At 34.5% G+C, this 72,089-nt stretch overlaps 2 protein-coding genes across 3 annotated transcripts in view; one reads left to right on the top strand and one right to left on the bottom strand.

Moving 5' to 3' along the window:
• LOC144436427 (sterol carrier protein 2-like) overlaps positions 1-5,293 on the bottom strand; it is a 12,099-nt gene extending 6,806 nt beyond the window's left edge. Inside the window, exons 1-8 of the mRNA XM_078125226.1 lie at positions 5,155-5,293; positions 3,877-4,071; positions 3,343-3,471; positions 3,002-3,128; positions 2,179-2,242; positions 1,764-1,850; positions 1,275-1,425; positions 490-637 (exon numbers count right to left, since the gene is read on the bottom strand). Of these exons, the coding sequence (XP_077981352.1) occupies positions 490-637; positions 1,275-1,425; positions 1,764-1,850; positions 2,179-2,242; positions 3,002-3,128; positions 3,343-3,471; positions 3,877-4,071; positions 5,155-5,199 (946 nt within the window). The 5' untranslated portion in view covers positions 5,200-5,293. The remainder of the gene's footprint in view (positions 1-489; positions 638-1,274; positions 1,426-1,763; positions 1,851-2,178; positions 2,243-3,001; positions 3,129-3,342; positions 3,472-3,876; positions 4,072-5,154) is intronic.
• Positions 5,294-28,482: 23,189 nt separating this feature from the next.
• Positions 28,483-70,867, top strand: LOC144436426 (nipped-B-like protein). Of its 2 annotated transcripts, XM_078125224.1 has the most exons (47): positions 28,483-28,679; positions 35,187-35,298; positions 39,018-39,186; positions 40,537-40,658; positions 43,013-43,282; positions 43,645-43,806; positions 44,173-44,651; positions 45,068-45,323; positions 45,804-45,974; positions 46,488-46,532; positions 46,799-46,891; positions 47,607-47,710; positions 48,281-48,367; positions 48,722-48,956; positions 49,415-49,569; positions 49,942-50,022; positions 50,532-50,632; positions 51,002-51,146; positions 51,420-51,511; positions 51,895-52,024; positions 52,775-52,909; positions 53,134-53,286; positions 53,619-53,812; positions 54,399-54,501; positions 54,725-54,823; positions 55,240-55,386; positions 55,974-56,108; positions 56,869-57,024; positions 57,688-57,753; positions 59,923-60,031; positions 60,830-60,972; positions 61,384-61,524; positions 62,115-62,208; positions 62,572-62,723; positions 63,147-63,344; positions 63,572-63,638; positions 63,805-63,859; positions 64,156-64,291; positions 64,676-64,786; positions 65,426-65,632; positions 66,025-66,171; positions 66,519-66,702; positions 67,254-67,368; positions 67,880-68,054; positions 68,335-68,721; positions 69,051-69,122; positions 69,660-70,867. In XM_078125224.1, the coding sequence occupies exons 2-47, from the start codon at positions 35,232-35,234 to the stop codon at positions 69,714-69,716; spliced, it is 6,702 nt and encodes a 2,233-aa protein (XP_077981350.1). In that variant the 5' UTR covers positions 28,483-28,679; positions 35,187-35,231; the 3' UTR covers positions 69,717-70,867. The 2 variants fall into 2 exon arrangements, with proteins under 2 accessions (XP_077981350.1, XP_077981351.1); XM_078125225.1 differs by lacking the exons at positions 28,483-28,679; positions 35,187-35,298; positions 39,018-39,186; positions 40,537-40,658 and having other exon boundaries at positions 43,077-43,282; positions 46,473-46,532; positions 47,601-47,710; positions 52,775-52,918.
• The last annotated feature ends 1,222 nt before the right edge of the window (positions 70,868-72,089 follow it).

Below are 72,089 nucleotides of genomic sequence, written 5' to 3'. Positions count from 1 at the left end.
CTTCAATATATTCTTATTATGTTATTTATTCTAGTTTTCTACAAATATGACATGTGCACATAATCATTTTGATATGAATCATAAATAATATATTTCAATGTCTTAATTTACAAAGAATCACAATGTACACTTTAGATGATAAATTTCAATAATTATTGCATTTTTTTTCATTTATGAATATTTTGAAGAGGTCATCATTTAATGTTGGTCAAATTACATTATGTAAATCAAGGGCTGCAGTTTGGCCCTATAGAGGTTGCAAAGTCTGGCCCTACAGGAGTTGCAAAGTCTGACTCTACAGGGGTTGCAAAGATTGGCCATACAGGAGTTGCAAAGTCTGACTCTACAGGGGTTGCAAAGATTGGCCATACAGGAGTTGCAAAGTCTGACTCTACAGGGGTTGCAAAGATTGGCCATACAGGAGTTGCAAAGTCTAGTCCTACAGGAGTTACAAAGTTTGGCCCTACAGGCTGACTTTTGGATATTCACCTTCAGCACAAAGTCCTAGGGCTTCATATGTGACCAGCTCATTGGCAGAGAAACAGTCATGTAACTCTACCACATCAATATCATCAGGTTTTATACCAGCTTTCTTGTACAGATCGGTTGCTGCTTTTTTGGTCATATCATAACCAATCTACGAAAAAGTTCACAAAAAATTAACATTTTTATGTCCTTTGTGCTGAAAGGTTCATATCATGTTGTTAGGAAGAAAAGATAACATGATTACAATATAATTATTACAAAGATTCTATAATACACAAAAATGTGAAAAGAAATGTGACAAGGCATCATTATAGGCACACATTAAAATGTTTTGTTTGATGTACTTGTACAGATTGTGCATAATGGATCTACAGCTAAAAATAACTGACACATCCTATCGTGGCCCACAGCTTTACATCTGTTTTTATCAGACATGTCACAGAATGATAAACACTAAACACTAACATAGCAGACATCCATTTGCCATTGTCACCCCCCCCCCTTAAATCAGTGTGCCCTCACAATAACTATCTCAATACAATGTAAAACTGATTAGACATTACAGCAGTTACGGTGCTCTGGTATTACTATTAGTGGTAGCTTATGGTGGATGTGACATTATGACCAGCCCATCCTTCTGAAAACTTATTTAGTACCTGGCTAACATGAAAATGGTACATTTAATAAATACCAACACTTCAATTTTCCCCTACTAAATCTTTCATAACTAACTAAATTTGATCTCATTCAGAGTTGAAAATTGTATAAACTATTTATTGTATACTAACCAGTTTCATGTCACTTTTATCTTCAAAGGTAGAAGGTAGATCAGTAGCCATTTCCATACCAACAATCTCTACAGCTTGACTTTCAAGACCGTGTTTCTTGACAAAATCTTCACTAGCAAGAACAGCTGCTGCACTGCCGTCAGATGTGGGACTGAAAATAAACACAAGCAGGCATATTTAACTTATTTCAATCCTACTTCTACTTCTATGCTGTGTAAACATGCAACAAGGATTATCATCACACAGGCATAATGCTGGCAGCATCCTTTAGACCTCATCCTTTAGATTTGAAAGACTGTCTATGGCCTTTGCTTTTTGGATGAATAATGGTAACAGATTCAACTGTAGAATCAAATTGTCTGAAAAACAAGTGCTCAGAAACGCTTGAAATGAGGGAAGAACCAGATCTCTACAAGTTAAAAAACATACAACCAACTAATTAAGACTGTCAGGGATTGGATGAGATGAATTTGTAAATATCTAACTTACCAACACTGTAACTTGGTCAGTGGTTCGTGTATCATGGGTGACTTCATAATGTCTTCAAGACTGTATTCATCTCTGAACTGAGAATATCTACATGAGGAAAAATAGTGAATGGCTCTAATACAGAACTGATCTACAGCATCATCACTATGGTTATGTTCATGCACATTGTTGTCATGGTTACCAATTGTCATCATCCTTATCATTGTCACTGATATTGCTGTTACAGCTGGCATCACTGTCATCATTATTGTTATTACTGCCATTGTTGTCATCTGCATCTGTATTATCGTCATCATCATTATCATCATCATTATCTCATCATCATTTAGCATCATTTCAAATATGAAAAGAGAGGTGAATATCATGGAAATCCAAACTCAAAGCTTTTAGAGTATTAAAGGAAGACAATACTTACGGATTGTTGACAGAATGTTTGTGGTTCTTATACGCAATCTTGGCAAAATGTTCTGGTTTAGTACCTATGGTATGCAAAACATGACATCATTACAATCTTTATAGAGTCATTGTATTTTTTTTGCATGGATAATAACTGATTGAAGACATCACAGTGTAGACACCCTCACTAAGTCTTCCCTTGAGTATGGTGTAATTTCACTAACTCACTTTTCTGTTGGTTTATTTTGCATGGTTCACCTCAAACAATTGTCTGCAATAATTTAATACTAACCAACAAGTGTTATGATTTCTGATTAATATCTTAAAACAGTTACCTATAAGTGTTAAAGGCTTCCTACAGCAAGATGACTAGCTCATAATGCTAGATGGACTTTGACCATGTATTACACACTCATACAGCTTGTATGAAACTGTCATTTTAGAGTGTACAGCTTTGTTATCTCCTAAGGTTGGACTACAGTATGAATATACAGGAAAGAAATCTGTCACTGTGTTTTTGAAAATAGTTGCATTTGGGGACTATTGTACTTGAGAAAATATTGGCTTGATACATGTTGGGAAGTGTCAAGATGCTGACCCAGGATGAGCCCTTTAAAGTTGTGATAGCTGGTGACCAGAGAAATCTTTCACACTGACAAGAGTCTCATGCTCATTAAAAACAAGTGGCCTGAGGTATAATAGATGACTCAACATTAAATTTAAATAAACAAAGTAGTTTCTGTGTATGAACCAACTCACCAGTAATCTTTGAGGTATACAGTATATCCAAACATACAACCAATCACAGTAATCACACAATTTAATCCTATACTGGTACTTACCATACTTTTCCATATGTTCTCTTCCGGCATTTCCAAACATCTGTGGTGTAAGTGGTGATTGTGTCATTCCACGTGTGTTGAACATCATTTCTACATGTTTGTCCATGGGACTAGTACGGTCAAAATTCTAGGGAAACAAAACAACAACAATAACAGTTGTTCTATCATGACCAAGGGTTCTTATTACATACTCACAACGTTTCACCTGTTCAGGTCCCCATGCTTTGTCAAACTGTCTGTTTGCTGTTCCAATACAGTGTAACTAAATTTAACACATCTAGACTTTCCTTGTGCTGATATCTGATTCCAATGTACCCCGGTATTCATTAAATGTTTCAAACCTGAGATGATAATGGTCCTCTCTTCATTTTCTCAAAACCTAATGCCATGACGCATTCTGCAAGACCACCTTCAATGAGTTGTTTACCCATAAATAAGGCAGTAGAACCAGTGGAACAAGCATTGTTTACCTGTAAACAAAAATATAAATAAATATATGCAAGGATGAAAAAATACCAAACATAATTCTAGATTTTTTTAAAAACTAGATAAGCAAAGAAAAGAGAAATATGTACTTCTAAAAATGTAACTGGATTAAAATGTTTAGAATTAATATTATTTTGACAAGATATCATTAAGTTCATTGTTACTGCATAACCAGAACTAATACACAGTAACTATGGTAACTATGGTAACTATGGTAACTATGGTTATATAGGAATCAGTCAAATCAGCAGGTAAAGACATTTTGACAAAAATACACATAATATAATTTAACAAAATTAGTATTTCAACTTTGTTTTGGTAAAGTGCATCATTTTAATTAGCATAAACTTGTAAAAATATAAAAAAATATAATAATCTAACAATCTTACATTGTAAATAGGGATTCCTGTCATGCCCAATTGATAGAGGGCTCTCTGTCCACAAGTTGTGTCACCATAGCAATAGCCAACTGATGCATGTTCTATATCTTTGAATGAAACACCAGCATCCTTCAAGGCTTTGGTACCAGCTTCTCTAGCCATGTCTGGATAATCAAAGTCATCACGACGACCAGGTTTTTCAAACTAAAGGATGACCAAAAAATGGTGCTATACAGAACATATTCTGATCTATATCTGTGTATATTTTTGTTTACACCACATCAAGTCCTCAGTTGACAATGACAGCAAAATGTTCATATTACAGTAATTGAAGGGATGAGGAATACATAAATGGAAAATGTTATCACTTTTTATGATATACAGTCTCGTTTATATGTAATAAATAACAAATAGTAATCATTCACATGTTAATTTCAAACTTGCAGGTTTATAGTAAGGGAGTCTGAATTCATTTTGGTCTTTGAATACAGTATATTACTTACACCTACTTTTTCTAACCTTTTTATATTTTAGTTTGCTATTGAACACATTCTTTTAAAGTGTAAGTATTAAAACAGTGTATATTTCTATGGTGCAGTGATCCGAATACTGAAGTATTGTTTTTTGGAGACATAGACTGATGTTTGTATGAAATCACGTGATAAACACTGATAGAAGCACTGACCTATAAACTCTGGGTCAACGAACTTTTTATGGACTTTTGTTTTGTGATATTTGAACCTTTGAGTGAACTGACCAGGGTCCAATGGTAACAAATTCTGACCGGTCCGTGAAGGGTCAGGAATTTATGTTGTTGCACAACACTGTTCCGACCTATTTATTTTCACGAATGTAAGTTAATCATATGAAGACACTGGACCTGTAGGCGGTTCCATCCATGATATTAAAGTTAGCCCTACACAACGAATTGACCAAACCACTTTTGTATAGACTTTTTGTTTATCCTGGTTATAAAATATACATGATGAGTATAAGTACGCGATTTTCCCAATGCACACTGACAGTACTGACAGTAGCATGTTTATTGTAATGTGACGCAGTCTTGTACGGCACAGGTTGTACGTTGTTTGTGAATGGATAGTTTGTCCGAGTTCAGAAGTTGAAACAATATGGGGCATGGAAATGACCGTTGTGTCACTCTGCTTATATCATACCGTCCCAAGAATATTATTATTGTTACTAATAATATTTTGCCTAAAAACTTATTCATCTGGGGCACGTACGTACACCATCACTTTTAACAGTAAACAGGAGAAAATACTCTACCTTGGTCATGCCAACTCCGATTACGAATACACGTGATTTTCCCATATTTTGATGTTGATTGCGGACTGACGGCAAAGAGGGACAAGTTCTGCGACTAGCAAGGCTAATGATCTCCCGTCCGCGACTTATATGCAATCGAAAGATAGCGAAGGCCATAAGTGACCTTTGACATTATCGTATCCTAGAGCGCCCTCTTTGGTTCTAATATTCAGTAATATTCTTGTTTGACGGCGTACTCAAAACAGTGCCGAATAATCTAAACTTAACACTTTTTCGATTTTTTTATAGCGATGTGTCCCATTTTCCAATATTTAGTACGCGGTGTACATTGTAAGTATATATAAGCATGTTTGTTAGACAGAAAGGCTATATGAAATGCTCATATCGCAGACGAATATGAAATTTTGTTGAAACTGAAACTTGAAAGATCAAGACTCGAGTCGTGCACAACTTTTCATTTCTATGTATTTAAAAAAATGTTCAACGTGTTTAACTGTTGATACTGTCTGTGAATTGTTACATTAATATACACAAGGACCTTAGATGTTAGTGACATGCATACATAGTTACCAAACTACTTTCATCGCACTGTTTATCCTACATAATTATATTGTCATATATTTAATTTATACTCTTAAAATTATCATAATACTTTTTTCTATTTTTTGTCCGTTGAACATTCTATCTAATGATATTGGAACATGATGGAGTGCTAAGGTGATGCGTTCTACAAATTAATTCGGTAGTCTTCAAGGTGAGTGAGAACAATGTCAGTGTGGACCACATCAACACAGTCTCCTGATGAGATGGAGGAATTATCACTTTCTGAGGATGGAATGAAAGTGCTTATGGCTTTGAGAGAAAAACACCAACAGAAAATGTTGATGTTTGGTAAGATGCAACCCTCACAAAGAATAGGCAAGTTATGTCCATACAGTTTATTTAATTTCGATTTAAAATAGAACTTAGAAATGTTAATATATAAATATATATAAATTACAGTCTGTAAATATATTTATACATAATAATATATAATAGGAATGCAAAGAATATGGCAGAGATTTCATTTCATTTTCACTTTTTTGACCACATTAAATTTAATTAAAAGCCTTTACTGATTCTTGTTAAATATGTTGATATTGTGTTGTTGTTTTTCTAATTTTACAACTGTTTATTTTTTCCTTTTGGTTTCAGTAGACAAGATGTGGATTATTTTGATGTACTTTTTTAGCACAACTGAACTGATAAGATTCAGTGTTAGTGTTAGGCATGGCAAAGTGTTTGTTTGTCTGTCTGTCTGTGTGTGTGTGTGTGTGTGTGTGTGGATGTGTGTAAACAACTTGAAGTCAAAAACCACTTGACCGATTGCCATATGTTTGGTGGGTATATTACCTTGGGTGTCTAGTTGGGAAATTGTTCAAATCAAAATGATTTTACAACCGGTGTTTGATTTGGGTGATAAAATGTGATTTTTGGTCAAAAAACTTAAACTCCAAAATTACTTAGCAGATCGGTCTGAAATTTGGTTTTAAAGTTCTTAGAGGGATTTGGATTAGGAATTATTCACGACATGATTATCGCATCAGTGATATGCAAATTAGGTATAAAAATATGTCTTTTTGGTCAAAAATCTTTACTTCTAAAACTACTGCGCAGATTAGGCTGAAATTTGGTTGGAATATTCTTCAGGGTGTTTTTATAAGAAATTTTCATGACATGATGATCCCATCAATGATATGCAAATTGGAGATAAAAAATGTCTTTTTGGTCAAAAATCTATAATTCCAAAATTATTGAGCAGATTGTTGAAATATGATGGGAACATTCTTAATGGAGTTTAGATTAAGAAGTGTTCATGACATGATGATCCCAAAAGTGATATGCAAATTAGAGCTAAAATGTGTCTTTTTGGTCAAAAGTCTATAATTCCAAAATTACTGAGCAGATTAGGTTGAAAGTTGGTAGGAGCATTCTTAGGCATGTTTAGATTAAGAACTGTTCATGACATGATGATTCCATCAATTATATGCAAATGAGGGCTAAAAATGTGCTTTTTTGTCAAAAATATGTAGTTCCAAAACTGAGCAGATTGGGTTGAAATTTAATGAGGATCCATCTGGGGATGTGAAGATGAAGCTGTATTCATAATGTGTTGATCCCATGAGCAATATGCAAATATCAAAATTTTTGTTAAAAGGTTTAAGTCTACATCACTGAATAGTATATATCGGTAACAACTGAAGAAGGTTGAATGGTTTGTCAAAATATCTCAATAAATTATTTGAATTAATACAAAAACATGTTCAATTATCTGACCTCTTACACTTTACTAGACAAAAATGAATATTGTACATCAAAACCAGAAAAGAGAGGATATGATTCAACTTATGCTTCTCAAAGAAATGAAGAACCTTGCATGTCTGGTATGGGAAGGTACTATGACAGCCATTCAGAACTACCAAGACAAAATGAGAGTAAAGAGAAGAAGTACCAAACAGTTGAAATTAAGATGGAAGATGTACAAGCAGCTGAATCTATTCACAATATTGAAGTGGAAGGGACTACTCCAGGTACTGAACAAGAAATTGAAGCTATTCAAAGTGCTGAAGCACCAAGGGTTATGTTAACTGAACAAGAAATTGAAGCTCCAGTTCAATATGATGAAGCAGTCAAAGTTTTTCAGAGTAACACTGAACAAGATATCAATATGAGCCAGTCTGATAAAAACTTGTTTCTAAACGTACCAAGATTTACTAGGAATGAGACTATGGAAAAAACTATCTCAACCATGAATGTAACAGAGAATGTACCAGTCACTGAAAGTTTTATTAATGTACCCAATATCTTGAACACATCAGCTTCTAAGCCACTGCAAATCTCAAAGATGAAGAGGACAGATGGAAACATGGACACTCATGACAGGGAAGCTAATGATGATGAAAGTTATACAGATTCAGTTTTTGAAATACCAAGAAGAATTGAGACAAACGTGAACAGCAATAGACTAAATGTTAGAAGTCAAATTAAACCATTGAAACAAATGACATTGGATGATTTTAGAGGTGGATATAATGTAGACAAGAAGATTCCAACAACTTGTAATCATTCAGATACAGGGATGGAGTTTAAGAAACAAAAGTAAGTACTGCTGATTGTCTTTCTACAGGAGGGGTGGGGGTGGGGTGGGGTGGGGTGGAGGTATTTGTTTGTACACAAAAAACTACAATTTTGGAAAACAGGACTAAAATTGGCATTGACTGTAGCACTTCATTAGGCCAAATAAGACAAAAAAATATTGTTTAGTTCCAATTGTCAGAACACTGGGAACTTACTTTTCTCTGGTGTCCCAAAACTTTTTGTTACAATATCTTAATAGTTTGAGAAATATATGAAAATGATGTGATTTTTTATTTTACCATATACAATACTTTGTGTTATCATAGGATATTAAATGAAAAATAAAGTGATCAGGCAAAACCAACTTTTAGATTCACCAACATTCCTTATTCCATAACAGATAATTACTACCAATACCATACAGCAGTTATAAACAATACAGTGTTGTGTAAACAATTAGTGGGAGCAACTTCCACAACAAGAATTAAACAAAACAAAACAAAACAAAACAAAACAAAACAAAACAAAACAAAACAAAACAAAACAAAACAAAACAAAACAAAACAAAACAAAACAAAACAGAAAGAAGCCCAATGCCATGAGTATCCAGGAAAAGTATTAAATGAAAGATGCCATACCCCTCGAGGCCTGTATTTGTTGATGAAGACTGTGATAAAAAATAGCCAATATCAGATTTATCTAAAATATCTTCACTGTTTAGTTTACAATGTTTCAACATCATTTTATACTTTCTCACCCACCATATCTGTTTCCTTTACAGACCCAGTAACACTGAGATATGCAACACAGTCACAGGTTAGTTTTAACACTTAGTGTTCAACAGTGTGCCCTCTAAGCAAATTTGCATGCGCCACTGACTCACACAATTTCTAGTGACGCACCAAAATTTGGTGTTCCCCCATCTCTTAGGTATGTGGTGACTCACAAGAAATCCCAGTTTTTCTCATTTTACTCACAACAACAAAATTTGGCTATTGTTAGAGGGCACATTGGTGTTCAAATCCCATTTTACTGATTAATTGTAATTTACTATTAGCTTTGTTTTCACCACTTTCTGATTACTGTAGTCTGTATGGTATGCCATGACGGGGCGCCCTCACACATCGGCCAACCCCTCATGAGAGGAGGCCATTGAGGGTGGAACGTCACAACGTATCTTACAGTCTATGATTACTGCTGGTTTCACCACTTGATAATAGTACTGGTGTTTGCTTGGGTAAGTAGGCAAACTTACTACAGTAACTGTAATACCTGTTAATAATGAGTTCCTCACACCAGTGTGCCCATTAAGCCAATTTGAAGCGCCACTGACTCACACAATTTCTAGTGATGCACCAAAATTTGGTGTTCCCCTATCTCTTACTATGTGGTGTCCTCACAAGGAATACCAGTTTTTATCATTTTGACTCACAACAACAAAATTTGGCTATGATTAGAGGGCACACTGCCCCACACAATGCACCAATACCCTTAACTGAAATTGTGAATGCATTTCAAACAATATAAATTAAAAGTAAATTAGAAGTACCGGTACTTTATTTGCCCTCTTTCTCTCTGGTATCAAGATGATAAAAGTGCAGGATAATCACTTTATATTACTAAAACTACTTTAGCTGCTGAGAGTTTTATCAATCAGAGGTAGAGAGGTCGATCATCAAATATTTTCTGTGATGAGCTAGAAAAACAATTGTTATAATGCTGGTACATGATACTACTGCAAACAATACTGTTATACAATCATTGTTACAGCAAATGACAAGCCTGTTACTGTAGAGGGGAGAACTGTACCAGAATTTTATGAAGAGAGAACTGATAGAGATCTGCAGGAAGTTGGTAAGACTTTGGACTTTGATTTTGGTAAATTCTGTAAAATTGTTAATGAAAATTTCTACTCACAGAGTCAAAGCTTGATGTGATTGTTTTAGAACAATATTGATGTCCAATTTTAAAACTACCCTGATGGGAAAATTAGATAAAAAATAAGTAGATAATATATGTACATATTTACTAGACAATCACAGAAAACATTACACATACAACCAAATCAATTGGCTAGATGGTTGCGATTGTTAAGAAAATAATTGTTGTAATTATTGTTGAATAGTACTTTAGAAGGATTTGGGTACAATACTAATACAAATAAATTACTGTAAAAATGGACACGTATCGTAATTCAAATGATTTAATTCTACTAGTTTTGTGTATCTGATGTGATGTGATGTGATGTGATGTGATGTGATGTGATGTGTGTGTGTGTGTGTGTGTGTGTGTGTGTGTGTGTGTGTGTGTATGTGTGCATAAATACATGTATATTTTTGTCCATGTTTGTATTTTGTTTCTCTGCCAGAGTCACTGAGTGTGTGCATCTGTGACTTGATATCACTAAGTATACCAGTAACATGATTTATATGCAAGAGGACTAATATAATATATATAGTCTTAACCATTAGTACAAAACAGTACCATAAATAAGTCTTCAGATACACTACCTTAAATTTTGTTTACCAGAAAATTTGGTTGAGCAAAGCATAAAACCACCTACTAAGGTAACAAACAGAAGAAGTCAGAAATCACACTTCCAGACCCCATTCAAAACAAGTACTACAGTGAAAAGAACAGAGGTAGGTATAAAGCAATAAGACATAAATTCCTCCAAACATTCCTTACAGGAAAGTGAAAAACACCTAAAAAATGTAGAAAGTGGTTAATCTTGAAGAACTTGTAGTCTCTTTTCAAAGTTTATCAATGTTAGTATTGTTACTGCTAAATTATTAATATCATAAAATATAGTACGGTATATGCATATTGATACTTCAGAACAAGGTAGATAAAAGTGAGGATTTATAGTTCAGAATACAGATGACATTGATCATTGCTTGATATTTGTGATGGTTGAAAAGGTCATTTTACGTAAAACTAGGAATTGTTTTTAGATATAGTTTATGTTAAGATGAAGACATCTATGGCTAATATTGTATCTGCATGCATCTTCAATATTTGCATTATGATTTTTTTATAACCGTTACCTCATCTCTCGTAGCTGTATATAGTGTAAAATTGTTAATATGTACATTTTGTAATTTTTTTTCTAGCATGGTACCTCATCTATCTTTCTTAAAATACTTGTTGGTGATCAGATAGATGAAAGTGTGAGGTCAAAGGTCAAAGAGTGGGTACACCAGGCAGAAGAAATTAGTGTGACTTTAGTCTATAAGAACAAATCATCACAGCTAAGAAGTATGAGGACATTTTGTGGAGTAAGTCATGTTTTACACCTCAGATCATTTTAGCCGTAAGAAAACAAAGCTAACCTTTCCTAACTCACAGAATACAAAAAAAATAGGCTGGATCCAAACTTATTGAGATATTGGAGAACAAAAAATATGTTGAATATTTTGCTGTTTTTGAAAGACATGTACAAATGGTACTGAAGTATAGATGGACCATAAAAGTTGAATGTACACACATATATGTTAGTTTTATCTTCCATCAGGGTACATTATCCTGATTAGGTATTACATGTAAAACTGTGTAGTTAACAAAGTGGTCCCAGTATGAACTAACAATTCACTTCATTTATTGGTTTTGGGTACATGAGTTTAACTTTGTAGTTTTAATGTAAGATGTTTAAAATGTAATTAAACTTGAAAAGATATTAAAACCTCTCCAATATATGACTTAATTATTCTCACAAGTTGTGTTGTAAACAGTTTTAAACACTTGTACTTTTAATTATATTTATGCAATGATTGTGTCTATTGATCTGATATAAGAAACTTTTTGCTTGTCATAAAAAAAATAAAGAAAAATAAAGTATGTGATGACAGGAATGTAGATAAGAGCCAGTAACCAACAAAAACAATCTGGTATTCTGCAATATTTTCTCTGCTACGTTTTTGTGAATTGTGTTTCAAAATTCTGTATTTCAATCAGTATATATGTCCATTGTTGGGCAGCTTCATGGGTCTCATTCATAGATATTACCACATACTTTTCACACTTTACCAACTACTTTTAAAATTAGCTATATCTCTGTAAGATTGTTTGTGTATACTTTGCCAGAAACGGAAGAGTCGAGTTGAAGAGGAGTGTTTTGGTGAAGAGATAGGTTATATTCTAGCTGTGACGCCATCAGTAGAATCTACAAAGAAGGGACAAGAAAATAAGACCATTCAGAAACAGCAGTTTGTTAAGATTCCTTTCCAATCTGAAGATGAAGAATACAGGGTCTGGGCAAAGTAGGGGAATATGTAATACTAGCATATATGTAGTAGAAGTGGCAGTGAATGATCAATTTGTTGATTGATTGATCGATTGACTAACTGACTGATTTATTTATTTGCTGATTGATTGATTGATTGACTGACTGACTGACTGACTGACTGATTGATTGATTGCTTGATTGACTGATTGATTGATTGACATGCTTTGATGGGTAGGTTGTTTGGTCACAATCAGACATACAGACAGACAGTCAATCAGACAGACAGACAGAGACAGACAGACAGACAGTCAGACAGACAGACAGACAGACAGACAGACATAGACAGACAGACAGACAGACAGACAGACAGACAGATTGATCCATTTATATTCACTATTTCAATAAGCTGTATACATATGTACATTGATAGGATTAGTAGTCATATTTTCACTCTTCAGGAAGTACATATAACCATTGGATTTTAATATAGTTAAACACTGTGTGTTCTGGCTTTATCAGTTTTTCATTTGTGACATAAGCAATGTAATCATTGTTTTATATTTTCAGAGACTTAACAAGAGAGATGATGTCAATGAATACCAGGAAGATATGTTTTGATGGACAAGAACTCATCTATGCTATTGTCAAGGCTTTCAAATTTGACTATACTCAAGGTACCATATCTTATTTTGATTAGTACTAAATGTTTAACAAAAGAATAAGCCCATGTAACCCTTACTAAGATGATGCTAATGTGATGACCTGAATTAAAACATAGCCATTTAAAAGGTAGTTCTATAGTCTTGATTTTGTTGTTGTAAACTTTTAATACTAACTGTAGTGTGCTGTGTTTGTATTTCAGTGTCCACACAATGGTATCTGTTAGATGTAAAGATAGCAGGTTGGTTGCTGAATCCAGATCATCCCCCTCAACAGTTTTATGAAGTCCTAGAATCACTAAAATTACACCAACAAATGAATGATATTAAGGTGAGTGTGAAAAAACTCAACCAACATCCAAACATCAAAGTGAACATGGCGTTTGATGTTTGGTTGTCGATATTTTATTCATTTCCATTTTTTAAAATAATGTAATTGATCAGCTTCATCATCCATGATGTGAAGACATGCATGTTAAAAATGTTGCATATAGCAAGGATAACATTATTATTACAGGATATTCATTCTATACATGTTTGTCACACAATGTATAAGTACACAGAGGTTCATAAAGATAACAAAAGAACAGCGATATTTTCACACTGGAAAAACAAAGTATAAACTTTTACATTTTCACTCTGTTCCAGTCTACCAAGAATAAATATTTTCCATACAAAAAACCTCACTAGGCATCAATATCTGAATCAAAGTTTTGATTTCAATTGTTTGTTCATTGTTCTCAACATTGATGCAGGATAAAGAGATGGTGTGTGATGATTTGTCTTTACTGAGTGTAACCATGCACAAACTGTATACCAAACTGAAAGCTGTACAGCTATGGGATCTGTACATCAATCTAGAAATGAGACTCTGTCCTATCCTTGCAGGTAAACATAACAAATACAACATACATTGTCTTTAATTTAATTATAGTAATGATTGTTTTCTGTTCCTAATCATATGCTATATAGTAAAAAACTTTCTCATGAGACCTTGTGAATTTTTGCCAAAGTGATTAATTCTGAGTTGTGTTGTCTAAAATCTTATATGTGTTGTATATTGCAGTGATGGAGTTGGAAGGAGTGAAGGTAGATATACCAAAACTAGCTGAATACACCAATATCCTAAGGGTAAGTGTCAGCATACCACCAATTTATCTGATTCCTTATGTACTTTGTAAAATTTCATTCTACGGTTTTCAGGTTTAGATTTTAGAGACCAGTGAATACTTTCATTGCCTCCCACTGAAGGTCATGGAGTAAGTGTACTCTGTGAGAAGTAGTTACATGAGTAGGTGGAGTACAACAACAACAACAACAACAACAACAACAACAACAACAACAACAACAACAAAATACTGAGCAATAAATGTATAATACAAAATTGGGGCCCAAAAAACCATAATAATTATAGTGCATTTAACACAGTCTGACCGTAAAACTGTTTTTGTTGGACACTAGCTCTTAGTTTTCTTTCACAGCTATTTTTTTTGCCCATCTATAAGTCTCAATTCTCGTTTTATGAGCTTGAATCAAATCATGCATACATGCTGTTTATTGTAATTGTTTTATGAGCTCCAATCAAGTCATGCATACATGCTGTTTACTCTCAGACCACTAATGAAGGTGTCTGAGGTTTACTGTACCAAAAACATGGGGTATGGCAACTTCAACCACAACAAAGACAAGTATTTCAAAACTTGAATTTTTTCATTAAGATCATTCAAGTTTGTCCTACACTGTGTGTACATATTTCTTTCACTTTATGCAAATAGAAAAAGTTACAGGTAGTTGAGAAGAAGGCACATGAGACAGCAGGACATCCCTTTGTAGTCAGCAGTCTGCCGCAAATCAGACAGGTAAGGCATGTCAAGTCAATGATTTTTCTATAGTAGGTAAGTCTAGAGAAATTTTACATGTAAAACAAAAGTGACAATTTTAAATGTTTAGAACTAAAGCATTATGAAGGCAGCTTTTATTTGTCGAAAATCAAATAAATCAAATAATTTTAGAATAAATAAACTTTTCACTCTGAGTGTTTGTAAAACTTTTTGATATCACTATTTGATATATTGTAGGTATTATTTGATGAGCTAAAACTTGACCAGAAGTACCAGGGGAGTAAAAAACTTGCCAGAACACAAGTCAATAACTTGAAATCTACTTCTGAATCTGTGGTAAGTTAATTTATAGTTGATATTATTTAGACATTTTTACATGTAGAACAGATTTACGTCACACTTTAATATAAAATGAAAGATTTTTTAATTTTAATTAGTACTCATGTACTGTACATAGTCAATAATTTAGTCAAAATAAATGTAAGTTATAATTAAAACCAGATTCATAGTCAGAAAGTCAATGTTTACCTCGATCATCATATCACATCTGTGTAATTATTACTTCATTGATGTAATGTATCCCTCCTCAGTTAAAATAGAAAGTATGAATGTTTAATGTAATTTATTACTCAGGCATGACCTCTTTAGTGAAGGTGCTAAACATATTAATAATTACAGAAACTTGACAGAAGAACAAAAATTTAAAGAAATAATGAGCAACAAAACTCTAATTATCGCACTTGGAAAATATATCAAACTTAGTAATATAAAAAGGGAGCACCACCTACAAAATACTTAAAATATATAATTTGAAATGTCTAATTACCCTTCATTATTATTTTTTCATTAATATTATGTCTCAACTCGTTGAATAGTTATTGTTGTTGTTTGTTTTGTTTTGTAGTCTTTATTATGATGAGTAATGTTACTTTTAAAAAGCCTATAAGTGCTATTATTATGATTTTTTTTTCCAATTTTATTTTATTTGTACCTTTAACAAATCCCCAGGGTTTTGTTACGTGTAATCAATAAATATAAATATCTATGCTGTAATATAGAACAGAATAGTATTATTGGATGTTTTGTAATTGTTTTGAATTGCAATCAATTTACAGCTACAACAGTTACAAGATCTCCATCCACTGCCAAAGATCATACTGGAATATAGACAGGTAAGTGAAAAGTCACAGTGTCTGAGGACAACAGATAGAAACATATGTGATTCTCAGTAATTATAACATTAAACTACAACCGTTAACATGGAAGTAAAGCGTTTCAGCTACTTGTCCCGTTCAATTAAAACGTTGATATCAGGTGTAAAATAACAGTGTTTGATTATCAACCCAGTACACGGTCACCTCTAAATGTAATCTATCTGTAAACAGATGTTTACTCATCATGAAGCAAATTTACCACAATTGTTTATGACATCCTCCATACCAAGTGTAAAAATATACTGTTTCAGTTGATTTCATTATCAACCCAGTATGTGGTGTATCTTAATGTAATCAGTTATAATCAATCTAATTAAACAATGTTAGCAGTGCAAAGAGATCTCTCGAAGTAAATCCGAAGGGAACTGACTGAAAAAGGGTCATTTTAAGGTGTTTGCAGACGTTTTTTTAAAGTTTTAAAAGCAGAATACATTTCACAAACATGTCGTCTAGCAAAATACCAATAGTGAATGTGAGCATTTTGAATCACCTTTAAAAGATAGGAACATTGAATTCATAATGTAAGAATATTAAGAGTTTTGTATCATATCACAGCCTGTATGCTAAAGTGTACTTATACATGTATATTAATTTAATCTGACTTATTTGACAGTTTTTGAAGCTAAAATCAACTTATGTAGATGGCATTCTTTCTTTTGTTGAAGAGGTGAGTGAAATATTACTCAAGGTCTATGTATTAAGTGTAACCATATGATCTCTGTTGGTGTTAAAGTGTTTTTGGCATGTATGATGGTAAATAATATGAGAAACTTAGCAAACAGACAATATGATATTGACAGACAGCGTTTTGCTTCAGGTTTTATGATTTTTGTTATATTATCCTTGGCTCAGATTTACAGTGACATTGACTCTTCCTCAACTCCCTTGGGAGCATACAAACCATTGCAGCCTCTATAAGCACTTAGGATTATAGCATTCACATTGTAACCTTTTTATTCTACCAATTATACAGCTGGGTTGCAGCCCTAGATAAGGTAAAGTTATTGTATGGACCCTATCACCCTCAAATTAGTTATCACTACAGTTCAACAGTTTTTTTTTACTTCTGTTAATAGTAAAAGTATCTCAATATTCTGAGTGATAGCTTCATGTTGATACTACTTAATGTGATGTTACAGTACTATCTGTAGAGATGTTTCCCAATAATTATGATGATTTAACTTTCCATGTAAGGGTCATCTGTACACCACCTGGCAGCAAACAGCAGCAGCTACAGGACGACTGACATCAGCTAATCCAGTAAGTATCTGACAATTAAATCAGTAAATTTAACAATTGTGGGTTGGGCCACATGGGTACAAGCTGTCTACAAGCTTGTCGCAAATTTGTGCATGCATGTAGCAAACTTGCGACTTTTGTACGGGGTGTTGCTCTGCTATACTGGAAAAATTGTACATTTAAAAAAGCACACATTTTCATATGCCATACTACAAGCATGTGACAAGCTTGCAGAGCTGAGAGGAATCTTATGAAATATTTCTTTGCCTCAAAGGCTTGCAAGTTTACAGGGTTTTGCAAGCTTTCAGGGTACTGCAAGTGTTAAGCATGTCACAAACTTGTAGCAAAGAGACTGGAACTTCACTACCGAGTTTGCAAGCATGCGCAAGCTTGGTGCAGTCTTCAACTAGACCCTACAAGCTGTCTACAAGCTTGTTGCAAACTTGCGCATGCATGTAGCAAACTTGTGACTTTCGTACAGGATGTTGCTCTGCTATTCTGGCAAAATTGTACATTTAAAAAAGCATGCATTATCATATACCATACTACAAGAATGTGAGAAGCTTGTATTGAAATTTTTCTTTGCCTCAAAGGCTTGCAAGTTGCAGAGGGTTTATATTTCTAAAGGCTTAGGGTGCGCATGAATGTGATAATTATGTCTGAAATGTTGTATTTGTTTGACAGAATGTACAGAATATTCCAAAGCAACCATTTATCATCACTGATATTAACAAGAATCATAGTACAGGTTGGTATGCAGTTTTAGTGATACTCAATTTATATGCTTCAATCTAGTAAGTCTGTGAAAGACCTGAAATTCAAAAACTTTACAGTCCAGAAAAATATGTCATTTTCTTTATGATAAAGATAGTATCAATGAAATAATCAATATGTATGACCAGTCATGAGATGATGAAAATCTCTGTGCTTAATGTAGAAAGCACCTCGGAAATAAACTATTTATATTTTTACTCCTACCCATTCTCAGTTAAAATCATGAAAAAAATCAGGGTAAAAAACTCTGTGTGAAACTGAAAAAATTGTCAATTTCCTTGAAAACAAGATGGTTCGTGGATCCTAAATTTCTTTTATAATTTCAAAATGACCAAAAGCAAACTTCTATATGGCTAGGTTTGGAGAAATTTTAAGAAGTTTGAAAAAAAATTCCTCTTAAGGTGCAGTGTACCTTAAAACTTAACTTTCCTTCATAACAGGTAAAATGGCAGAGATTGGTTTAATTACTACAACGTACAAGTACATGTACAAAACTTGTGAAAAAAATATGGTGTATAGCATTACATTGAAGGTTTTTTTTATATAGAATCTCATCCTCTTTCTATACCCTGCCTATTAACAAAACACAAATTAAATTCTTTGTATGGCAGGAGTGATATATAAAAACTGGTCAATTTGATAAAGTAATGTATCCATAGTACATCAATGTGTGTATATGTTGAAACATTCCTTCTCTCAAATAAAGTACTTTGTCAGTATAAGCACTCAATCCATTCATATGTAATCACCTCATTAAGATCTATCAAATGCTAAAAATGTATCTGTTGCACTACATACATATATATGGAGATTAATCCCTGACTACTACTGATTTCCACAGAAATCCCACAAGATGGTTACACTATTCTTGCAAGGGAACCGTTTATTAGTGAAGAAGGGTGGTCATTTATTGCTGCTGGTAGGTTACACTGTGTTAATTTCCCAGTTCCTTTTTGTCCTGTCTCCATTGTTTCAACTCTCAGTTCCATTTAACAAAACACTTCCTGTTAACGGGAGAGTTTTCACCCAATGAAAGTATCTGCAAACTTGTTAACCATCAAGTGATGAAACTGTCCACAAATTTGTTATTCATCACAATGAAACTCTGCAGTCAGTGGAGAGGGGTCATTTATTGCTGCTGGTAGGTGTGTTTGCTGTTAAAGTTAGATAATCTGTCAATTCGTCATAAGGATAGTATCTATGGTTGAGTATATATAAATATAAAAGATGTAAACTCTAGCATTTGGGGTTAATAAATTGAAAAATTGAACACTTTTGACATGGTTATCAGAAATTTCCTCAAAAGTCCACTATAGTTCCTATCCGGTATCATTATGATTAAAACACCTCCATTCTTGTGGCTATTAGTTAGAAGCCACGTTGGCATCCAGACTAACTCTTGTGTGATGATTCAGGCTGTTTTTTGTACTGAATAACTATTGACAATGACATTAGTATTTCCACTATGTTAAACACTAGGGAAGAGAAACATCTTTGAATTTGCTAAGACTTTTCCCTCTTTAGCGTAGATGTTTTCTTTTCATATTAGAAATTAAAAGATTCCATTATCTTCATTCAGTGACCTGTGTATTAACTGTAAATCTCTATCCGCTCACATTTTACTTATGTTATTATTCTTATCTAAATCAAGTCATATCTTTAAATGATAGCTGCATATCAGGTAATTTGTTGGTTTGATGTTGACTGAGTCTTAGCATGAATTATTTCAATCAGGATCTTTTTGAGAGTATTCCATTTTTTTACCAGATTTCCTTCTCATGACAGATTTCCGGTCCATAGAGTTACGTCTCCTGGCTCACTTGTCAGAGGATCCAGTCTTATTGGCCATATTTCAGAAGAAGAATTGTCCAGATATCTTTGCTGAACTAGCTTCCCAGTGGTGAGTATTATCAACTCAGAATATAAAACTAGATGATTTTGTGTATTAACACATGGTTAGTTACCTATAGATTGCAAACAATAAATCAACATTCAGATCTATTTGATAAAATCAAGCTATTGTATCTGTACAAATGGATGGAACCACATTCATTAGGTATATAGCTATCCAAAGAACAATCAAGAAAAGTTTACGATGAATTGCAACACTATCTTTTTCAACTTTGAATAGTGACTAACTTGAAAACCACTGAGTCTAGAAGAGGGGCTAGGTCTGGCAACAACATTACCAGATTATGAACAAGAAATGATACAACCAAAAATGCTCATCAGCTTGGTAGATCAATTGATTTACAAAGTATATAACACACAAGCAGTTAAAAGTTTGGTAGCTTTGAGCTTTCGATCTGTCTTGGGCGATGATCCTCATTAGTGGTCAGCTGTAACTATAGAATTTGTCATTCTGATGAGGATCGTTGACCAAGACAAATCAAAAGCTCAATGCTAAAAAACTTTGAACTGCTTGTGTGTTATAAACTTTGTAAATCAAGAAATGATATGCTGTAGTCAGACAGGGACTAGAAAACCAGAAGAAATAGGGTTTACCCATTATGATTTATTTACTTAAATTTAGCATTTCATTTTTAGCTGTTTACAGTTGTTTGTCTTATAACAACTACAATGTTTATACAACTGATCACCTGATAGATGCTTTTATGGAGTCAAACCCTATATCATATTTGTGCATAACATATTTATATAAAATCTAGAATACATATTTGATATTGAAGGTTGAATAAGCCAGCCAGTGAGATAGAGTTTGGTGAAAGGGAAAGAACCAAGAGAGTAGTGTATTCTGTAGTCTATGGTGTAGGTGAGTTTTAGTAATTAATGTTAGCATCACAGTTTTGATGTATAGTATATTTACTGACATAAATTATAGGGAGCTTGTGGTCAAGAGAAACAGAAACATATTTGATAAACATAGCTAAAACTTAAAGTAATTGTACTCAAAGTAACATTTTCATATCATGAAGGAATAATCTTTACAGAAATATGTATCAGTATTTCTTAACAATTGGTTGATGAGAGTATGTACATGTATGAGTTAGTATGTCCCGTTATATTAATTTTAGCAATACCAGACACAGTCGGTTTCATGTTTAGCAGTCACATGTAACAGGTTGTAGAACATTGGGAAGTGGAAGATATCTATGACTATGAACAATGTAGACTAATGATAGATAAACCTAAATTTACATCCTACTCTAGGTAATAGAGACAATTTCCTCATAACTATGGGTTCTGGAGAGTTATTTCATAATCTACATCACCTGCAATTACTTAATTGCAATTTCAGAGAAACGTCAGGTTGATCTTCTACCTTTCATATATCTTTGCTGTGGGCCATTGTATACTTGGAGTCAGCAGAAATAATATATTTATGGTTGCACAATGGATATTCATGACTCCTGAGTGCTTATTCCCTTCAGTGTAAAACATCTCATGAATATTCATGAGAGTACCTTTATTTCCTGGAGTGGCTCTCTGTAAAACAGGATTTGAAACAAATGTATGTCATCTAGAAGTACAACATAGTTCACTAAATTTATTTGTGACATGTATTTTATGGTTGATTTTAGGTCGTGAAAGGTTGGCTGATACTTTGTCAGTGACTTGTGAAGAAGCCAAACAATTCATCAGTAGTTTCCTTGGTAAGTCTTAATCTAATTTGGTATTTTGGTATGTGGTATGTACTGTCATCTTGCTGTGCATGACACTAGTTTATTCACTCCTGTCTTGTGATTCCTGTGTTATGTGCTATATTACCCAAAAGACAAATTTCCATTTACGCATAGTAATAATGGATAGAAGTAGAGTGGATCCTCACTGGTTTGTGAATGTTTTAGTCTATCAGCACAACTATGACTTATTGAGGGTTGTGACTCAGTTTGGTGCTAGTTATATATTCAGAATCACAATGAAAATGAAACAAAACCATGCACTTTTTTGAAAAAGAAGCAAAATATAGACACCTATAGCCTTTGCTCATGATTGACTCTCAAAATGAACCTTTCCAATTTGTACATGGTCTATAAATCATTATTGTCAAGTTACAAGGTGTTTTAGTCTTTTGCAATTGTCTGTTTTTGTTGTGTGAGGGCGCCATAGAGTAATCATGAAAGTGAAAGTTGGAGGAGCATGCATGCAATTAATTTAAAGCTAGGAAATATAGAAAAAAACGTTGGCTGGATTTTAGGTACATTTAGAAAGCTTCCTATTACCAGTGATTGAACTAATCTTGTCATGATTTGTTTGGTTTATATGTTTACAGGAAGATTTCCAGCTTTGCACAGCTTTACCAAGAAAACCATAGAGTTCTGTCACAAACATGGCTATGTTACAACTATGCTCAAGAGACGACGTCTGTTTCCTCATGTTCATTCCAACAATTTCCAATTCCGATCACAAGCAGAGAGACAGGCTGTTAATTTTACAGTGCAAGGTAATATTTGGTAATAAATTGGTGGTACCAGATCTGTACTACCAATCAAATCAAGCTTTTGTATTGTCTTGAAGTTTTGATGCACCACCTTGTGGGTAAACTTAACTGTTATTGCATGCCTTCATTGAGACCTGTGCCTTCAACTACAAAATGAACATATAGTTGAAATGCACAGTGGGGATGTAGAAGTAGACAAGTTACCATAGTGATTATCTGTTGGAAAGTAAACAATTGAAGCCATTAAAATCATCAAGTCCGTGTGTGATGTTTTCAGCAGAAGCCTGTTCCTACTGTACTGTAAAAGAATAGCAATGATTTTAATTATCACTTTTCAATGTGATTGGGTAAAGGATCCTGCTGTGTGTGTTGTTTCTCTGTTATTGTTAGTCTAGAGTTGAGTTGTGTCCATCTTTTGTGCAAAAAACCATCATGTGCCATGAGTGAAACACCAAGGCAACTTCATTTCTCCTGTACACACAAATGTAAACATTTCCAAACTATGGAATTGTAATAATTTTGCATGTAAATGCCCAGTGAGAGTACAGAACCTTAAAGGCAGTCAATTCATTTGTTCACACAATTTGAATTTATACTTTCAAAAGGAAAACAATATTTGTACATTAGCCCACCACATGGCAATTATGTTAAGCTTAAAAGTTGACAAATTTAATATCTACATCTTAGCCTTCAACAAACTCTTGTACTTTCATAATATTGCATATAGTTGATGTTATAATGTCCCAATCCACTACGTCATTAGTTGTTGTTCCCAACCAGCTACATTATACTCTGGACATGTTTGTATCTTGTGTCAACTACAGGATCAGCAGCAGATATCTGTAAAGCAGCAATGATTCAATTGGTACATGAATTGACCAAACATACAACATTACATGCCAGGTAGGACAACATGATATTTTACACTTCTTCAAAACCAATCTGGGAATAGACATCAGTCAGGTATGACAGAAACATCTAATGCCTTTATAAAATGAAAGAACATGTATTTATCCACAACATCTGAAAAATTACTCTTCCTTGTGAGAATGAATGCAAAAATAATAATAAAGTATTGTTTTCTTATTTACAGGTTACTTTATCAAATCCATGACGAACTCTTACTAGAGGTAGTTGACAAAGACATCAAGGCTGTACAAGGTAACTGTAAAAAACTTTAAGTCTTGCATTTGACTAACTTAGAACTATTTTTGTTCTCTTTGCATGGATTTATGTGTAGTTTATGGATATGATTTGATAGAGTTAATGTCATTGTGTATAAAGGTATATATTAGGAAGTGCAATGTCACACCAAAAACAAAAATAACCATTGTAATATAAACACAGCATTAAAAGCTTTTACAATATATGGCAATTAAGTATCAAAAAAAGTTATCAATGATAGTATTTAGCAACAAGAGTAGTATATGTTTAGTAGAATATGTTTTTAACCAAACTAATTGTGTTATTGATGGCATTTAGCCACAGACCAGGAGTATGTTTTTAACCAAACCAGAGTGTTAATGACAGCATTGAGCCACATGATGTGTTGTGTATTTACCATACTTTATATGTTACATTCACATATTTGGAACTATGTGCCATGGGTTTTTCCCTTCCTATGTTTGTTCTGTGTCATAATATAGCACGTATTTCATGTCTGATCCCTCCACCCACCACCCTTTCACTCTATTCTGTGTGTAGATATTTTGAAGTCAGTCATGGAGTGTACAGACAGACTTTGTGGTGACAGAGTTCAACTAAAGGTACAGTACTCCAAGATCCTTAGCTTGTACTTGTATGTAATCTCATGAAATTAATGCTAGATGTCATTAGTTGAGCTGAAGGTCAGTCGATATAGTGTGTATTTGTCAATGAAATTATTTGTTACAAAAATTGTGATTGCAGAATGTTAGGAAGAAGTCATTCTGGACATAGCAGTGTTGTAAAAATTAATTTGAACCATAAAAGGTGGTATGGTGTTTGATCTTTCCTGTTTGACACCACAGTACAGATGAAGATTCAAATTAATTTCTATGATATATGTTATTACATTAATGTGTAATCTCATCATGATGATCAAGTGGTTAGAGCTAATTGGCCAATGTAAAAACTACAAATTTCTAGCTTGATCCCAACACTGTCATGGTATGTCATGGGTCTTTTTAAGTCAGAGAAAACAGATAGTTGATTACAAATATTGCTGTGAAACAATAATACCAAACCAGAAAGACTGACGTTTTTGGACAAGATTTGATAACAGTTGTACCTCAAGTATGATTCAAACATGTGTTATGACATGCATGCCTTTTCTGTTATCTGCTACAGGTGCCATTGAGAGTAACACTAAGTGTTGGCAAGTCCTGGGGACATATGTCTGAAGTCTAAGCCAGAGAAAAGAGACAGTTGATTACAAATATTACTGTGAAACAATACTACCAAACCAGTAAGACTGTAGAGTTTCAGTTAGGGGACACAATGATTTTTACATCTTACACATATTTTGTTATGACTTACACAAACAAAATACAAGCACTGCTAATGCACTCACACAAATGAAATATTACATTTTATCTCACTGTAAAAACATATATGTAAACAGTTTTGTGTTTAAATCTTCCTTGCCAGTGATGTATATGTTCACAGTGAAATAACATGTATCATTTGATGTGCTTGCATGCATGCTATCAGTGTCTGTATGTTGTTTTATGGAATTTGTAACAAAAAACCTTGTATGAGATGTAAAATCCACCGTGCTGCCTAATTGAAACTCTATAGTCACTCTGGTGTGATATTAACACGATACCTTTACCTCCAAATTTCTAATAATATAGTTCTGTATTGTCAAGAGTGACATATTTCATTTGCACATTTTATGCTGCAGAATGAACCTCTTTTTGCATGGAAGGTGTGCAGTAATGAACTTCAATATAATGAACAGTTGTTATAAATTTATCCAATGTTACCAGAAATAAAAAGAAAACTGTTTTATTTACATTTTGATCTAAATTTGGCTCTGTGCCAGAGCATTACCAAAATAAATCTACTGGTGTAAGCAAACCAAAGTAATTATCTAAATTCACCACTTGAGGGCGCTCTTCTGAAAATGGCGTGACACTCGAGCGAATTTGTGTTAGTTTCATGTCTGGACTTGTGTTTTGTGGTTAGAAAATTCCCAGCAACATCTACATAAAGAATCTTTCCAATACGTTGTCAATAAAATCAGAAATGTTAGAGGACCAGCATTTTACCACTAGGAGAATTGCACATAAATCTGCTGAAATGTGAATGAACTACATTAATTTGCAAAAAATATTATCCTTTATAATAGCTTGATAAAACGTGAACAAATATTGATATTTTTCAGCTCAGATGTGCTGATTTTAGACTTACAAAATGTTCTATTTAAAGAAAATGACTTATTTTGTTAATATTTTAATATTTATTTACATCTATCTTTCCATAAATATGATGTACTTCAGATAACTGGTATTACATGTTCAATAAAATAATGATGTATGTTGAAATAAATGTGCGGTACTGCTTTTCTTTTTTTTAATCGGATTGTGGGATGTGATTATTTTGACACAATTGTTGTTAAATGAATGAAGAGTTTTGTTTTCCCTCCTTCACTCTCTTTTATGTCTAAACTATCTTCAAAGAATCTATTATTGTCTTCAATATCTGTCATGTCAAATGAAAGGTCTACATTGAAACCTTTGAACTTAGCCTCCAAGGTTCACCTCAAAGTTGAAACAAAATGCTGAAAGACTTGAAGTCAGAAAGATCTTTTTCACTCGTAGAGTCGTCAGTGCATGAAACAATTTGTAAGAGATTATTATCGATGCGACATCATTGAACAGTTTTCCGTCTTCTCAACCCATAAAATTCATTCTCAAAACTTATCTGCATGAGATCAAGATGACATAACTGCATCAATTTCCGAAAACATGACAAAACTGAACATTGAGGTCCATATGGTCCTGTGTTCAGAATCCGTGTAAGGTTAGGTAATGTTATGTTTGTCATTATGCATCAACTTTATCAGTTTTCCCATAAATTTCCACATTGATCAAGTGCACCAAAAGAGACTGTAATATCTTAGGACATTTCTTGAACAATTTACTATGGTACCAGCTTAGTATTCTATTCTTTGTCTCCAAGTTTTCTTATGGATTCAATAATAGATAACAAAACTACCTATACCAATGATAAAACCCATTGTGACATTACTCAAAGGTTGGGTGATACAAACAAAAGTTAATATCTTTGACCTAAATATTCTGAATACTTACCCATCACTTTTGCTTTTTTTTTAAACAAAAAATTCTTTAGGATGAGCTAACCAGTGTCTCTTTGGTTAGTATAAGCATTCCGTTTAGCTATTTTCTTTACAAGGTGGTTTGAATATTGCAGGAAATGTGCAAATCATCTCATGAATTTTCATATTTTCTTTTACATGTTTGAATAATACCTTAATGTACATTAAATGTTCTGTTGTATCAGACTGAATCTCACCAAACAATGACAACATGATTCTGACAGCTACAAGCTGAATTTTCAAAAATATGTACAGTCATTTGGACTACAACTTTACAATTCATATTGTGTAATGAACTTGATTCTTGTAGATCAAACAATTGTTATTTTGAAACAGAAAATCATTGACATGTTGTCTTTGAAATTAACTAGATAAAATGATATGATTTTCACCAATGTCCAAAATCTTATACTTTGTCCTTACATGAAAGGGTCAAGTTATATGTGGACTGTGAATATTTCACATCAATCAGCCAACAAATCTCAAAATATAGCCCTTAAATTGTTACTTTGAAATTTGAGACATGCAAAATTGTTCCCCTTGTCAACGTGCTCTCAGATAGAAATATGCATGTAGTGATAGTTTTGAATTCACTTCCTTTGTGAAGAGGTTCATCTAATCTCACCTCATCTAGTTTGTACTCAGAATTCAGTATATTCATTTTCAGTGTTGTTTAAGTTTTTCTGTAAAAAGTTAACATACAGTTTGGGGCTGTACTTCTTTTCTTGTTGTAGTCCTGGTGATGTAACTCAGTGTTTTGATGCCATGTTGCAAAACTTCATAACAAAGAGTGAAGTAAAAGGAATTTATGTGCAACAATCCCAGCTCCTTTCATTGGCTCGTCCTACCATTCTAGTTAGTAGTATATAAACTACCAAAAAGTATTATAAAAAGTAAGGTTTTCAAAAACCGAGTACCATTCTGAACCATATTCTAGTTTCAAATTTTTCCTTTGTTATTCTTTTCAATAACAATTATGTTTATATTTACACTAAAGAAAAACTGCAAGAGCTGCCCGCTTTCTGTGTGAGGTCAAATTTTACACAACACAGTTCAATCAAGACACAGCTTTCAAATAAACTGAGGCAAAAATGGATATTTTATTTACAGTTTGCGTCTTCAAACAATATAAAAACAAGCTTTATATTATCTCAGCCCACCAAACAAACGTCTCAGACATTATTATTAATACGAAAACAAAACGAATGTGAGGTGACGATTTAGGGCATTTGTTTGAGGGCGCGCTTCCATAAATGATGAATAAAGTTCGCTTATGATGAAAAAAATTCGGGGTTTACAGAAGGCGGCCATCTTGTATCGTTTCGCTGAAAGAAAATAAATCTAAGTGTTGTTTTTAGATTTAAACAGTGCAGTTCCGGCAACGATACGTCGATCCTATTGAACAATGCTTATCTTAGATATTTGGTCCAAAATCATCGAAAAAACTAGTGGAATAAGCAAGATTATTTGAGGCGTCTACGGCGCATTGATTTGCAATGACGGTCAGGGTCAAAAGAGTGAAATGACCTCGTAATTTTTGGCGCGGTTATTGTTGTTCCAACATGTGGGGATAAGATATTTTTGTCGGAGTTTCCTAATATTTGAGAAAAAATTACCATCTGTCGGGTTCCAGTGTGTTCGAACGTTCGTTTGGGACCGATAAAGAAGGCGCCATTTCGCTGTGATGGTCCATCTTTGGTGAAATCTGTAGTGGGTTCAGAGCTCAGCCGTAGGTAAGTGTAATGACGGAATATGAACAGAAATTACTCATTCAGTCTGGTAAGGCGCCATAATTTTACAATTGAAGGTAGAATGTTCCGCCATGTGTACCAATATATGAATAAACAACTGTCTGTATGGTGTTAAGCGTCAGATTTTCAAAAGATGGATTCACCGAAAACGACCCAGAAGGACAAGGTATTAGACTACACTATGTCAATGGAGGATATGTATTGAGCGATATTTAAACTGCGGCAGATTTCCCGCCAAATCACAACCCAAATTTCTTTTCGAAACAGGGGTAACATCATTGCAAATAACGTGTGATCACATCTGTACACCGATTGCATTTTGCTTTTGTATAGATCGCACACGAAGCCAGCTTTTCCAGTGCAAGTTTATTTGGGGTTAGCTATGGCTGGCACTGGCATACGAATGCAAGGGCGACTCGTTGTTTTGGGTAATTGTTATTGTGCATACAGCTTTTGTTTTGATTGATGTTATCCGAGTTCCGGTGAATGGTACACGTTTGAACAGGTATTATATATTCCTCAACTGGATTCTGCTTGGTTTCCTTCATTGCACATCGCCTGGAAGTGTTTTGACATGGCTGCGTCTGGATTTCCGCATCGTACATTTGTGGATTGACCTATTTTACTGTAATATGTGTACAGAGTTGTCATAAATGCACCGTGTGTGACCTTTTGTGAGGAGATAGGGTTAGGTACTTTGCAGAGGCCTGTTCCTCCGTGGTCCTGAGTTAGATGTACGTAAATTTAAAAGCCATTTAACAGATTGGTTTATTATTTAATAAATTTTATAAACAAACCCACATTTATAATATCTTCTACTATACTAATACTCTACCACAAGTTGTTTGTGAATACAAATGAATATAATTTACTCTCACATAATACTTGGAGGTTATCTGTTCTTTTAGAAGCCTTACTAAACTCTGGCATTTACTCCTGGTGTTAAAAGTCTGTTGACCACACCCCTTGGTTTTTTGTAAGCAAAGCAGTTCGAAGAAAACTACTGGAAATGTGATTCTGCACATACTGTAAAACATAAGAGGTGTACTTCCTTTTTTTGGAATTATCACATTAAGACATGCAAATCTTCACCTGTGTGATGTCAAACAGGGCAGATCAAAAACCTGAATCACCCCTGTTCTCTCAAACTGTTTTGTCTAGCTCAACTGTTAAGAATGGCTTGCTCACTGCCATATTATGCTAAGGTCACATTTTCGTATTTTAATTAAACTATGCACTTTCAAAACAGGTGACATTCATTATTACATGCTTTTAGGTGTATTTACAGGGTATTCAGGTGTAAAGTAGGTGTTAAATGTCAGTCTGGGTTTACTAGTTCATTGCCCTAGTTTGTAATAGATTGTTTACACAGTCCCATTGTCTTTCACCTTACCATGGTAAGCACTATTCAATTTTCAAGGCTCTTTTCAAGCATTTGATGAATGTGTCTAGCCAATAGACCCTTAGAATGAACTCCAGAGTCTATGGTCCAAATGCTTGTAAATCAACCAAGAGTCATTTCTTGACCAGTCCTCCTCAGTGTCTCATGAAAGTTATCCAGATACTTTCATTCAACCTTCACCTTTTCCAGTCCTTGAATCTTGAGAGTTGCATTTAAATATGTTATCTGTTGGCTTCCTAGTCTTTCCTTCACAGACTATAGGAAATGTTTATATAGAGCCTGACAGATCACACAATTTGAGATAAAACAAAATACAATGGCATCGGGCTGTTTATCAGGGATATTAATATTTCATTTAGAGTGTATCATTTTGATTTGTCAAGAGTTTGAAAGATGTATTGATTGTTGAGGTATTGTAGGTTTCTGAGAGATTGTAGTACGTAAATAGAGAGTACAATTTATTCCTCCTGCTGCCTTGTGTTTTATTCATGAAGACAAACAAAACAAAGTGTTTTCACAGATCTTGAGCAAGACATATATTGCAAGATTTAAAAACAAAAGAAATGTCTGAACTTGTTTACTAGATAACGTGTATGCTAAGATTGCATTGCACATTACAGCAGTCATGGAGAGTTGGAAGATATCGAGATTGTTCACATACTATTTACAATATTAGATTTTGTAAATAGTGTATTGTGAATTTACAAGTTCAATCCCCAATATGTAACTTAATTCAGTTGCTCACAATGACCATTCTACCTTTTCTATGTTTGGTGTACCATCATGTTATTTTGGGACATGTATTTTTCAAAAGGCTTCTATGAGAGAGATATCAGTTTAGCTCATAAGGTTTGTGATCAAAGCCAAGTGTTTGACAGTTTGCAAATTAACTGTTAGAAGCCATGCCATGGTTGCTCTGATGTAATCAAATGATACTGTAAAGCATGATGCATTGGTGGCAATCATTCATTTACAATGAGCTGAACTGCCCCCATTGAAGTAAGGATTTTACAAGTACATGTAGGCAGGTTGATGTAGTTCTAAAGTATCATGTAGTGGCTAGCTCAGGTGACCTTTCACTTCAGATTGATGTATTCAAAAAGAACAGAATACAGAATGTACGTTTTCTCTGACTATTGTCATTCAAATATTGTTCAATTATTTGCTGGAAATTGGCTGATGTACTTATAAAAAAAACTCAAAGATAGAAGTCCATGTTAGTACAGTGTTCACTGGCTCTTGTTTGATACAACCATGCAGAAACCAGTAGGAAACTGCACATTCTACACTGGAATTTAAGATAGCAGGATTGCATTTTCTTGCTACATTTTGTGTACTGCAACTAGACACAGACACCAATGTTCTGAAGTTTGGAAGGAGGTGTGTTAATTCATGTCACAAGAAACTGTATTCATACACTCTTACTGTCTTAATCCTTTATTGCCCATCGTGTAGTGTTTTGTGTACAAGTTCAATCTCCAAAACATGGAATTGGCTATATGTTACATTAATCTCCAAAAAATGAAATTATATCCCAGTGACATGTTATAGTGATGTTGGATTGTGTTGTCTCTTTTGTCATCAACACAGAAGCTGGGTAACTGACATTGGTACTCTTCACATAGGGGTAGTTAATTCTTTACAAATCGAATGACTTCATTAATGTGTGTCTTTGACAGATGTCATGAGATCGCCATGGTGATAGATAGAAGTGACACGTCATATAAATATATAATGTTGAAAAACATGGATATTGCAATGTATAGGTGCTGAACAGTGCATTATGTTTTGTCATAATGTAAAAGAGGTTAGACACATATGTGTATTTATAATCATATTAAAAATTGTCAAATATTGCAACTGCTTAGACAGCTGTAGAGATTGTAAAAGATGAAATGGTGTCGGGTACAATAATCCTGCTTTGAAGCCTTTCCAATTACCTGCGGTCTGGTGACTCTGGTCTGTTGGTCTGTTCCTCTTTTTGTCTCACTGATCGTTAATTGCAATTGAATATTTCAGAAAGGCAACCTGCAACCTTCACTATATATGACCACAAAAGCCAGTCATGTTTGAGAAGGCTATATTTAATCACCATATTGTATGATTATTGAGGAATATAAAGCTCCTGATATTTATGTGCGTATCGGTATAGAGAATTTGGTATTATATTTTATTTTTTGGAACACATGTTGTTGACCTTTAGCTCTTGTCATGTGTCACAATTCTGTATCAGATTGATTACCAATCTATGCTCAAAGTACTTTGTTCAGTGTGGCTTATTGAAATACCAAATAGAAAACCAAAGCAGTTGCAATGAGTGTAATTGAGTCTTCCTGTGCAATTTACACTGGTAAATGTAACTGGTATGGTTTTACCACCCCAATCCAGTCAGTAGGGTTTCTCTAATACATCTGTTCCTGTGATATCTGTTTACATTAGTATTTGCTTACTGACCCAACAGACTGCACCTGAATGTGTAACACATTCCTATAACTTGCTTTATGAACCAGCAAAGGTCTGACATTCTCGCAAGCCAGAGTTGTTATTTCTATTATTTTCTATTTCTATTATTTGTGGGAGGCTCATTAAGAACGTTGTCGTAAAGCAGGCTGTGGTTTGTGACGATGAGGTCTGAGTGATTGTAGGTAACTATGGACAGGCAGTTATCAGCATTATGAGGTTACTGACACCCTCTAGAGTCTAGTTGAGATCCTTGTCACATTTTGATGTTGTGAATGCAATTAAAAAAAAAATTAGAAAACATATGTCTAGGTATAAAATTGGAACATTGTAGGAGTTAAATATTTTGATTTTTACATCAATCAAGGGAGTTTCAGTTTAAAACTGTATTGCTAGGGACAGTTTCAATCTGTTAATTCCATCATTACTATTAATGGAATTTGTTGCTGAACTTCACCTTTAACCTTTCAAAGTTAAAACAATACCCTAGATCTGTCAAGATCACAGCAATACCCTAGATCTATAACAACAGTTTGCTTGATGAACACATCTAAAATTTGCCAATTGATCAATATTGGAGAAAATATAGGTGATATCCTGTTTTTTAATTTCTATGTTGCAAGAAGGTTGTCCCACAAATTTTTACTGATTAAGAAAATAGTCTCACATATGATGTAAATTTATGTCTTTGGATCCTATGGAATTCTTAACTATTCATAAAATAATTTGCTGAAAACAGTAATGGCTTTGCTCAAATTTTGATTATATTTGATTGACCGAGAACAACAATCAGCTTGCATAGATATCTGGTGGATTTCCCTCGCATATGATTGCACAATTAAATCCTTATTTTATACCTCTACTGATCTCTGAAAGTAAAACCACTTAGAATTCAGACAGTAGAGTCAATAAGTGGTGTCATATCAATGTCAAATGTATGTGGTTTTGATGTTCCATCTAACATCATGGTTTTTGTTAATCCAAGCAAATAATCTATTCAGGATTTCCAGAATGTAGAAATGATGTACAGTACTGTAATTTGGATTGTTGTATTTTGTCATGACAATGATATCAGATTATAATAATGTGCAGCTTTTCATATGGTCCCAGTGCGTATAATTTATCACCATGGGAACGACCATCTTTGAACCAGATAATTAAGAGTGTAGTTTCCTGCATGCAGTTTACTCACAATTATAAAATTGAATGCTCGTGGAATTCCAGAACCATATCAAACATGTTATTGAATCACAATATTTTATTGTGATCTCATATGACATAGTGTCTGAAGTGCTAATTAAATAAGTGTAGATAGCTTGCCAAATTTGTAAATGACTAATCTATTTTCAATAATCTTCACAATTATCGGGAAGTTGGGTGTAAAGATCATATGTATACTAAAACAGTTAAATTCATCAAAACATTAACTGTGCAATGCATGCTAGTTTACATCATATCAAAACACCATGTTTTGTTTGGGTTAGATCATTTAATTGAAAAATGCAAAGTAATAAATCACATAGTAGTGTTTGGCTCTGGGATCTGTATTTATTTTAGCTGAATACATGCAACGACTTTTTCCACAGAAATAAGTCCTGCTAGCCTAACAAAGTTTAAAAGGAGTTATATTTCTATATTTAGCTTTTGTGAACATGTCAACATTGAACAACAGTTACTCTGAAGACAACAGGCTGAACGGATAAGATATACTCAGTATCAACTTTCCCAATGCACTCTCCACCAAATTGAAGTGTGCCTCCTGATATGTTCTAAATTGCTCTTTCACCAAATTTTCATATGCCAAAATAAATTTGTTTACACTATTATTTTTTGTTAGTTTTATAATAATTTGATCAATTACCTGCCAAGTAAAATGGTGATATTGTGTCAAAATGCACAATTTTATTTTGAGTATAGAACATTTCATCCTTGAAATGTAAGATTAAAAATATTTCAGTGGTACTCATGACTAGTTTGTCACTCATTAGAAAGCAGTGTTGATATTATGGTTTGTTTATAAATTACAAAATACTGTGTAATTTATATGTAACACAATTCTCATTGAAAGAGGAATAAACACAGTCATGGTGTCACCTTTGACCTCTTTACCATTGAATGACACAAAAGGAGAATCATAAAAGGCCTGGTGACCTAGCCTTTGTGTAAAACACAAAGGCAGTTGATACATAATGAATATCCTTATGTTCAAGATTTTCCTGAAATTGTGTTATGTTCCTGTCTTCATAGAGAGAATACATACATCATATTATTTATAGAATGTGGTTATTTCCTTGTGTAACTTAAAAGGTGGTTTTGCTTGTTAGAAGTCTCATCAATTGTAATTTAATACTACTGTATTTCAAAATTTTGTAAATGATAGCACAAGTAGATATAGATACATTAAATATGCGAGAATGAATGTTAGTGGACTCTGGATCTATAGTTACTGATGAAATTTGTACTCAGTCCAAACCGAAATTTTCATCACAATCTCAACAGCACCACCAAGGGTGTACTACAGTGGGTGATTCAGTCATATTACATTGTAAATGTGTTTATAAAAACACAATCAGTATGAGTGAATGCATGTATATTAATTTTTCTTTTTTTTTTTGTTTTATCTGTAGATTTCAGGTGTTCTATGATATCTGTTATCCAGGAAAATAATCTTCATGATGAATGGTGAAATACCAAGTGTTCCAATAACAACTCTTGCTGGCCTTTCCAGTCTGACCGACTGTAAGTATAGTAGTTAATACTCATAATAAGGGGAAAGTGTGTGTTTGGGTAAATGGATGGGTGTGTGGGTGGTAGGGATGGGAATGGAGGATGCAAACTGATTGCACTTTCAGAATTGTTTCATTCTGTCAACCGTGAACTACATGTATGTAATAGTTGTTGCTTAGTCAGATCATGACAAATGTGTTTTTTTAGGTAGTATTTTGCAATAAATGCAGTCCAAAATGATTGATTCTATGTGGTATGCTTGAAAGATTTCTCTCAAATTTGCCTACTATATGGTATCCACTGTGTATGTATACCAAACAAATGAATAATTCATACACAATTGTAAATAATGTAAATAATTCATATAGGGAATAGTTTCATAAAAGAGGATAACATGTTAATAATTACATGGAGGAGTACATATGATCATAATAATATTAATGAATTGTAGAGTATATAATATTTAGATTTATAATATACCTAGTGATTCGCTAGAATCAGTCACATGATAGGAAAATAGAATGACTATTTCCCTAGGGGAATAGTTCCATCAACTATTACATGGTCACTTGACCACCGCGAGTTCACAGCAGGTCAAAATGGCAGCTTCTGATGATGTCGTCTGCCACCGCGAGTTCACAGCATGAGGTATATTACAAAACACATATTGCCTGGCCTATATTCGGGCTATAGCACCCGTTCATTACCCCCTCGTGACTTGAGTTACCAGAATCACATGCTATTTCCCTCGGCCTCAGGGCCAGGCAATATGTGTTCAATATCCTACTGTGTATTTATTGTTTTACAATTTACATTCGTAGAAGCTTGAGGTTAATAGCATTGGGGAGATGTTCACCCTGTGCTCGCGACTAGGCCATTCAGGAGAGGTATATTTATTGTTTTACAATTTGCGTAGAAGCTTGAGGTAAATAGTATTGGGGAGATATTCACCGTCCTCATGACTAGGCCATTCAGGAGAGGTATATTTAAGCAATAACCCCCGCCGAAGGCGGGTATACATGAGATTTTGGTACAATTCGCGACATATAGCACGAGCCGAATGGCGAGTGCTATATGGAGCGAATTGTACCAAATTCGAGTGTATACCCGCCTTCGGAGGGGGTTATTGCTATTATATTATATCAAAATATGTGTCTATTTCTTCTAAATGTGATTCTGTGGTTATTTATATGCCTGAAAAGGCGAATTTGCACGTACAGAAAAAGATCGTCGGTAATAGATCGTCGGGAACGAGCATATTTTGATGAGTGGATACGTTCATGTCGCCCAAACCATCTCACTAATACATCCATGCCCAAACACACACACTGCATGAACACAAACCATACACTACATTGCATTACATTGATAAATTACTTTATTTACATCATATAATGCATAACGAAAACGCGTTGAAAACTAGCAACGAAGAAAACGGGGCAAGGGGTCAAAGAAAGTAACAATTTTGTTTCGATATTTACATAAGAACAATACAATCTTGTACACTGCTAAATAGATGTCTCGGCGCGGCGTTGAATCAGTGGAATCGGAGAAAGCTCGAGACAGTAAATCAGAGACGCGACGTTACACAGTCTACTTTAATTTAATGGTTAACAAATTGAACATTGACTGAACCTGAAAATGTACAGTTTTGAAATAATCCTGACGCCCTTGACTGATGGTTAAAAGTTAAATTGGTGTTGCTTGATTCAACGAGAGCAGGACGCCGACGGCTCGTTGCATGGGAGAACTTGTACCTTATCAGCCATGGCCAGTGATGTTGAAGCCACTGATCGATCGTTACTTTCGATCGCAAGGTCATCAGTGGAATTATTTGGACTACTGTAACCCAAACTATTGTACAGGATACCTGACATACCTTTACTCTGAGCATGGATGTATTAGTAATACATCCATGCTCTGAGGAAGTGTTAACTTATTGGTATAAGAACGAACACTAGCTTCATTTTTGTGAGTACTATTCATATGCTAGTTTAGGGGCCCATTTTACCACTGCCAGCCGTGGTAAAATGGGATTTTACCACAGTTATTATCCAATCAGAATGGCGCATAGTAGCATGATATAATATAATTATTGTTTTACAATTTGCATAGAAACTTGAGGTAAATAGCATTGGGAGGATATTCACCCTGTCCTTGCGACAAGGCTATTCAGGAGAGGTATATTTATTGTTTTACAATTTGCATAGATGCTTGAGGTAAATAGCATTGGGAAGATATTCACCCTGTCCTTGTGACGAGGAGAGGTTATGAAATGGTAATGTCTATCTGTCTGTGTCATCAGTTTTTCTCAACTAGTATTTGGTTTAATCCAAATGAAATTTTTTACACTTTCTTTGGGACAATGGCTATTATTATTACGTATGTACCACTGTGCACATTGATGTACAGTTACAAATAAAACTAGTATTTCACTGCTGATTATGCAAATGAGAGAAAATAGTTCCTAATGTAAAACCAATCCTGATGAAAATAAATTCCTTTGTTTTAAGCACATATGCTTCTCTCTCTCTCTTTAGTCGTTACATTTTTTCGTTGCTTAGTTATACTTTTTAAACATTTTTTTGTTTCTTTAAAAAGTATGTTACTATTTTTCTTGACCATCAGTTTTGAAGTATACCAGCTGATTCTGGGTGACCTAAATCATTACGCAATGAGATTGTCCTTCTCTGAGTTATTGGTACATTTTGGTGTACACGTGATAATAACAGAACGCCACAATGGATGGTAGGGCATACTGACGTTATTTTCCCACGTGATATGGTGTCTTCTGCTGTGTGTTTGTTGCTGTATCAAGAGCAAAATACAGCAGAATACACCATAAATTCTGTATGCCTTACCATCCATTGTGAGGCAGTGGGGTTTGAATAATTCTTGGGCACATCCTAGTTTGCGGATTAAGCCAATTTGCATATCAATGAAATATAGCAATTAGGCAATATGTCTTTCATGGTTGATCTTATCTTATCTCAATAATATGTAATATGTTGGCCTCATTGATAACATTATAATACACTTCTAACTGACATATTTATATGAAATGAATGTTCATGGACTGTGGTTTCATACTTAGTAATGAAAATTTTAACTCCCCCAATCAAAAAAATTGGGATTCACGTGAGTCCAAAAATTGTTTTGACTGTGAGTAGAAATTTTAATATCTTTGTAGGTTGTTGCTTTTGAGTCGATTACACACACACACACACACACACACACACACACACACACACACACACATACACACACACACACACACACACACACACACATACACTCTATATATGTATATGTATTATATTGAATTAGTATAAGTAACATGGATTTATGCAGTGACTACTTACAGGATATTTCAAACCATTTCATCAGTTATAATGTGAAACCTGTCAAACTCTCTACACTTAATTGATTGAAACATTGGAAATAGCAAAGTTGATTTGTAATATTTGAAATTAATGATCAAGTTGCATAATCAGTGAAATGAATTTCTAACAAGTGTCGAAAAAAATTGAAAGGCTGCCCACAGCAGTTGTATGCTTTCATAGTGAATGAACCAATTCAGTTAAACATGATGCTTTTAGATTGTCTTCGAGCCAACTATTCATTACTTCTTTGTGAGGCATTCAGTTTATATGCGGTTCATTGTTAAATGTTATTTATTGGAATGTTGAGGCTAATTTAATCTTATGGGTGCTATCTCGTATTTTCTGCAGTACTTCCTGAGTTACCACTGCCATCACCATTGCCTGCAACACTAGGCAATAAGAGTTTACTATTTAATACACAAGCTGCTGATGAAGCAAGAAGACTTCTGTCAACTCCAGATGAGAATTTGATGCCACAACTACTTCATGCATTGAGTCAAACTTCCACTGACCATATGTAAGTGACAATACAGTTTTCAAAACCAAGGTGGATTTCAGGAAATCTCATTCTTGTGATTGTCTTTCATGTTTAGCTTCATTCAAGATGTTAAATGTTCTGCGTTAAAATATATAGGTTGCAATTGAATGTTACTCTGAATCAGCTATTTTACATAGGTCTAATAATAATTGTCAATCATTTTTACATTTCATTGACAACATATAGTACCTGATCTTATGCAACATCTCAGAATGAAATTATGGTTTTGTGTGTGTAGTTTCTTGACATGAAACATCTCAGAATGAAATTGTGGTTTTGTATGTGTGGTTTCTTGACATGAAACATCACAGATTGAAATTATGGTTTTGTATGTGTGGTTTCTTGACATGAAACATCACATCACAGATTGAAATTATGGTTTTGTGTGTGTAGTTTCTTGACATGAAACATCTCAGAATGAAATTGTGGTTTTGTATGTGTGGTTTCTTGACATGAAACATCACAGATTGAAATTATGGTTTTGTATGTGTAGTTTCTTGACATGAAACATCACATCACAGATTGAAATTATGGTTTTGTATGTGTAGTTTCTTGACATGAAACATCACAGATTGAAATTATGGTTTTGTATGTGTAGTTTCTTGACATGAAACATCTCAGAATGAAATTGTGGTTTTGTATGTGTGGTTTCTTGACATGAAACATCACAGATTGAAATTATGGTTTTGTATGTGTAGTTTCTTGACATGAAACATCACATCACAGATTGAAATTATGGTTTTGTGTGTGTAGTTTCTTGACATGAAACATCTCAGAATGAAATTATGGTTTTGTATGATTATGTGGTACCTCAACATATAAAACATCTCTGAATGCGTGTGGTTTTATGTGTGTAGCTTCTTGACATATAAAACATCTCTGAATGAGTGTGGTTTTATGTGTGTAGCTTCTTGACATATAAAACATCTCTGAATGAGTGTGGTTTTATGTATGTAGTGCCTCAACATACGAAACATCTCAGAATGAAAATATTGTTTTGTGTGTGTAGCTTCTTGACATATGAAACATCTTAGAATGAAAGTGTGGATGTGTGTGTGTGTGGTGCCTCAGTATATGAAACCTCTAATGACAGTGGTTCTCTGTGTTCTGTGTGTATGTGTATGTAGTGCCTCGATGTATGAAACATCTCCGAACAAAAGTATGGCTTTGTCTATGTTTGTTTGTTTGTTTGTCTGTTTGTGTTTGCATGCCTTTCTTTACACAAGTTTTAGAAGAGAAGAGGATTTTCATGATCCACAAATGAAATAATATTTCTGATATAGATTTTCATACATTGAGTTTAGCAAGTTCAATGTTTTGTATTTTCAGTGAATTGAAGGATAAATCAATTGGAGATGACATAGAAGGTGATGTACCTGCTTTACTGCAGGCTATACTTGCTCAAAACCCCAATGTCTTCAAACAGAAAGGTCAACTAAATAGAATGGGAGGTAAGTATTGGAAAAGCAAAAGTAGTGTTTGTATTTATTTATTTATTTATTTATTTATTTATTTATTTATTTATTTATTTTTATTTATTTATTTATCTATTTATTTATTTATTTATAATGCATTGTGTTATGGCCTACTTAATGTACATTTGCAACCACTACAACACGCATAAAACACTGCAGCAAGGATCATCATGCTGGCCAAAAAATATGATCACATAACACCAATCCTTAACCCTTTCACCACCAATGGCCTCATGGGATTGTGTGTTGTCCACCAGCCCCCTCACTAACATAATGTGAGAGTGAGTGTGGTATAATCAAACTGATATAAAAATATTTAGAGTTGCTTATTTTTTAAAAATAAGGTATCATTTGAATGGAAAATAAATTGTCTACATCATAGTAGCAAATACATAAATTCAAATATCACACACATAACCGAAATATGGATTAATGTAATAAAATATTAATAAAACAAGCATAGGTTGTTTATTTATTGACATATCACAAATAAACAAAATATTTATATTACAAACAAAATTCAAATTACCAACATTTATGTTCCTACAAAACTTCTGTATACTGGTTAAATGGTCAAAATCGGCGAAAATTTGTCAGAAAATGTTATTATTAGTCGTAATAAATTTGAACGAAAATAATTAACGGCTCACTAATCCAATTACGACGCAATAGTCAGCCCCACACCGGCAATCAAAGGGACAAAAATATCTGAAGTCGTCGCCCCAATACCTTCTGAAAAATCAGTTTGTGTAATTATATATCATTATTTGACAGAACAACAAAAAATTATCACCAAATTTATCCTCAAAATCAGTAAAAAATGCCCCCAAGTTGGTAGTTTACGAGTCCGAATCGGGACGCCATCGTGACGCTTTTCGCCGACATGTTTACCCACAAAAGCAAATCTGCAGTCGGGACTTTGAAGTTACGTTGCGATAATCTGATCCTTCCATATACTGCATCGAGTTCACGCAGCCATCTCCTTGTATAAAACATCGTATTCATAGTCAAAATTGAGTGGAAATTTCTACGAACAGCACCTTTATTTACATTGCAAACGATGTTAGGGGAGACAGATTTTGCCTCAGCGATGTTGAAATTTGAATTTTACATTGAAAAACTCGCGTAAAAAATCCGATCGGAAAATCGCCCATATCACGAGTAAGTTTCCCTCCACTGACCTCTACACACTGAGCTAATACAAATACAAGTCATTATTGAGGCGTAACAAAAAGAAATAAAACCAAAATAATCCACTATATAGCCCAAAATTACCCCCAGAACGTTAGCATGGGCGTCGGCACGGTCACAAGATTGCGTAAATTTGAACGACATTCAAAAATTCAACCGTAAACTGCCGTCGGCAGCTCACACGGCCTTAGCGGGAATTTGATGCTTACATACAAGTACAATGTGTTCCCATAGCTAAAAACTTGTATTCAACGATGTATTTCAAGTCAAATTCTGTCGAAATATCCAAAGATAGTGACATAATTTATATCGTAGGCCATGTTATGAGAGCCGTTAATTACTTCCGCCATGTTGAAATTCGATTTCGTGAGCGAAAAACGCACAAAAAATTACGATCGCTCGTCATTTGGATCGTACTCGAGATACCGTTCACTGTCATGCTTTCAAAATGGCTGTGTAGATAAACAAGGCTAATACGCATGTGTGGAACTAGTTATGGCAGCAATTTTTGCAGCAATAGCTGCCGTTAAACGGCATAACGGCGAGGTAGGTGAATGAATTTTGGCGTTCCCGCAATAGCGGGAATTGGTGGGCGCCCTAGAGCGTTCCCGCAATAGCGGGAATTGGTGGTGAAAGGGTTAAAGAGCTCCACTGGCTACCAGTGCAGGATGGAATCAAATATAATCTGTTATTGATCACCTACAAATCTCTGAATGGACTATTGCCAACCTACATATCTGACCTAATTCACTTGAAGCCAACTGCCAAATGTTTATTGCACGAACCCAAGTACAAACTGTTGTCATAGGACGGACATGCATTCTCACGTGCTGCACCCCATCTATGGAATGCACTGCCACTGGAAATATAACAAAAGCCAACGGCTAACTCCTTCAAAAAGAACCTAAAGACATATCTGTTCTCCAGCGCATTCTAACTGTACAACATTGTAGTGGAAACTGGCGCTTTATAAATTCTGTGATTGGTGATTGATGATTTAGTTGTGTTTGTAATTACAGTGACATTCATACATTGTGTACGTCTTAATATTAATTATGTGAGATAAACTAATCAGCAATGCATTCTCCCTAGGGTTGTGTCACTTGTCTAAATATAGTTTGATTGTTTTGTTGCCATAGGGATGTCACCAAGGCAACCAATGCAACCGTCGCCATACTACCAACAGTCACCTGATGCAATGGTACAACATTCTCCATATCAGAGGGGACATACTTCTATGCAAGGTAGTCCTTCAGCTGGCTTCCCTCAAGGTAGCCCATCAAGGTTTCCTCCAGGCAGTCCTGCTAGCAAGTTTCCCCAGAGCAGTCCGCAGAGGTTTCCACAAAGTCCAAATAAATTCCAACAGTACCCGTTCCAGCAACCACAACAGCAACAAAATGTTACACAAGGTAGGGAAGGATTTCATGCCCAGATATTATTCTTCAAATTATTATATTTGTGGAATATTTCTTGACTTATTTTGTTCTATGATTTATTGTTATCCACTGTTTTTAGTGTATGAAAGTGACTAAATGCCTTGAATGTGTACAGGTGTCTGGGAAATTGAGCATATTTCCTCTCCAATCTACAACAACCTCTTGAAAAATCTTTCACAGTATTTGTTTTTCATATGCATGATACTAATATTTATATAAAGTGTGAAGTACATGATAGGATATCATCTCATACCGGTAATAGTCTGGAGAGCACATGCACACTGACAAATTCATATCAAAATGAGTACTTCTACTAATGTATACTTTTTATACAGGATCACCAGCATCAGCAGCTCAAGCCTCAATAAATGGGTACCCAGGTTCACAATATTCACCAGCAACAGCTCCCAGTCCAGCAGTACCAGCTGCTTCACCTGGTGTCATGTCACCACCTCAGTCCAGAGCAAGACCATTGCCACACAGTCCAGGAGCTGCTGGTATGTAATTTCTATATCTTCTGTTCTTGTGTAAAGAGCTCATTTAATTTCTTGTCTAATTTAGCAGTAGAATTTTCATTTGTAAAAAAGAGCTGGCCTTTCTTTAATTCTATAAAGATTAGTCTGTTACTATATGTATTTAAGGTATTGACGTAACTGAAAAATCAGATTAGATGTATTTGGCACTTCAATTATAGAAAAGAAAACTGTCATCCATATGAGGTATATTCCTCTAGTGAAATTACCCAAAATGTCATCATTGTACAATTGTTTACAAAATAATCTCTTGAGATCCAAGATCTATGATTTGTGTTTAATAATGGTTATGTGATTGTCATAGTGACTGATTCCATTTCTTTCTTTCAGTGGTTCCCACAGCAACATCACCGGGTAGTAGTGGCAAGCCTTTTCCGAGACAAAAACAGCAATTTCACCAACAGTTCCAACAACCGCAGCAGCAGCAACAACAACAACTGCAGCAAAACCAGGAACAGCAGCCATTACCACCGCCACCTCCACCACCAGTACCAAAGAAAGATGACCAAATTGTACCAGTTATGGTGTCACAAGTGAAAGAAGGCGAAGCTCAGAATGAAGTGGAGAAAGTGAAACCTGAAGCTGCACATGAAAATAGTGTTGGTGAGGTAGAGGAGAACATGGAAACAGTACAACACTCTGATGACAATGATGACGTATTGATTCCTATTGATGATGATGTACAAAATAAAAGGACAGATGATACAGGAAGTAATTCCTCATTAGAACAGTCTTCAAAGAGAAGATTATCAAGTGGTGCCAGTGTCAAGAGTGGACCAGTAGTTCTGTTGAAACCATTGACTGAAGCTGTAAGTGTTGAGAGTTGACAACATGAACTAGTTTGTGTTGGGACACATGATTCATTAGTTTGCATTGTGTCAAAAGTTATTTTTTTAGAGGGAACAGTTGCCTATATCATGGCATTCCATTTTAATTTATACCTTGTGCAGTGATTTCGACAACAATAATAGCTTTCCCTCAAATATCCAGAAATTCGTCTGCATTCATTGATATATACACAGACATACAGATAAAGGGAATGATATCTCAAATGTGATTGACACAAATTCAAAGTTTCTACTTTGCTGGTCTACCAACTGCAAATAAATTACAGTGGTAACCCCATGACAAGAATTGGAAGTCTATGTATATGGAACTACCATTAATTTTGAGCCCTTTGTATTGTTTGCGCTTTGATTGATCTCACGTTTGTCTTTATTTCCAGGATAAAAAGCTTGCTCAGAAGAGTGCATCAGCCTTTCAGCTGAAAGGTCCAGTGCCAAGAGTACGATTAGAACGTCTAGATCTCAGTGTCATGGGTGATGATTCACCAGGAAGAGAAAAATTATCACTGAAATTAAAGAAGAGGAAAGCAGGTAAAGAAGCAACTATGCCCAGCTATGATATTGTCAGTGCCTCAGATGGCGACAGAATTACATTGAAACTTAGCAAATCAAGGGAAGAAGAAAGACGCCAAAGAGGTTAGTTGAGTCATCTCATTGTCATGCATATTGTAGTTGAGAATATAAGACATACTCCCAGATATATGCAGGTGAATAGTATTACAGTAGATATGTTGTGTTTTGGATAATTAGGAAAATGTAAATTATGTATTGAATGATATGTCAAGCAAAGTGTGTAGTAATGAAGAATGATGTGGAATGTGATCACATTAAACAGTTATACTTAAATTGTTTGAAACATAGAACATGTAGCGGTAGAATGATACCTTAACCTTGGAAAAAGTCTGACCTTATAGTAATACTATTTATCAGAAGGCAAGAATAGTGAACAGATTGTACACAGATGCACATTTGTATCAAAGCTAGGGAGTTAGGACTATGGCTAGACCTCCTAAGTTACACCTGATTTGTGTCATTAACAACAATGACCACTGTTCTACAATTTCCTTCCATTGAACTACCATGACAACATACAATTTGAATCATTTCATCATATAGGGAGACCAAGGAAAAACTATGATGAAGACTTACCTCCCCTTGATCTTGATGAACCAATAACGCCACCATCACCTGTAAGGAGAGGTAGAAAGAGACAAAGATCTGTGACAAGCAGTTCTGCAGCTGAATTAGAAAGTATTGACAGTATCGGTACAACTTCTTCTGATGAATGTAAGTAGTGAAGTAAATCAGTTTTCAGTCTAAACTTATGTGAATCACAAGAAACCTATTTATAACCCTAGCTACTGAAAATTTACCGTTTGTTCACAATTTATTCATTGAGGTTCATGTTTTCATGTGCATAAGATGTACAGGGAAATGAGGTCATCAACAAATAAATATACATTACAAATGATGAAAATTGCAAAAATACTAAAATTTTAACAACATAATTGATAAACAGAGCTTTTGACTGCAAACTGTCAGTTAAAAATTACAGTACACAAAAATGATTATTTGCTAACCATTCCCTATATAAAGGTCTGTGCCTCCATGTATGCCATTCCCATGTATGTAAGTCTGCTATACAATAAGAATAAATTAAAACAGATCTGGAAAGATAGTATTGAATATGGATTGATACAAGGTGGCATGATTATGATATTACTTTTAATCTTGGTAAGATCATATTCGTAGAGTGCAATATCAATATTTTTTTATGATTTCCAGTTCCAAGGAAGAGAGCTAGGAAGAACAGGAAAGGTGGAAGGAGAGTATTGGATGATGAAGGTAAATATGTTATCAAATTGTTTTACAATTCAAGAACTTGATTTGTGTGTTCCCATCTTATCTTAAAATGATGCTATGTTCCCATCAAAGTTCTTCCAAACATACTGCTATTTGTTGTGAAGCAGCATGTATTGGGACTGACTGCGAGCCAATTTCAAAAGAAATCAAATCAAATTTTTGAAAGTCATTTATTGGAAAACTTATCACAAAAATCATACTTTTGAAATCATTCTTTGATATTGATTGATGTTATTTTTATTTGTCAGAACTCATGGAAGGTGCCACTTTTAAAAGATTTTGTCATGCTATGGAAACAGTGTTTGAGAACTCTGAGGAAATGGATGTGTCAGTAGAAATAGGTAAGGTGTTACTTTATCTTTATATCAAGTTATTCATTTATACAAGATATTAACTTTGGGAGTGGCGTTTCAATCGTGACCCAGACAAAATGGTGAATCAAAAATATGTTTAAAAGATCACTGCAAAGAAATCAATAGAAATACATTTTACCAAACCATTGAAGAAGTGTATTTTTGCTATATGAGGCATATGCATGTGACTTAATTTCATGACTTTGACCTGAATAGCAAAATAGCAGCTATGTTTGTGATAAACAAGTACATTTTGCCAAAAGTTTTATACATATGTACCCCATTCAAGTGTCAACCCTCACATTATCAATGATGTACATTCTAATGAGACTTTGACCTTGACAAACATTTTCAAGGTGAAATGACCAAAAGTTTTCTTTTTATGTTAACTCAAGAAGATGAATAAACAAAGACTCCATTTAAATGTCTAAGGTCAGATTTATACTGAGACTTTTGCCTTTGATCTCCATATTTAAGGTCAAATAGCAAATTGGTCAATAAATTATGAAGTTTTGTATCTGGAGAGATGATTCAAATTTGCAGAATAACTTTGCCATAAAACAGACAAGTTTGGGAGTATGTCTTTGGAGGCTTGTTAATAACTTTTCTTTGAAGTTTTCAAAATAGGATGGTAAGATATGGGTTATTCAAAGTGAATGTGTTAAACTACAGCCTGACTTCTTCATTGTTTTTACAGACGAAGAAGGAGATGGAGAATGTTCTCAAGACTTGTTGATCCCTAAAGCCCTGCTTGGGGAACTCAGTAGTCAAGCTGCCAAACTGAAATCAATGGAGGTCATGTCAAAGGTGGGTTAATACAATGAGAAGTCACTCTGAAATAACATGGTATCAAAAGCCCAAATAGGAGTGAAAAGTCACTGAAAATCATAGAGCTTGACCAAAAACAAGATCCAGAAATCATCCAAAAAGCCAAAAACAGAACTCTATTTAGAATTAAAGTTTTAGAAATTTCTTTAAGAACACTGATGTGGTGTGTACTACTGCCAGATGAATGGTTTACCAATATATTTGTCATATCTGACTTGGTAAAAGCCTTTGTGATGTGTCTGATGTGGTAAAAGCCTTTGTTTGTGAAGTATCTGACTTGGTAAAAGCCTTTGTGAAGTGTCTGACTATGGTAATGCCTAGTTTGTGAAATGTCTAACTTCGTAAAAGCCTTTGTTTGTGAATGTCTGACTTGGTAAAAGGTTTTGTAAAGTGCCATGGAGGAAGTGACTAGTCATATGTACTATGTTTTTGATGTTTCATTGCATGAGCATTTCTAGTTTAAAAATAACAAAATGCTGTATGGTGTGTATCAGAGATGAGAAATTGTAGTATATTACATACATTTTACTCGAAATGCCTATCTTCCAGATATCTTCTGAGAAACTGGTACGACTTCTAAATATATTGGAAAGAAATATCCGAGATGGGTGCAAGTTACAGCCTACTATGAACCAGGTAAAGTATTACTTAGGCATAATTCAAATTATTAAAGTGATAAGAATTTATGAAAACTTATGTTATTACAGCTGTAAATTGTGGTAAGGATTATGACACAGCAGCACCTGTTAGAATTTTCCCCTTGAATGCTTCAGGTGACTGACGAGAACATGATGCAATCTCCATTCCAATGGTGAGATTTTTATACGATAGATATGGCACATACATACACATAAGTCAACATTACTGGGAAACGTTATTATATTAGTATGCCTCATGATGTTAGAATGGTAAATGTAGTTGGGCATGATGATAGAAAAAGAGTTGAAATGAAAACTTCATATTTATTCTTGTTTTTAATTTTGGTACCAGGATGATGAAGATAAACAGGGACAGAAACTTTGGCGAGAATTGACAATGGACCGTGTGACAAGGTCCATTGATGCTAGCCTTACAGCCATGTATATTATGACGTCACCAAACATGCCAAAAGAAGTGTATATAGAGGATGTGATTGAAAGGCTTGGAGTATTAGTGAAATTCCAATTACTGAATACCATCTACCCTGAATATGATCCAGTCTACAGAGTGAATCCACATAACAAGGGTAAAGTACCCAATTCACTTTGTATTACACTGTATGAACAGTGACTTTAAAAACTTTCTTTGGGGCCTTTCAATCGTTATTTCTCATCTGATTTCAACCCCCACCCAATACAAACAACAAATAATCAATATCACCCAGTGTACAGGGTAAATCTACATATTAAATAATGTAAAGTACTCATTTAGTTCACCTTGTATTGCACTGTTGCAATAACTTCATTTGGGGCGTTTGCCTGTCATTTCTCTTAATAATACTTCTCCTCCCTCCCCTTGTATTTAGTAACCAAACTGATGTTGATATCAGTATGAAGTACAAGAATGATGCAGATTCATAAAATGACATACTAGGAGACAGTGGTGCTGATTACACTTTGTCATTATTTACTAGTTATGTACATGTATGTCAATAGAGAGGTTTCTTATACACAAATGTTTATGTATTTATGGATTCTATTTCAGATGGTTTTGTGAGCAATATGAGAATGAAACGAGCAAGAGCACATGGTACCAAAGAGAAATCTATTATAGCAATGTATAATAAACTGTGTGAAATAGTCTCAAATTTAGCTGACCTCATGGAGATCCAGACTCTCACAGATACAACAGTATTGCTCGTAAGTACATTTTGTGTAAAATTTTGAGATTGAGCCACAAATACAAAAATGAGAAAGAATTCTGGATCATGATGTTGTCAATACTCTTTGTGCTTGTAAGTAAGTACACCTGTCAAATTTTTTAAATGTAAGCGTTGGATATCAAAATGACAATATTCTAGATTGTAATAATGTCAAGACCCACTTGTTGGGTTTTCTTGTCAAATTTGGATATTGCACTATGAACACAAAAAAGACAGATTTCTTAACAGTGACTTCAGCCAATGTTTGACATTTGAAAAATACTAGGAATGCATTTTGCATTCACAGTATCATAAATTTTTTTATGTGGTGATTGATTTATCTAATTATACATATTGTTTTGTTATGTAGTTATCATCAATTGGTCTGGCCCCATTCTTTGTAGAAAATGTCAGCGAATTACAACTCAGTGCAATGAAACTTATCACAGGAGTAAGTACTCTATTACTGTAGTTTTTATTGATCGTTAAATGTCTCTGATACTTTGTTTGTTGTATCATTGCCATTATGATGTGAGAATTATATCTATGTATGTGTGATTATATTGGTGTGTAACTTGTATTTATGTAACATATACTTTTGTGTGAGATAAGTATACTAAACAAAATAAACACAACAACATGTAACAGGGAAGTAAAGCACTTTCACTATGTGCTACACTCATTTATAGCATTCATATCAAGTGTAAAAGTATACTGTTTCAATTGGTTTATTTACAAGTCTAGCATGTGGTCTCTCTAATAATATAGACAATTAGCAAATGAAACAGTTATATGTTTACACTTGATATGGATGTTATAATTGATCGTGGTACATACAGAAAACGCTTTACTTTGGTGTCGTGTACATTCTTAGGGGACACCAGTTTTATGTTGTAGTGAAATTTGTATGTTTTAGTCCAGTCTTGGTATTGTGGCGTTTACTCTTGGTCTCAATTTTAGGTGTTTTCTAATTATGAGAAGCACAGGCAGCTTATCCTAGAGGATATATTAGCATCCTTAGCAAGATTACCATCTAGTAAGAAAAATCTCCGGAACTTCAGGTAACTATACAAACAACATATTACAATTTGTATTGCTGTAACTACATAGTATTTTGAAACCACAATACAAGTTCTAAATTAAGCAATGAATTAAAAGTTTCTTTTTTCTACCAAAATAGTAACCAGTACGTAGGAGCATATTGTTAACAAATAAAGGTATTTTAGATGTCAAGCTAGATTAAAGAAATGAAGTGATTTTGATTTCTGAATCCAGTTGAGTTCTTCTTTTCCAACTCTAAAATTTGATGTATGGTTTCAGAAAGACGAAGTGAAAGTGGGCTAGGAAATTGATTTATTATCAGTACCAATTGGAAGCAAAATCTTTGAATGTTGCTTATTGATGATATTTTGTGTGTTTTTTGATGACAGGCTGAATTCAGAAGACAATATACAGATGGTTACAGCCTTAGTTCTTCAGCTGATACAATGTATAGTAACACTGCCTTCAACGGATGGAGAAGACCGTACAGCTGATGAGGATGATGAAGATGATGATGAAGCTATCGCAGATAAGGTTGGTTTCATTCATAACACATTGTGCATTCTTTTTGTCATATTTCTGTATCCTAGAAGGGATCCTATAAATGTGTAATCTTTATGAACTGAAGTGTTGTAGACTCAAATAAGTTCAAGATTCTTAGCTGATTAGTAGACAACTTTTATTTTTTCATTTCATTAACATTGTCATGGCGGGCAACTGAGCTACATTAGTGTTCTAGAAAATTGATTATAATGAATGTGGGTAACTGATTCTTAGATGTAACATACATCTTTTTTACTTTCACAGGGAGATGATGTTGATAAAGATGTTGTGATTTTGAATCAATATGAGACATCCTTGAGAGTTGCTCAAAATTTCCTCTCTGTCTTCCTTAAAAAGTAAGTCAAATTGCAAATTTATCTGAGAGTTAATTGTTTTGGTTTTGAAGATACTTATTTTCATTATAAGATAATATGAAATACAGTGTCATACTAGTAATTCTGTGAAATGAGTATCAGCGTATGACATGTTTGATAAAGATATCCAGAAAAGAAATGAAAACAATTTAGTTCAAACTAAATTGAAGCCACAATTCTCACAAATCGTCAAGTGTGGGTACAGTTGACATGACATGAAAGTAATACTTACTTGTGTAACTAGCTACTTTTAAAATTAAGCAAATTAAAAAATAACCCTGACATCAAATGTGTAGGTTTTCTCAGAGTATGACATCCACATAAAGGTTTACTAACACTGATTACTTGCGACTGGTTAATCCAAGGTGTACTAGTAGAGATGAAGAAGACTACCGTCCACTATTTGAAAACTTTGTCCAAGATCTTCTGTCAACGGTCAACAAACCAGAGTGGCCTGCCGCAGAAGTTCTACTCAGTTTGCTTGGAAGGTTACTGGTGAGTATTAAGTTGTGAAATCTGGAATGGCTCAGATCATAGCTATGATGAACTAATAGGAAGACTATCCTTGAGTCCTTCTTCTTAGACTTCAACTTTACATGTTGCACAGAAATTTTGTGTGACTTGATTTCTTGGTAAATACTGAACAAATAGCGAGGAGAAGAGGAAAGTACTCAACATCTGTTTGTCAATACAAAACCTGAAAGAAAAGAGAAAATTAAATGACAATTTGTCAGATGATGAGATGAGGCATGTGCATTTTAAGGAATGTAGCAAGAAGTTGAAATGAAATGAAATTTGTGATCACTATCAAAACAAATAGAAAATTTTGGGGAAAATATTGGACAACATTCTGAGCAGTGTGCCCTCTAAGCCAATTTGACGCACCACTGACGCACACAATTTCGAGTGACGCACCAAAATTTGCTGTTCCCCTATCTCTTACTATGTGGTGACTCATAAAAAATCCCAGTTTTTCTCATTTTGACTCACAACAACAAAATTTGGCTATCATTAGAGGGCACACTGATTCTGAGGCAGTGTACATTCGAGTGAGAAATCAAAAGTAAAAAGGGCGTTGGTGTTTTATTTACCCATGACTTAGTCCAACTTACAGAGGGGTTATTTGTGTATCTGTAAATCTCAAAAGTTTTTGTTTGTTTGCCCATATCTTTAGTCAAGCTTTGAAAGAGTTTTGTATCTGTAAATCTTTTTTGGTTATAGTACTTATATTTATTATCTGTTCAGGTTCATGGCTTTAGTAATCGTTCCAATGATATGACATTGAGGGTGTCATCGCTCGACTATCTTGGACAAGTTGCCAGCAGACTTCGAAGAGATGCAGTTAGCAGTCAGCTGGACCAAAGTACAATAGATGCCATTGTTGATGATGTAAGTGCAGGGTTGTTTTGCCTACCACATAATATGCTCAGAATTATGTGAATGTTACATTTATTTCTCAATTTCTGATTAAATTATACTGTGTGTTATAGTAAAATCAAAGTACCCATTTATTTCAGAGGATGTCATCGTAATATCAATATAGGTGTTTTATTAATCTGGTGTAGTTTGGCAAGACTTTTAATGTATTTTCAATATTTTTATAGGTACATGCTAAAAGTGCTCCAGTTTCAGACGACGAGGACTCTAATTCAGAGTCTTCATCTGTTAACGAAAAAAAAGTAGATGCAGTCACCTGTTTACAACGTGCAATGCTAGATTATCTAGCCTATCATGGGCAGAATGAGCCAGCTTTAAAGGTGAGTTTATGTACAATTTAAGTGTTGACATTCACAGTGCTAGGGTTAGCTATATTGTCAACAACATGCATTTTTTGTGTTGTGGTTGAACTGTGACATTTGTTGAAATAGGTATCAAAATGATAAAGTAACCCTTCTAAAAAAAATGTGACGTTCAACAAGAACAGTGTATGAAAATTTTACTATTGGTTCCAGAAAAGTTATGATAGATTTTCAATTCGAACAGAAAGTTTGCTGTTTCCCCTCATGTTTGCTACCAGATCAAACAATTTCAACATGGAACGTTCAAAAATAAATCAAAGAGTTAAAAGAATACTCTTTTCCATTTTTAGTTTGCAAGGCAGTTTTACATAGGTCAGTGGTTTCGTGATACAACAACGGAGGTTGAGAAGTCAATAAAAGCACAAGAAAACAACGAGAGTACAACAGCAACATCAACAACAGATGTATTGCAGTCATCTGAGAAAAGGAAATCGTTCCTTGTATCCATGATCAAGGTCACAATTGGACCATTCGCATCAATAAGGTTTGTATACTACACATTACTATCATTTTATGTGCTAGTGCCTACATTTTATGGTATCAGACACACTAACTGGGATCCTGTAGATGTTTCTTTGTGTTCATTTCATGATATCACACACATGCACACACACTGGATTGAAGATTTGGTAAACCATTATTTTAACAATCCTAGATTGTGTGTTATGACTTCTTGTTTGATAGTCTTGTCTTTGGAGAGCAAATTTAAGGTGTAAAATTCTTTCACATTCAAATTTAGTTTTACAGACTACATCTGTAGAAGATGCAAATAAGTAAACAGTAATATTTATAGCATGCCATATGTTGAAGTATTCATTTTAATGCAAAAAAAAAAAATCATGTAAAATCGTGTTTTCATAGATTAATTGACACATTGAGGAAGTCAGGACTCTATTCTGCATTACATAGCTTGTATGTTGATTTGCAGGTTGAAAATTTGGGACATACACCCCACCCCACCCCACCCCACCCCACCTCAGTGGCCTGGACTGCAATACCAGCAAAGCAACGTCCAAACTGTCGTAGCTTACAATCTAGTAATAAATCATCTTCTTTCTTATTCATTCCAGACAATCACACAGTAAACTTACATATGAGAATGCCTGCTTGGTTGCCAGGTATCTAACCTCAAATCGGCCATTTTCACAGAGTTTTGATATTTATCTTGGCCAGGTAAGTCACTATTATCAGCATTGGAATTGGGGTTTGTCTTAATGAACCATCTATCAGGGTAACCACAATGAGATTGTCATTTATTGTTTTTGTACACCATCATAAGATGGTGCAACACAGATGGTAGAGACAACTTTCTGTTTTGAAAGTTAAAAGATAAAGTAGCTTATGTTCAAAGAATGCATTCTTAATAAAAACAACATATCATCTTTTTCCACTCTAGATTTTAAGAGTACTTAGTGAGCAGGCAGTAGCAGTCAGAACAAAGGCAGTAAGGTGTCTTACACAAGTAGTGGAAGCTGATCCAAGTATGCTTGCCAGGGTAAGTAATCTTATAAACATATCAAGTTCTTAATCCTGGTCTTGGTATCGAGGTGACCAGTGTGTGGCGTAGTGGGTAAGGAAAGATAGCAAGAGTCATAGAGTATACTCAAAACACTACATTCTTTATTGCTATATGTGGTACACTAAAAATTACAAGCCAAGGATAATGAGTAACCCAACCCCTAATTAATATTCATGTACCTGCTCATGAATAGTAATACTATGGAATAGGCAGGGCACATGTCACAAATCTATATAGATGTAGCTGACTTTATTTCAACTGATAGCCCTTATTATGGAAGCATTGTGATCTGCTACTTACAACACACAAATACTGATGATACAAAATGGCTTGTCTCTGTCTAATCTGCCATAAAATGAAACTAACCACCAGTTCTATTTTGTATTCAATAGCATGATATGGAACATGGAGTCCATGGCCGATTCATGGATCATTCAACAAGTGTGCGAGAAGCTGCTGTAGAACTAGTTGGCAAGTTTGTGCTCAAAAGACCAGAACTGATTCCTCAGTATTATAACATGTTAATAGAAAGGATACTGGTAAGCTTTTGCACATCCTTCATATTTTTTAGTGTCAAACAGTATTGAAATTATGTGTTTCTGTAAAGATATTTTCTCTTCTTCACAAGTTCAGGGGATAAGTTGAGTCTGAACACATTAAAAGAAACAGTCCATGCCAAAACTACATGTTTTGGAGGGTATTGTTTACCACTAGTAACATTCATTAGTTGCTGGTTAAAAAAGAAGAATCAGTTTGCTAAATAACATATGTTGTGATTTTTTTCAGTGTTGATAATTTGTGTTCTTAAATCTCGATGAGCCTCACTCTGAAAATCCTAACAAGCAGTTTCACATTTATACTGAAAGCTTAAGTATTACCGTATGCTCCTCAGGGAGTTGAGGAACTACAAAGGGCTGTTGTGATAGATCCGAGCCAGGGGTAATAATTGTAAAGCGCTTTGAGCACCGAGACTGAGTGGGAAAGTGCTATATATAAAAACCAAATTAATGTGAATATTTTGTAAAATTTCTGAACAGAAATGACTGAGTCAAACAAACATGTAGTCATATCTATAATAGGGAGGGATATTCTTTAAAAAAATGTTTTATTCTTTTGTGTTGTCTAGGATACTGGTATTAGTGTTCGCAAACGTGTTATTAAAATACTCAGGGATATTTGTATAGAAATTCCAGACTTCCCAAAGGTGCCAGAAATGTGTGTTAAAATGATCCGTAGAGTTAATGATGAAGAAGGAATAAAGGTGAGTTAATTATTCTTCAACAAGTATGACATTTTCAGGAGAACACATAACATCTTCCCATGTGAACTTTTTAACAATTCAGAGATTTTGTCATGAACTAAGGTATTTACAAAACACAAGTTTTATGAATTCAAAGTTTGCTATACAATAGGGAACTTGCAATCCAGACTGAGCATGTTCAGACACAAAGGACTATGGGATTATCTGTGATTATCATAACATCTAATCTTGAGCTACCAATAAAATAAACCTCACAATGGTGATGGTAAATATGAATTGATTATTTGTGGTTACAAACAATGTATCAACATTGTTTACAATACTAATTGTAGTAATTGATTAGTATTTATTATCACATTTCCCATGATGCAATATTCAACATGGTGGGTTTGCAAGTTCCCTATTGGAAGTTTTTGTTCAATGTAAACATCACAGTATTCAAATCTAGCCAAACTGATGTCTATGGTTACAAATCAGATTCTATATAATAGGTAAATATTGATGTCTGAAAATTGATGAGCTATCATGTCTTCAGTGTTCCTTCTTATTGCTGCATTAGTATGTGTTTTGTTGTAGTAACTGTAGACTATAAAACTGTGTTGCCATTGTGTGAGCACATGTATAGAGATTTGTTATTGTCAGTTGTATGTGTATCAGTTTAGATAGTTAAAATTTGAAGACCATTGAAATTTGATTGTTTTTGCAAACATTTTACTGCAGTCACACCCTAATCTTTCTGTATCTTGCTATCTGTCTGTAGAAACTAGTCAACGACACATTCCAGAAGATGTGGTTTACTCCATTACGTGGGTCTGATACTGCAAGTGGAGTTCTCAGAAGAGTTCATCACATTACAGATGTTGTAGCAGCATGCAAAGAAACTGGATATGAATGGTTTGAACAACTACTGTGCAATGTAAGTATTTAATGTGCATCTTTTTTTTCACCCCATCATAACCTCACGTCAAACATTCTCTTCTAGCTCTCCTCTGCAGGGCTTGCATTCAGTCATAACAACTACAGAAACCTTTGCTAACCATAACAGTAATCATTTGAACCCTATCACATCAGGCTGGTACTTACTCTCTTTGGATAGTTAGTTGTGTGTAGGTTTCAAGTCACAAAAATAAACAAACTAATACAATTCATTTTCTAAACTGTCTCTAAAAACACATGTACTTGTCTTCTAGATCTGTGTTCTTTGGCATAACTATCTCTCTCTATCTCTCTGCATTTCATATTCATCTAAAATCACTAAAACTTTGAAAAAACAGTTCATCCAATTATTTTTTTGAGAAATGCATTCTATGCACATCTGTCATTTGAATATGAAATTGTGATTCTGTTTGATTTGTGTGCACACTGCTTACAAAAAGCATGATGATAATTCTATGTAAGTGATTCAAAATAATGGAAGTAATAGCTTTTGGAACATGCTGCTTTTAACTTAATATCATATGCACATGAAAAATACATATAAAATTAACTGTTTAACAAAAGACAAAAATGATAGAAAAAAAACAAGGATAGTTATTTAGAATGGTGAAAGGATAACCCGCTGGTATAAAATTTATTACAGTCATTAGTGCTGCCAGATGGTAAATCCGAATCAGCTCTTGATGGAGGTAGAGCAGGTAACAGGAAGGCAAGTGCAAGCCCTGCAAATGGCTAGGTTTTATTTTCATTTTGGTTCTTAAGGAGGTTGTGTATATGCATCCCTTTATAATTTCCTTATTGTAGTTTGAAAAGAAAAAAGAAAACCACTGCACTTTGAGGTCTAAGAGACAACATATTGATGGCATCTGGTGACCAATTCATATTTAGGGAAGAGTTAAAATTAGCAAATCCCTTCCAAAACATAGATAGATTAATACTTGATTTAAGGGATTACAAAGGAATGCATATACAAGTTTTATAGTTTATATAAAGAGTTTTATTTTTTACTGAGGTCAGTATTTATTACTTTATGATGTAAAGGTATTGTGGGTTTATATAAAGGGTGGTAAGTAGATAAATCAATACATAAATAAGTCTCCATGGCCCAAACCTTATCTGCAAGTATTCTTATTGCAGTGTGTGATTAACTGCAAGCTGTCAAGTCAAACACTTTGGTTTGAGATGATCGGGTCAGATTGCAATCTTCTTGTTCAACTGTCACCATATTTGATTTGAAATATATGTACTAATTGTTTTCCTTTCCAAGATCTTTGTAATTGTAAGTGGTCTATAGTAGTAACATTTTCTTATACAATATTGTGTTATAAAAGATTGAAGTTAAAGGCCCATGTTGGATTGACTAACCGTTGTTTGGCAGAGGTATAGAAATAGCATTTCTTGAACAAGAGAATGATCCTATCAAATTCTTATGATTCTGCTGATAAGAGTGCACTTATGTGAGGACCTGGGAGTAAATCATGGGCCTTTAATTCACTTACTCTTTGGATTGGACGTAATGTGACATTATGGCAATGATGGCAATGATGATGTATATTATGTCCAATCCTAAGAGTGTGTAACACATGTTTTTTCATACAAAAAAATCTCAACTGTTGTGAACAGAGCTATTAGCTTCGCAATCTTAAAAGTGGTAATGTCATGAAAAAAATATTGTACATGTATACTTCATGTTTGTATTTTGTATAAATGGGAATTCAAATATTGTATTTGAACTTCATTTGTTTAGAATTTAATGTTTGTTTTGACTTCTATGGTGATTACTTTACTCAACTGCCGTAGAGCCGTAAGCCTTTTCACCTGTGACAAGTTAACAAAACACACTGTCATAAAGGATGCTGGCTAATATTTTCATCAAGAATGTCAGCTAATATTTTCATTAGCCAAAAAGAGTTCCATTCCAATGTGAGGTGGGCTTATGCTCAGACATGGGTCATTTAATCTACAGGTGAGTGGGCATTAAGTCGCACAAGGGCTCTAACGTAGTTGAGTATGGTACAAGGCAAGTTAAAGATATGATAAGATAACATTGGAGGTATACAGAATAAAGACTTTGCTCAGGATTTAAGGTCCTATTTCAGTCTCTGTTCTGTAGTATAGCTTTTGTATTACTAGAGTAATGGATAGTGGGTAAATCTGTTCCTCACACCTAAAGTGACGACATACCTTGTAATGTTCTGTTCAGCTTTTTTGAACCTCTGGTATTCTTATGTGTTTGTATTCTGTTCACTTATCCAAATGAAATTAAATAAAACTGTCGCTTCATAGTGTATAATCAACATTCGTAAGCCATCTTTCATCAAAGTTTTAGCCAGAAACAAGCCTACAAAGAAATGACTTGCGTGCATAAGAAAAAGGAATTGATAAAGTATCATAAAAAAGAGACCAAAATATTGTGATGTAGACTTTTGTTAACCTACTTTTGCCCTTTAGGTTTGTTTGCCAATACAGTTTATGTATGTTATGCTTTATGGCATCCTAGAATAAGTCGGCTTACCTGCAAAACTAGTCTGAAATTAAGACGTTTTTTTGTACTCCATTACTGCAGATAACACAGACTAATGATTGAACTTTGTTGATGCATATTTTGATACTTATGACAGTCTTAAAAGTCTTAGTAAGCAGTGAAATGGACAAGTTGTACTCTAGCTAAGCAATGAAATTTATAAGTTGTACTCTGGCTAAGCAATGAAATTCATAAGTCATACTCTGGCTAAACAATGAAATGGACAAGTTGTACTCTGGTGGCTAAGCATTGAAATTTATAAATCATACTCTGGCTAAAATCTTGTAGGTGATACATGATGGCAGTAACTCCATATTATCCAGTCTAATGAGATGTATCATGTTTTTATTACAGCTTGTTAGAACAGAGAATGATAATTACAATAAACCTGTGTTCAGGGCTTGCGAACAGATCGTTGACTGCCTTGTGGAAAATGTCCTACGCTTAGAAGAAAAAGCAGCTGGTAAGCCCTCTTTGTATTCAGCCTGACATTGTTCAATACTGGAAGTGGTGGATAACTGTCAAGAAATAGTCCTGTAGACTTACCAATATATTTTGAAGGAATAATTATCTGTAATGGAATTTCATATACATTTATGCATCAGGACTACATAAATGATTTGCTATCTGTATCTGTATCATAGACGTACAAGCACCAAAACTGGTTGTTACGTACGTAGTCAAGGGTCGTGTGTTGGGCAATACAATCAAAGTACTAAGGGGCCCTAGTATTGATGCTATACTGTGTTCACACTGGAATATTTTCACAAGGGGGGATCAGAGATATGAAACACACTTTCTTCTTGCCAGGTACAAATCAGAATGTTTGAGTCTTGGAACTGGTGGCATTATAATCCCATTTTTGCAGAAAATTAGAGTTTAGTGTGATGATTGAGTACAGTTTTAATCTGTTTAGTAGGGTGTCATGCCGTGTTACTTTATATGGGGAGAACACTACAATGTATATAATTTGAAATTTAGAATGGTCATTTGAATTTAACCATTGTGATAAGTGATAGTCAATTTTACTATGAAACCCACTGTACATCACAAGACAAGCAAAGCTGGTTGTCTGGTAATAGATCTGTCAAGAAAATAACAAAGCTGAAAATTCAACTCTAATTTCCAGAAATAGTAATTTCGAATCATGTGCATTGTTGGTATGTATATCATTACATCAAGGACATTTGTGGAAATTTCTTATCTGTAATTGGAATGAGAATGCAGTCATGTTTATCATGTTTTATGATTTATTTTTCAGAACTGTCTGCAGAAGGCAAGGCAACTAGTAGTAACAGATTGGTGTCATGCATGCAGACATTATTCTTGTTTGCTAAGATCAGACCAGAGCTCTTAGTACCACATGCTTTAACACTACAACCCTACCTCAGTACAAGATGCAGTGTAAGTAGAATAGTTTGTCTAGCTTGAATTGAGTGAACTTTGAACCTTGACCTCATTGTAGCTCTGTTTGTTGTGTGAGATACACTGTGTTGCCTCATTCAAGAGTGAGAAACAGTCAAGAGGGAAAGCAAAGCAACTATGTTAGGCAAAGCAACTATGTTCATTTGTCAACATTTTTACAAAACAGTTTTAGTAATTCTTCGTTGAATTGTATAATATATTTCTACCTTTTGAGCTTTTCCACAGAACTAACAAATTAGCTACATTCCTGACAACAAAGCAGGAAAGGAAAGTGAGCTTCTTATTTAAGTGTTTAGATCCATATTTCTTCACAGATAATTTGACTGTCAAAATAAAGTGTAAGTCTGAATTTCAATTTTGTTATTTTGATTGTGTGTGTTTATGTTTTAGACACAAGGAGATTACTTGGTTTTGTACAATGTAGCCAAGACATTAGAATTAGTGGTGCCATTGATGGACCATCCTAGTGAGGTGTTCTTAGCGACCCTTGAAGAAGATCTCATGAAGCTTATCATCAAACATGGTCAAATGGTAAGTGTAATATATTGAAAGAACCAACTTTTTCCTTGAAATGCTGCTTGAATTCAGTTGAGTGGCTCAAAGCTTGGAAAATTGTGTCCATACCTGAAGAAGTGCCATTAATATACATGAACTAATGAGCTCAACAGTGTTTGGTCACTATTTTGATACAGATTTTTACAGTAAATGGATCCTCGTTCTCCCCAGGGTGTATTTGTTTGTACACAACTAAGTACAAGTTGGTAGAAAGAGGATTTTAAGTAGAACACTGTTACCATACCTATTATGATATGAACCCCTTGGTAGCTGCAGTAAATCAAGTACAAAGTAGACTTGAACTTGTGACTAGTTTCATACCTCTGGGATGTTTCATGAAATTTTACATAAATATAATATAACAGTTAGAATTGGAAAAAAAACTGCAAAAGAAGACACACAAAGAAAACCCATTTAAATTAGAAGAACACCTTTGTATCAACACTTGTACAAAGCAAAATAAATGTCTTGAAACTCAGAGATAATCTTGAACAGTAGTATTATACCATTTACAGGTACAGTTACAGAATTTTGATTCTAAAGATGACTGACATGATTATTTTCAGGTGCTGCAGAGTTGTGTGAGCTGTCTTGCATCAGTAGTTAATAATGTAACTCATAATTTCAAGCTGGTGAAAGATTGTTTTCAAAAGTTCTTTGGTAAGTCCGTTAACTAAGTAATATATGTGACCATCCAGAGAACGTCATGGTCATGTTCTTAATTAGTCTAGAAGCTTGGCTGAAATGAATGAAACTGTAGATTTTATGTTACATTCAGATGTCCATAGAGACGTTGGCACTGCATCAGCATAAATCTGACACCGACGCAAAATTCACAGTCACTTGATTTAAAAGACAGTTGAAGTGCAAATCATTAAAGTTATTGGATATTTACAAATATTGAGCCACTGGCCAATGGATCATTTGAATTCATTTGATAAATATTGTGAATGTTTTGTATGAGGACATACAAAACAATACACGAGTACTAAAATATCATGTTTGGCTTTGATTTCCTGTCAGGTGTGTTGTCAAAGATAAAGAATGAAATTACTCAGAATCCAGATGGTGTAGACTTAGCTGCGAGTAAACCATCATTACTGAGGTCATTATTTACAGTCGGGTTGTTTTGTAGGCATTTCAACTTTGAGAAAGACATCAAAGCTTCCAGTAAGGTACGTCATTAGTTTTGTCCTTAGAAGAAAGTACAATATTAGTGTGTTTGAAAATACTTATATCCAAGTAACCTGTGTCTGTTAGCCTAAGAACCAATTTTTCTTACCAGTACCAGTGACAGGTATACATTACTTCAGATATACACCTTCTCATGATAAATGCATGTCATTCAACATTGTTGGTAGGGTAACGAGCCCCATTTCATGTTTTCATCATTGATTGGCATTGCTCGACAGTACTTCTATCACCAGGTCTCTGTCAAGGCCTATGTACTATGATGTCATTCTCTGTAATGTAAAACATTGACATACAGCAAGTTTGATACTTTTCCAACAGGTGTCTTGTGCAGGACATTTTCCTTGAAGTCATTCTTTACAGTATAAAATGTTATAATGAACACAAATCTGTAATTTTGCCGACAGGTCTCTGTGAAGGACCGTGTACTCGATGTCATTCTCTTCTTTGTTGCCCATGAAGATGAAGAAATCCAGTTGAAGGCTCTACAAGGTCTTGGATTCTTCTGTGTTACCTACTCAGAATGTATGCTGGGCAGGAGAATCAAAGAGCTCTACAATAATGCTCTCAATGAGCCAGACGCATCAGTCAAACTCAAAATTCAGGTAAACTACTCGTTATAGAGCAGTAAATGACATGAAAGTTTGCCAATCGGCCATAACTTCAAACTGTAAGATACATTGTGTTGTTCAGCCATGATCTGCCCAAGTCTATTTGGATGCTGGCTGATAGGTGTGGCACAACACACCGTATCTTACAGACTACCATAACCTATTAGTCTCAAAGTATGAAACATAGAAAAGTCTTTATATATGAATTTCTTCCTTCATAGGTGCTAAGAAATCTAACCACATATCTCACAGAGGAAGAAGAAAGAATGAGGAAAGCTGATGCAGAATGTAAGTAAATGTCTTTATTTTGAAGTATTTTTTTTTATGTCTAAATGTATAAAATGAGGTCCTTCTAAATGAAGTGGTAAGCAGACATAAATTAATACAGTGTGAATACAGGGTTTTTGGATATTTGCTCATTTTCACGGCAACTTGTTTCTTTTAATTCTTGCAGGGAAAAAAGTTCGACAACAGGAAGATTTGAAGGAATTGGGGGACATTCACTCAGGGTAAGTCCAGTTGATGCAATACTTGTCTAAAGTTTTATCCTCTCCCAGTAATTATGGTCAAAGTGCCTTATTTTGTGCATGCAAGGGTTATCAAAGGAACTTCCCAAATTAATGAAGATGTTTTAGATATGACTTTGACGAGACCTTGCTACCAGTTTATATTGCCTTAGAGGTATTTACTCTGTAGGTATGGTCAATGTAACACTGACGTGGGTACTTGATGACACATGACTAAGGTTCTATTTCCTGTTCTGTATTGTGTTATTTATCATTTTCAAACTGTGTTTGATTGACAGGATGAGTAGTTCCGTTATGCAGATCTTTATAAAACAAATAATGGAGGAATTCTTCCATACACAATCTTCAGTCAGAATGTGTGCCTTACAAGTAGTTCACCTTATCCTTAGACAAGGATTAGTTCATCCAGTACAGGTAAGATTATGTCTCCTCTGAACCTTGTCCTGAAATTTCATTATTAGATAAGACTTGAAGTCAAGTATAGTCATGGGAATACATCTAACAGAGTGTTGATTGGGTTAAGTAAACCTTGGCTGAAGTGTTGACTTGCTAGTTCTTTTCCACAGACGTGCCAGCTGGAGGTTGTCTAGCTCTCACCTCAGGTAGTGCACACTGCAAGACAATAGGCTATGAGTCATGCTTGCTGACATGCAGTCTAATTCAGAGTGACTTTCCCAAGTCCGGATGTATTGAATTTCACTTTAGATGTCATACCATCTTGACTTACTAGAAGTAAGAGTTCAAGTGCTCTTCATACGTTTGTAAAGTTAACCAACAGTTGGTTTCTTGAAATTTCAGTGTGTGCCGTACCTAGTTGCCATTGGTACAGATTACCATGAACATAATATCTGCGTCAAAGCTGACCAGCAACTCTCAGAGATTGACAGCAAGTACCCTGGCTTTATTCATGTAAGTTGATAAATGTATTTCACTTCACATGTGCATAACATGTTTGCTTGTGCTGAAACGAAATATGAGTATATGAGTGATTAATGCAGATAATATGAAGTATCTAAATGTTGATTGTCCAGAACTTCCAGACATGATTGAATGAATGAGGGAAAGTTCATTTTATCCTTTCCACTTCAAAAACATGGCAGTGTCATTGGAAAATAGCATAGTATGTGAGTCTTGAATGGTTGCAAGATATATTATCATGATGTTAGAACCCACTACTCTGCAAAGGCCTGGAAGAACCCAGATGTTAAATTTGTTCTTTTTTCACTCTTTATGTAAACATTTATAAACACAGATGTGTTCTTTTGTGTGAAATAGTGATCTAAGTGAGTGATTGCAGAGAGTCAGGTGAATGCCTAAGAGACTACTAGTAACCTGGGACAAAAAAAAAAAAATCTGGGATATTTTCCTGTACAGAACTAAAAATGAATAACAAACTTAAACCATTGGAATATGAGAGAGAGAAAAATCTCTCAATGGACTGATGCCAGTCTACCCTGATGTCAGCATTTACTGTATATAAATTGGTGTGTATAGTGGCTCCATTTACTTAGATTGTCTTATGACAACTGTTATCATTCACACTGACAGATGAAGGCTCTTGCTGGTATCAAGATGTCCTTCCGTCTTCAGAAAACCGTAGCTACAGAATCAGAAGGTCAAGTGCTTGTGAGGGGGCAGCGTGAAGGAGAAAGCTTTGGTAGTTTATGTTCACATCTATACACCTTGATCCGTTCCAACAGGCAACATAGAAGAGCACTCTTGTTGAATCTTCTAAATTTATATGACGAACAGTCGGTAAGTTATCAATAAATTAGTATGCAGTTTTATTACTCTATATAAATTTCAAACAAAAATTGCATGAATACTATGATATAGAGTGCATTTACATTCCAGGAAGTTGGATTCTCTACAAGAATGTTTCTAAAATTCTTACAGAAGCCATTTATGGAGAGGAGATTTAATTGTCTGTGTGCTGTTCATGACAAATTGTTGGATAGACACTTTTTCTCATTGTATGTCATACGAAAAAATGAACTCAAATGACAAATTGTTGACAGGCATGTGTTTCCATGTTTCTCTTACAGGAAAATTATCTCCAATTACTTATTTTTGTGGGTGATAACCTTGACAATTTTCCTTTTCGTAACAAGGTTGATACGTGTATATTTTTCTTGTTTTTCTTACAGAAAAATGAACTCAGTTTACTGGTGTATGTGGCTGATAATCTTGCCTATTTCCCTTACCTTGTACAAGATGAACCTCTATTTATTATGCATCATATTGAAATAATAGTTTCTGTGTCTGGTGCCAACTTGCTCCAGTCTTTTAAAGAGGTAAGATGCCTTCTAATGTATCATCTTCCAATGGAGTATATTTTGGAATCTAGAACCAAGTAAGGGAAGATTTTTACTGCTTGTGCTTGGTCAAAGTAACATGATTGAAATTTAAAGACTTTCTACCCTGCCAGTGGGTTGTAAAACTTATCTGCCACATTTAGACATTTCCTTTGCAGCAAACTCAAAGTCCATGTTATAATCATTTGTATGGCTATAAAGCAAGATCTCAAGTACTTTATTCACTTATAAAGTTAGAATACAAAGTGATTTCTTGTTATATTATATACAGAATCCTGTAGGTGATCATTGATTAATACCTTATGTATTTTATTTTGTTGCTGTAGTGTTTATTCAAAGCAGAGATTCAACCTGAACATACAACAGCTCCTACAACCAATGGTTCTTCCAGTAGACCTCCATCAAGGGCCAGCAGTGGGGAGGATCAATCACCGGAGCCTCTGCCGCCGCCACCACCCCCAGTTATAAGGCTTGAAGACGAGGATGAAGAAGATGTGGAAATACTAATGTGTGAGTACAATAGTATAAGTAAAAAAGCCAACACCTTGTATAATTTCATCCATTTAATAACATATGACGAAGAATTACAGTATTGAGTTCAAAAGGAAAGATATGAATTATCAATGTGTAAATAGGTTTTTAACAGTGGTAATAAGACTAACCTATATTTTTTGAGGCAAAATTTTTTCTGGCTGTCGAAAAAGTTGGCAAATTGTAACTGCATTACTTGTGTAAGATGAAACACATGATGTCACTTTCATAACATTAAAAATGTGTTGCCAGATTATGTGATGATAATGAGTGCATTGACTTATTTCTAGCATCAAAAGTGATGAAAATGTGGATATCACAAATTTAGAAGCAAAAAAACTGTTCTCAGACAATTTGTAGAAAAGGAGAGAGAGGAGTCATGTGAAGGTTGAATGAATTATAGAAAAGATGATTTATTATATCCTACAGTAAAGGTCATATCAGTTCAATAATTTCGTATATTAGGAAGTTGTTTGAAGACAGTACATTGTTGCTAAAGATTACATTGTTTTGTATTTTCTGATGTACAGCTAGAATACCTGAAGATCCATCTGCACTACTAGACTGCTGTGCAGCATCTCAAGCATGTATGGTACTACTCGTTCTCAAACAACATCTCAAAGATATGTATGGTTTCAGGGACAGGTATGTGTACATTTATTTGCAAGCCTTTATTGTGTACTTGCTACACACAGTCAGTCTTAAAACACATCAGTGGTTGTCTTTTTAACACAGTTTTGGACAGGAGCCAATACATTTTTCACTTGCCAGAAGTGACAAGTGAATTCCAAATTTATGAAAGGTTTTCGGCTGTAAGGTATTCTTAGACGATTCTGACCTAAGTGAACATTGCCACTTCAAACAAAACCTTTGCTAAATTGAAATATAGTGTACCAAACAAGTTCCTGTTCTGAGACAATACATGTAATCATGCACATACCATATGTTGAATAATAACGTTACGAGGATTCTGCTCTGATTCTTCAGGTGAAATTTCACTGATTCCAGGCTGTGAATGCTAACATTCAAAGCCTCACACTGCTATTTTACTGCTTATAGAAATGTGGAATCAAAAGATGAGCACTTATCTGTTACTTTTACATGTAAACATGCTTGTCAAGTGTAATAACGATTTTGTATTTTGTGTCATCTTCAGCACAATACATAGGTACTCGCCAACAGAATCAGCGAAAGTGTATGATAAGGCTTTGAACAGGAAGCAAGGTGTGAAATTTGAGCCAGCAAGAGCTCTTCAGTACTTGTGTGTTGGTATTCCATCAGCGCCCCTTTCAGATCAGGCCAAGAAAGATATCGTCAATGAGTACTTAGATGTAAGTAGTATTCATTTGTTCATTGTATGTGTTTTGTGTATATCCATTGAACTTACTATTCTCAAGTATATCAGAGAACCTTATCCAAAGTTGAAGGGGGGGGGGGGGGGGGGGGTAATTTACATCCTCGAATCTTGAACACAAAATTGGAGGTGAAATTCAGGGAGTACCCATGATAGAGTAAAACGACACTAGAACAAAACAAAAAAAAAGATTCCAAATATCAGCGTGATCTATGCTTGTGCTGAATATGTAGTTTGTCATTTCCCCACTGTTACAGTTCAAACAACTGATGGAAGTCTTAGACCCAGCAGAAGATGATGAAATAGAAGAAGCAGGACAAACAGGACAAACAACCCCCAGGCAAGGACAAGAAGCTGCCAATTCTAAACTAATCACAAGAGAAGTGTCAGTGGTGTTGGAGAGACATGACATGAAAGAACATGGTGGGGGAGAACAGACTCATGTCAATGACAGTAAAGAAGGGGTGAATGAAACCAAAGAAGAGGCAGGTAAAGAAGATGCCAGTAACACAGGCAAGGAAGATGTTAGTATTACTGGACGAGATGATGTGGAGTCTACTGATGGTGGTTTGATGCCTCCAACTCCAGCCAGTGGCAATATAGAAACAAGTGTGGGTTCAGAAGCTGCTCTTATACCTTTACCAGTAAGTAAAATCACTAGGAAATAAATTCTGAAGTATTATAAGTACTGTTTATAATAATAATTACAAAACACAGCCATGTGCGGTGCGAGTGAAAGAAGAACAGAATGCATGCTAAAGATTCATTGCAGATGTATAGGGAATGTTGCTAACTGTTATTTCAATTTCATATGTCCTCCAAAAAATCTTAACTTGTGAAGTGTCAATTTCTATTCCATAATCTTCTGTTGCTGTATGGGTGCTGTATTAACTATATTTGGTGTTTTGAAAAAATATCTAAAAAATGGAACAGTCAGTTTACCACTAAATGATGTCGTTTTCTTTCATTGCAGGGTGTCAAACATAGAGCGAAACCTAAACCAAAGGCAAGACGGAGAAAACCAAAACAAAAGAAGAGAAAGAGAATATCCTTTTGTTCTTTTGAATGTATTGCTACTAGAAACATAAAATAATAACAATAAAAAATGAATAGATAGAAACTCGTAGGAATATTATTATGAGAATTGGCCCCCACAACTTATATTGCATAACTTTGAATTATGAATATCGGTAATATTAAGATTTACGTAATTTACATTTACAAGGTCAAAATTATACATGTTACAAGTAGAACAAATTGTCCAATTATGGTAAGAGGCAAAGAAAGATAGAAGTAAAGTGAAAGAATTTCTCACCAAATCTAATGTTTGCTAATCTGGTCATATAGACAAATATATGATATATAAAACAAGGTTTGTGTCAATTTTGTTGTTTTCCTTTTAACTTAAAAAAAAAAAAAATTTAAGATAAATTCTCATACTGTAATTGTTCATCTATAAAAGGTTCATTATTACATTGTGGCACTTTTTACACAGTCAAGTACTATTTTTGTAAATAATCATTTCGTCCCTTCTCAGACCATTCAACAATTCATTGTTAGATTTCCTTAACTTTGTCCTCACTTCTCCCTGGATATCACTGATGATAGTGACTCAAGTGATCCAGACTTCAGAGTGTAAGCAGTGGAATTGCCATGGAATGTGGAATAAATAAACTACTGTAGTGTGGATATTGTGTAGCAGTTGATAGACTTCAAGCTTGTGGTACAGCTGTTCAGCTCAACTGTTGACAAAATAGGGGAGAGATGATGACTCTTCAACAATCCACATTCAGTTGGACTCTGTGTGTGGTCCAAACACAAAGCATTTGTTTCCACAAACCATGATACAGGATTCTTTCTCTGCTCACAAAATACATTCCTAGAAGTAGGGATGCTTCTGTATGAAGATCTCTATTTACTACTTCATCAGGGACTGGTATTGTCTTGGCCAGTCTGAACAATGTGCTGATTACATCACCCTGCATAATACACAATGGCATCAGTACTTGTTTTGCTGCTGGGATGTTTTATTCAAGCTTGAAGAGATAATGGAACTATGTCATGAAGTACGCCTCTTTTAGCTGATATACAGCATTCAATTATCTGTACAGTTTTCATTCAGTTTAAGGACCTAATGCTGTACATAGACATTGTGCACACAGACAGCATCCAGCAAAATTTGTTTTTTCATACTGCCTTTTCCCCAATATGCTGTTAATTTACACAAAATTAAAGAAAAACCACTATGTAGTGAGGCTGTACATGTACAATAAAATAAGCCTATTCAGAATATGTTTTCATTCAAAGAAAAAGTTTTCATCAAAAAAAAAAATTTAAAGTTCTAAAAAATTTGGGGGCAAAATGAATAGACTGTAATATACAGGTTTAGCAGTTCACTATTTATTATACAAAAATAGAATACTAATTTATGTCTCTTGTAATATAATAGTAAGATTCTTTCAACAAAGTTAATATGCAATCTATTGAGACATGGTGACACATTGAAGACAAAAAAGTTGAAAATCTTTGAATGCAAGAACTTGCTGTCCTTGTAATTTCACAAAGACAAAAAATCTTCAACTAAAAGATATTTTTATCAAAGAAGAGGTGTGTAGCTGTAGATACAAATATCTGCTTTAATAATTTGTTGTAGTTAGAAAACTTCCTGTTTTTAAGAGACATGTTTATACAGTTTATACGGCGTCTTATTTGGCATTTTTCAGTCCTCAGAGAACTCTGCCACTTTTATGTAAACACCTGCCAAAGTTTTAAGAAATTCGGTCATTAAAAGTTGTTGTGTTCATGACCTTACAATCTTGTAGCCTACCATTATTTTCTCACCCTCTTACCAATGAGCTCCAGCATGGAATTTAGAAACCTGCAATTTTGAATGCTGTAGTATGGGAAGTGTGGTGTCATGCTGTTGATAAACTTGAATCACCCACTGCTGTAAAGAAGCTATCTTTGTTAGTCCCTGCCGGACGAAGTCCGGATGGGGACTTATGGATTGGGTTCCATCCGTCCGTCCGTCCATCCATCCAGAGCCGTTTCTTGGAGATTCCTGGACCGATTTTTTTTCAAACTTGGTACAGGGGCAACATACTATGGAATACACGTGCACGTCAATTTGTTTTATGATGCGATCCAATATGGCCACCTGGCAGCCATTTTGTTTGCGAATTTTCCATGTCCAAACCCATAACTCAGACATGCTTGAACAGATCTCATTCAAAGTTGGTATTAGCACAGTGTTCTATGACATACATGTGCATATCCATTTTCGTCGTGATAACTCGTTGCCATAACTCAGACATGTGTGAACAGAGTAGTGATATCAAAAACAACCATATGAGGCCAAACAACATTAACCAGGTTTGAAAATGGCAACATAAACTGCCAGTTCCTTAAAACCCAATCATAGCGGGGACTATGTCATTTTCAATGACTTGTTTCTATTCCTACAAATGATCTAGTCTTGGTTACCCAGTCCCTTACAGTAGGACAGGCTATCCTTCCAATCATCCCAAATTAGGTTTTACCACAACTACAAATAATCTAGTATTTGTTCACCCAGACTACAAATAATCCCTCAGTCCTTTGCATCAAAATATCTTCAGTTTGGATTGTGAATTTGGTATTAGGGAGGTGAGAGGTTGATTGAGAGTGTTTACCTAGCTGACAAATCAAATATATAAACCATGATACGATAGTAACTCGCACAAACATAAAACGTTTACAATGGGAATATGATGTGGATTCACAGCTTACATAAGAAAAATACATGTACATGTAATAATGAGAATATATTCCAGTGTAAAATCAAATGGTACATACATACATGGATTTCATTTTAAAAGCAGTATTGACTTATAGAACAAAAAGAAATACATGTAAAAGGATTATACTCAGTTCGTCGTACAGATGGCCATGGGGTGAAACTTTCGGAGAGTTTCTGTAGTAAAATGGAATCTCTACTCATGTCATGAAGGTGGGCCCTTAAGTGACCTCAATT

Source organism: Glandiceps talaboti, chromosome 6 (assembly GCF_964340395.1).
Source record: "Glandiceps talaboti chromosome 6, keGlaTala1.1, whole genome shotgun sequence".
Taxonomy (NCBI): Eukaryota; Metazoa; Hemichordata; class Enteropneusta; family Spengelidae; genus Glandiceps; species Glandiceps talaboti.
This window is presented reverse-complemented; position numbering and strand designations above follow the sequence as displayed.

Excerpts from the sequence above, each read along its gene's own strand:
- LOC144436426 (XM_078125224.1), top strand. The coding sequence starts at position 35,232 with ATGATGAATGGTGAAATACCAAGTGTTCCAATAACAACTCTTGCTGGC. Across the intron at positions 60,973-61,383 it reads ACCTCAGTACAAGATGCAGT|ACACAAGGAGATTACTTGGT; the intron begins GTAAGTAGAATA and ends TTTATGTTTTAG. Across the intron at positions 63,860-64,155 it reads TTGGGGGACATTCACTCAGG|GATGAGTAGTTCCGTTATGC; the intron begins GTAAGTCCAGTT and ends TTTGATTGACAG.